The 71,662-nt window shown below is 44.3% G+C and overlaps 5 protein-coding genes and 1 pseudogene across 5 annotated transcripts in view; 3 read left to right on the top strand and 3 right to left on the bottom strand.

Moving 5' to 3' along the window:
• Positions 1-2,240, top strand: part of LOC133891902 (9-cis-epoxycarotenoid dioxygenase NCED4, chloroplastic-like) — a 2,486-nt gene extending 246 nt beyond the window's left edge. Inside the window, exon 1 of the mRNA XM_062332607.1 lies at positions 1-2,240. This exon is cut by the window's left edge and continues 246 nt beyond it. Coding sequence (XP_062188591.1) covers positions 351-2,066 — 1,716 coding nt within the window. The 5' untranslated portion in view covers positions 1-350 and the 3' untranslated portion in view covers positions 2,067-2,240.
• Positions 2,241-39,773: 37,533 nt separating this feature from the next.
• Positions 39,774-40,327, top strand: LOC133892726 (uncharacterized). The gene has a single exon (XM_062333664.1). The coding sequence runs from the start codon at positions 39,903-39,905 to the stop codon at positions 40,119-40,121; it is 219 nt and encodes a 72-aa protein (XP_062189648.1). The 5' UTR covers positions 39,774-39,902; the 3' UTR covers positions 40,122-40,327.
• On the bottom strand, positions 40,260-50,074 carry LOC133892725 (uncharacterized). The gene is made up of 30 exons (XM_062333663.1): positions 49,153-50,074; positions 48,795-49,049; positions 48,493-48,705; positions 48,260-48,391; positions 47,200-47,329; positions 47,073-47,119; positions 46,899-47,000; positions 46,684-46,791; positions 45,912-46,054; positions 45,708-45,811; positions 45,507-45,588; positions 45,366-45,417; positions 45,212-45,292; positions 44,640-44,735; positions 44,461-44,564; positions 43,572-44,034; positions 43,427-43,462; positions 43,147-43,351; positions 42,891-43,024; positions 42,608-42,794; positions 42,294-42,523; positions 42,096-42,191; positions 41,880-41,972; positions 41,769-41,801; positions 41,529-41,654; positions 41,327-41,387; positions 41,147-41,202; positions 40,988-41,044; positions 40,785-40,905; positions 40,260-40,654 (listed from the first exon to the last, which is right to left on the bottom strand). Exons 1-30 carry the CDS (start codon positions 50,068-50,070, stop codon positions 40,476-40,478), a joined length of 4,644 nt encoding a protein of 1,547 aa, XP_062189647.1. The 5' UTR covers positions 50,071-50,074; the 3' UTR covers positions 40,260-40,475.
• A 1,596-nt stretch (positions 50,075-51,670) lies between these two features.
• Positions 51,671-54,878, bottom strand: LOC133893695 (probable pre-mRNA-splicing factor ATP-dependent RNA helicase DEAH3; annotated as a pseudogene).
• Positions 54,879-60,674: 5,796 nt separating this feature from the next.
• LOC133892658 (putative oxidoreductase C1F5.03c) lies at positions 60,675-62,203 on the top strand. The gene is made up of 2 exons (XM_062333554.1): positions 60,675-61,513; positions 61,611-62,203. Exons 1-2 carry the CDS (start codon positions 60,745-60,747, stop codon positions 61,997-61,999), a joined length of 1,158 nt encoding a protein of 385 aa, XP_062189538.1. The 5' UTR covers positions 60,675-60,744; the 3' UTR covers positions 62,000-62,203.
• A 350-nt stretch (positions 62,204-62,553) lies between these two features.
• Positions 62,554-64,769, bottom strand: LOC133892659 (uncharacterized). Its single transcript, XM_062333555.1, has 4 exons — positions 64,386-64,769; positions 64,124-64,302; positions 63,225-63,333; positions 62,554-63,133 (listed from the first exon to the last, which is right to left on the bottom strand). The coding sequence occupies exons 1-4, from the start codon at positions 64,719-64,721 to the stop codon at positions 62,813-62,815; spliced, it is 945 nt and encodes a 314-aa protein (XP_062189539.1). The 5' UTR covers positions 64,722-64,769; the 3' UTR covers positions 62,554-62,812.
• Between the last annotated feature and the right edge of the window lie 6,893 nt (positions 64,770-71,662).

Here is a 71,662-nt window from a genome sequence, read left to right as displayed (position 1 = left end):
CTGCAGACTGCAGCAGTGCAGCGCGTCCTGCCCTCCCGCCACGTCGTCCCCCTCCCCCGCTTTCAAACCTTCCCTCCATCTTCGTCGCCACCCCACCTCCCTCGCCTCCTATAAATCCCTGCCCCAATCAATCTCACCGGAAACCCAGATCACCTCACCTCCTTACTCCAGGACTCGCCAGGTCCCATCACCAGCTCACCATTCACAATCACATTGCAAGCTCAGCTCCCGATCACCAGTACGCTCGATCGAGCTTTGCTCCGATCAGGCAACTCTGTGCTCAGGTAGCTCCGCCGATCCGATCACGGTCCCGAGCTAGTTTCTGACCGATTCGTTTCTTCCGCACCGCAATGGCGTCGTCAATCCCTGCTCCACCGGCCGCCACGGCCACCGTCGCGCCGCCGCCGTCGTCCAAGAAGCCGTCGCAGCTCAACCCCAGCCCCACCAAGAACAAGAACACGATCGCCGCGAGGCCAATGCGCGCGACCCCGGCGCGGCGAGAGGGCCCCAAGTGGAACCCGCTCCAGCGCCTCGCCGCGGCGGCGCTGGACGCGGTAGAGGACGGGCTCGTCGCCGGTCTGCTGGAGCGCGCGCACCCGCTCCCTCGCACCGCCGACCCGGCCGTGCAGATCGCGGGGAACTACGGTCCCGTCCCGGAGCAAGCCCCGCGCGGGGAGCTCCCCGTCACCGGCCGCATCCCGCCGTTCATGGACGGCGTGTACGTCCGCAACGGCGCCAACCCGCTCCACGCGCCGCGGGCCGGGCACCACCTCTTTGACGGCGACGGGATGCTGCACGCCGTGCGGCTCCGCGGCGGGCGCGCGGAGTCGTACGCGTGCCGGTTCACGGAGACAGCGCGGCTGCGGCAAGAGCGCGACATCGGGCGGGCCGTATTCCCCAAGGCCATCGGCGAGCTCCACGGTCACTCGGGCATCGCTCGGCTCCTCCTCTTCGGCGCGCGCTCCCTCTGCGGCGTGCTCGACGCGTCACAGGGGATCGGGGTCGCCAACGCCGGGCTAGTGTACCATAACAACCGCCTCCTCGCCATGTCCGAGGACGACCTCCCGTACCACGTGCGTGTCACCGCCGACGGCGACCTCGAGACCGTCGGGCGGTATGACTTCGGCGGGCAGCTCGACGGCGCCATGATCGCGCACCCCAAGCTCGACCCGGCCACCGGCGAGCTCTTCGCGCTCAGCTACAATGTGGTCTCCAAGCCGTACCTCAAGTACTTCTACTTCACCGCCGACGGCCGCAAGTCCCCCGACGTCAACATCCCCGTCGACGCGCCGACGATGATCCACGACTTCGCCGTCACCGAGAACCACGCCATCATCCCGGACCAGCAGATCGTCTTCAAGCTCCAGGAGATGGTGCTCGGCGGCTCCCCGGTCGTGTACGACAAGAACAAGACAGCTCGGTTCGGGGTGCTTCCAAAGCGCGCCACCGACACGTCGGAGCTCCGGTGGGTAGAGGTCCCCGACTGCTTCTGCTTCCACCTCTGGAACGCGTGGGAGGACGAGGCCACCGGCGAGATCGTGGTGATCGGATCCTGCATGACCCCGCCGGACGCCGTGTTCAACGAGTCCTCCGAGGAGAGCTTCCGCAGCGTGCTATCGGAGATCCGGCTCGACCCGAGCACCGGCACGTCCCGCCGGTGGCCTATCCTGCGCGAGTCCGATCAGGTGAACCTCGAGGCCGGCATGGTGAACCGGCAGCTGTTGGGCAAGAAAACGCGGTACGCCTACCTTGCCATCGCCGAGCCGTGGCCCAAGGTATCCGGCTTCGCCAAGGTGGACCTCGAGGCCGGCACGGTCGAGAAGTTCATCTACGGCGAAGGCCGGTACGGCGGCGAGCCCTGCTTCGTGCCGCGCCCGGACGGGTCCACGGAGGACGACGGGTACGTGCTGTGCTACGTGCACGACGAGGAGGTCGGCGGGTCGGAGATGCTCATCGTGAACGCCGGTGACATGCGGGAGGAGGCCGCCGTGAAGCTGCCGGGGCGCGTGCCGTACGGCTTCCACGGCACGTTCATCGGCGCCAAGGAGCTGCAGCGGCAAGCCTAGCGAGCTGCCGCTACCTCAATCCATCACGAACTCGAACACCTCACGTACATAGAACCACAGTAGCTAGCTGCTAGTGACGTGGCCACTGAATTAATCAGTGTTGCTTAATTTTTTCATTAGAGCAGTAGATGATGAGAAAATAATCCTACGAGATCTGATCTCATATATTTATAATCTGGATCTAGTTTATAGTGTGATATATAGTAAGAATTACTGTAAAATTTATAGTGAAACTAGAGTGAATTATGTGTGATAAAATAGAGAAGGAAATAAATTATCACATACCATGTTATGAATTAAGTCTTATAAGATTATTTTCCGTAGATAATGACGATTAATCACAGCCGTGTGGTACTGATTTTTGGGGCAGACGTACGCCGGCCGTATATTTACCTAGCTACTTGTATCTCAGCGTCAGAGAATGTATAGGAATTAAAATTGTAGAACTTTTGTGCAGAAATAACAGAGGCTATATATGTACAGAATACAAACTACATGTATTTTTTTAGTTTTTGTGTATATAGGAACCGTATATCCGTGTATAGATCGGTGTGTGTTTACTAGCATGGTACGTACATATACGACAACGTATATATAATTGTCGGCTAAAGAAATTGCATAAGATTTTGTCGAGTTTGACTGTTTGTCGGCTAGCTTGTCGCAAACACGATGACAACAACGAGTGCATCGTGCATGTTAGCTTAATCCTTGCAAGGCAGAGAAGGTCTTACCTGTCAAAGTCGTCTTAAACAAAATTATGCAAGGATCAACTTGCCGAAATCAATTAAGAGAGAACATAGAGTGTTTACAAGAATGATCGATTTGAAAGATAAGGTCGATTAGTCAAATAAGAACTCGGTTTACATATGAGAGACCTTGAAACGTATCCTCCTACACTCTGGACTATGCAGACGTAACCATCATGTTCCATTGGGGCGGAGCCAGGATTTAGTGGCTGAAAGGTGAAATAAGCATATGGTAATTACTATTGGGGGTGGCAGGGCGTTTATTGCACTCGCCCTTGAACATAGAGAAATAGACGCTCTAGACCTGTTTGGAACATGAGAAACTAAAATTTTGTTAAGAACCGAGTAATAGCTCAGTTGATAGACTCTCCAGTTAAAGAGATCTAGGCTGTGTGGGTATCTTCTTTATAACTGATTCCAGGAGTTTCTTGTGCCATGATTCGATACTTCTCTACATTAATAAAACCAAGAGGAGATCTCTGATCTAGAGCGCCCAACTTGTAAAAACGATTTCTTTATGAACACGCATGCTTAGCGTAGGGACATATTTTTCATGGACTCCCAGGTCTATATTCAATTCAATATATGCTCCTTTTGACGAACCATGGACCCAAGGTGTTACCTTACCATGCGTCGGTCGCAAGCAAGGTAATGACGCGCCTAATCACGTTTTCTGCGCACGCTAATTATGTAACTAATAACTAGTCGTTACGCAACTAATGACGTCTCCGCTTGTGCGAGGACGATGCGATCGATATATAGCGCGCTGGTTACGCCGTCGTCGTCGGAAGTCAAAATGAAAATGGGTCGTCGGAGAACCGGAAAAGGAACAGCATCTTTGCCTAAGCTGACTTTAGCCAAGTGCGACTGATCTCAGTGTGCAGGTGAGCTGTCCACTTACTCTCTATTTGTTATGCACTATACCCACTACGTCAAAACAAGTCATTAATAATAGATGATAATCGGTATAAATAACGAGTCCCGTATCCGTTACTTTTATCATGTTATTAATAAAATCATTAGTGACAGGTCACGATGACTGAATATTAGTGACTGGTTGTAATCTTGATCCATCACTAATGACCGATGAATATTTTTCGTATTTTTTGATAAAAAAGTAAAAATATATTTTTTTTTCACCCGAACCATCCCAATACATGCTCATTCCATATGCCTCACAAGCCAAGCTTTTTTCATATTATTTTCAAATTTGTGTTCTATGGAAACCGAATCCGCGACCTCCTTCTCGCACGTATAGCCACCTTACCACCTCTGCTATCACATAGTTATGATAGAAACAAGATATTTTATCCTTTTAACCTTCTTTGCTAAAGTTCATTAATAATACGTTATAACCATGACCTGTCACTAATGACTAATTTTGTCACATTTCATCTAGGGTTATAATTTGATAGGTGACTCGGAATGTATTTGATAAAACGGCATAATTTTTGCATACGGACTCCGATTTTGATATTTTTTACTCTATGAACATCTACAGAAAAAGTAGCATCCGTTTCTTCTTGAATTTGTCGGGTTCAGAGAATTTTTTGATGCCAAAAATAGTTTGAAAGATTGAGTTCTCACTCATAGAAGTTTCTGTATCGTTTTCGGAACATACGTTTATGTCCATAGCCACCACACCTTACATCAAACTTGACCAGAAATGTACAATGGTTCATATTCTAATGCTGCTGAAGTGAGACAAAATAAGATAAAAATAAAAAATATTTACAAATACTATCATTAGTGACTGGAGTTGGTCATTAGTGACGGATTACAAGTTGATATGTCACTAATGAATGACATAGGACGACTCATCACTCATGAGAAAATCATTAGTAACGGGTTAAGTTGTGACCCATCACTAATGACTGACCTAGGACGACCCGTCACTGATAACCTAGTCATTAGTGACGGGTCACAACTTGATCAGTCACTAATGACTAGCCTAGGAAGATCCTTCACTGATGACCTTATCATTAGTGATGGGTCATAACTTGACCCGTCACTAATGACTGATCTAGGATGACACATCACTGATGACCTAGTCATTAGTGATGGGTCACAATATGACCCGTCACTATTATCATCGGTGACCTATCATTAATGACCACTCATTAGTGACGGATCTATATCTGGTTCCGATCAGAAGGCACATTAGTGATGCGTCCTTATTGAACCTGTCACTAATAGGATATTAGTGACGCGTGTTGAGTAGCCGTCACTAATGTGATATCTTTTTTGCTAGTTTCTTACGTAGTGACCTCTCTACTAACTTGTTAGCCATTGATCCAATCAATTAGAAAAAAAAACTGCTACAGTATCCATCGTTCTTGTTCCATTGAGCCCTGTAGATACTCGTCTTTTTCTTCTTTCAGAAACCCCAGTACAATACGTAAATGCACGTACACACTCATATCACCACACGCATGCACTCACCACAACGTCTACTCAGGATATTCCCTCATTTGATGCTTCTGAAACCCTTTTTTTGTTTTACATATTTCCTAATTCCCAACAAAATATAACTGTCAGCCATTCAAAAAAAAAGACACTCGGGAAATTTTGGAGATCTTGTAGTGTTAGTTCACTCTTCTTAGAGTTCAATCACCTGATTTGTCATTTTTATCAGGTGACGCTCTTCCACACTATCAGTGAGGTTTAGGGCTTCAGGGTCGAGGAGTTACATGGTTGTCAAACTTAGAAGAGCTCCACAGGAGTCATCTAGACCAAGTGGAGGAGGCGCGCTGCTAGTAAGGCGGCTGGCCGCGGGCTGCAAGAGACCACAGGTAGGACAGGGGCTGGGGCTGTGGAGCTCCATTGGAGTGGTTAGCACGGTGTGGGCGGGGTCGTGGATCCGACGGGGACGGAGGGGGCATCGCCGAAGATGGAGTTGGCAGGTGGGACAGGGGAATGCGATGAACTTCATGGTGGAGAAGAGAAAGGACATTGAGGCTAGAGGTTGAACAAAGCGAGACAATTGCCCGATGAAGATCAGAGGCTCACTTTTGTGGACTGAAGAAACACCACAACAAAAACATCCTTCCTTGCCTCCTATCACTATCGGTTTGGCTAGAACCAGCGGTGATAAAATATCACTATTGGTTCGTGATGAAAACTAACACAAACAATCGACCAAAGAAAAATCTGAAGTGGTACAATCACTGATAGTGAACCAACCGGTCGACCACATGAGATATTCTAAGTCACATCACACCGTCCTTCTCTCTCTCACACACACCATCACTTGCCATCCTTGCTCTTCATTTCTTCTCTCAACATGCACACACCGGCGAGCTAGCTACGTCCTAGGGCAAATTCGGTAGCGGCACCTCCATGGGAGGCGGGGTCCGACAGAGGAGCCTCCATGGGAGGACGGATCAGGCGGTGATGCTGGGAAAGCAGCTCTTGCGGCGGCGCCTCCATGGAAGGGGAGGTCCGGTGGCGATGCCTGCATGGGAGTGTTTATATCTTTCTTTTTTATTTTTTTTGTGTGATATTGATAGTTGATGTTGAGGCAATGTTCTTGATGTTCTCAAGGGTCTCATGGGAGCGTACGAGACATGGCTTGCTGGGTTTTTTTTTCATTGGAAGCGCTATCAATGCTGGTTCCAAAATAGCAGTAATGGGTAATGCTAGTTTTTCACTCAATTTCTCACTGCGAGTTTCAAAACCGGTAATGATGTCAGTTTGAAACCGACAGTGATAGAATATTATATGCTAGTAAAAGGCATCTGAAAATTAGCATTACCCATATTAGTTCTGCCACGTCAGATGGTCGTTGTCATCGTCTCCGGATGTTCTTTATGTGATAATCTCGATCCCATTATAGCTATGCTCTGCACACGTACGTAAGCTAATCTACATCTTAATTAGCTTTAGCACATAGGAGTATTATCCAAGCACTGGCCAGAATGAGGGGCTATACATGTAATCGCCACTCGGACTACTCCACTCAAATAAACAAAAGCATACCAAAACGTAGTATTTGCGTATGTTACCACCTTTTCTTCTTTTTTTAAAAGAACTGCATGCACATAAACGCATTGCTGACACGTGCCCCTCCACGTGTCCACCGGAGCTTGCTCCTGACCGGCGGTGTATTTTCAACGTTCTTGTTTACTCATTTGGACCCATCCTGCTTCATCCCATGCAGGAGACATGCATGTTTTTTTCTAAAACGAAGAGACATGCATGGTTTTATATACTAGTATGCAACAATAGTAGCAACCCATGCAGCAGTCGATCATGGTTGCATGGGGTTAAGTTGGAGCTTACAAGAGAAATTGGCTAGTGACATGTGTTTGGCAATTTATTGGCTTAACTTTTAACAATGTAAAACTGAATCTTATTTACAGGTGATTTTCAGAGAAATGTATTAGATCTGTTCTTGGGCTTTGATTCAAAAGGTGGAAAGAATACAAAGTATGAGAGCTAACCACAACAATAGAGATCTTTGTCTTCATCAAAAATAGATGGAAGTTTAGTAATCGCATTTGTGCTTAATATTTCGTCCATGTGATGGCAACTGTGAGGAACCGTGCAAACAGTATTCTAATTAATCATTAAGTCAATCATTTACTTAATCACAACTTCAACGATTAACCAGAATATTATTCTGATAGTCCTGACACGTGTTTAGTGTCCAAAATCGGAACATATATCTTTCCAACATTTAACATCACAACATATCTTAATAAAGAGCGAGTAATTAATATTAGATTACAAGTTCTTAAGCATTTACCAAGTTATTATAATTTACAGCAAAAGAGAGCTAGAATGAGATAAAAACAGACTCAAGTTCTAACTAACAAAAGAAACTACACAACAAAAACAAAAGCTAAAGAAAATAAAAGATGGATAAAGCTATATGACCATAGGTTTCACCCCAAAAGCTCGACCTCCGAGTAGTTGCCTACTCATTCCTGTGACTACCCTCAGCAGGAGTGAAGTAGCCAAAGACCAACTCCTCCTTGACGGTAGGACCTGAAAAAGCAACGTGAGTATGAAGTTAATCGCAAGACTTAATCCATAATGGACACTTATAAATAGCCCTAATCCAAGGATTATGCATTTGGATATTAGAAAAAAAAAACCACATGGTTAAGTAAACTTTATATGTGAAAGCAAATTTGATATAAACATGTGTGAGCATCTATACTTGATCAACATGACTATCTAACCCATAAGCCTTAACTGAAGATATATGTAAACGTAACTATAAGAATAATATCTGTAAAGCACCATCTCAACCCATCAACCACCTCAATCCATACACGTAACTCTAAGACTGCTGCAAATGGACAAAAGCATGCTCATGACCGAGAGTGTGGTATTTCAAAATATTTTTACACTATACAAGGGTACTCCTTTACCTACACAACTTGAGAACCATACGGCTTGCATGACCACACATGTCTATACAAGGGGTACTCATGTCAATCTTCTCCAATAAGCTCCGACTGTTTGATCATGCGTTGATAGGTGCGAAATCATCCAGAACTACTCCCAGAGTAAAATGGATATCGCAACCGGCCTCATGCCCGACACCATCGACCCGCATGCAAAAAAGTCATAGCTACAAAGGTAATTAGCTTATCGTTCCCATATGCGATATGTAGTGAGCATGGAAAGTACTAAAACCAACTGTAACAACGATCGGTGCTTAAACGATTCAAGCGGTCTACACTGTTGTTGGGGGGAAAATAAATCAGCCTGAGGATAACGGTCGAAGATCACCATCCAGGTCCCTCCGGAGCCTTGATCTCCGAACCCCCTGTTAAAAGCTCTATCTCTGATATCACCAGATCCTTTCATGGTACCCCTTCGCAACTATGAAGCCCTCCCTTGGCTTCGCCGGTTTGACCTCCCGAAGCCTTCCAAAACACAGCCTCCCGAAGCCTCGGTCCTCCGAAGCTTCGGCCTCCCTAAGTCCCAGCCCTCCGGGGTCCCGCTTCCCAACGTCTTCACCTCCCTGTTCTATGCCTCCCGAGACCCCCGCCTCGGGATGATCAAGCCACCTTCCCGAAGATAGCAAGGTGAGTTAGCAGGCCCTGGGAAGATCTGCCGAGAGGGGAGCACCGGTTGTGCTTTGCCTACAAGGAAGTGATCGGCATTAAAGGCCTAGGCTGAATAAATGCCACTCTGACACCTCGGCGTGATGAGGGCTATCCTGACACCCCTGACAATGCGGCATCGGGCCGCAATTGGCGACCGGCTCGCCCCCTTCAGAGATCAGGCACCACGATAGTTACAACGGTAGATATTTATCTCCCACGTAGGGTAGAAAAATAGTTACCCGAGATAAGGCCCAGTAAATCGGTCGGAACCCGGATATTTGTACATTGTGATAACTTGTACACCAAGTTACGCATGGCCCTATAAATAGGGGCCATAGCCGCCTGGGCAGAAGGGGGCGGGACGGACACAGAACATGCATCACAGCAAACGTTGTGATACTCCCCCCCAGATCGATCCATTTTTTCTACCATCAATACATTCGTGGTGTTCCTTACTCTTAAACTTCGTCTCCAAGCTTGAGTCTCCTCCTTAGAAGAAACTCTCACCGTACTTGCTGGGGCAAGACGAACTCTTGCACCAACAGCGTGCCGTCCGTGGGGATTCGAACACAGAAGTGCTAAGAGAGGTAGGAATCCACCAGGAAAACCACCAGAGAATTAGCTAAAGCTGCCATACCCACCGTTGTAAGCATGCAACCATATGCATGGCTGTCTTAGCCATACGCACCGTCTACATGCTCCAGCCCCGCTATCGTGTGGGACGGCGTTCCTCTGACCTTGGCCAACCCAGAACCCTGGGTCGGTATAGGAACTCCAGACGGTGTAGAGGCCTTCTAGCCCCTGCACAACGAAGACCTCACTGTCTCAGGAGAGGACGCGGCTAAAGCCACAGACAAGCAGGCCGCCTTCCAATGGTTTTGGGAGGTCTAACCTAGGAATGCTCCCATCTGGGCTTGGTCCCCAAGTATCCCCTTCGATCACACCTGGGATACCCCAAGCGAGCCAACATATTTGAAAAGTCTGTCCACCCAGCGCCCTCCTTGGGCCCCTCAGGCAAGAAAGGGTTCCAAGGAGACGGAGGGCTCCGGGGGGTGCAGACCCCGCCAGCACCTCCGACGCCGCCTCGTCCGGGGAGGCATAGTCAGAACCACTTCGGCTCCAAAAGCCGGTTCACCGGGCGGCCTCGATGGTCTCCTAAGGGGGAAGGAAACCACAGGCTCCAGGGCACACCGCCTTCGGCAACGACCCCAATGACAACTCAAAACTCTGGTGCAACCAGAGGCACACGGGTGCATCCTGCACGGACCAGGGCGTGGCCACAACACCAACGACTGTCGCACCCTCATGACCTTCCGGGAGGAATACCTCGGAAGGCAAGCATAACACCTGGCCGCAGAAGGAGCTGGCGAAGGACGACACAGAGTTCGGAGGCCTGGGGCAAACTCTTGGGCGAATCCCTGGCCCCTCAACCTTGCACCATCACCACCAACCCTACTACCAACGGTACCCTACCCAGCAACGAGAACTGAGTCAGGGACACGCTGTCGCCATGCTCCGGACGAAGTACCTCCGGAGCCGGGCAGTGGCTAGGGGCCGAGGCGGTCTAGGACCGCCTCTCTCGACCAGCCTTCGACCACGCCTCCCACGTGCCGCCACCAAGCTGCGGACGGATTACCTCCGGAGCCAGGCAACGGCTAAAGGCTGAGGGGGTCAAGCACCGCCTCTCCCAGCCTAGCCACAAGTTTCAAGGCCGCCAAGCCTCACAATAGAGGCATTATTCCTACCAAAGTACGTCCACTGTTAACTATCCAGTAGTTTACCTAGTGATCCGTCTTTCATACGACAAGGTTAGAGTCCGTTGGAGGCCTCCAACCATATTGTTAGAAGTCTTTCGCAATAAGATAGCTACTAAGTAGATGTAGTAGAACTTAAGTTACATTCTCATTTAGCATGAGCAGTTGTTTAACCCAGCTATGTCTAATGCTACAACTAGCTTCTTATTGCCAACAGTAGACTGTAAAACTTAGCTAGTATAAACCATGCAACATTCCTGCACTCCCGCAAACGCATCGTACCTAGGTTGCTTGGAGGGCGGGTCTGCCCAGGTTTCCTGGAAAGCATTATGTGGCCTCGGAAGTGTAGCTCCCATGTATCAAGGGGTTTTCTTGATAAACCGTGTTGCGGCGCCACCCGTAAGACATCTTCGGGTGGTGTGACAAGCCCACATATCGCGGATGTAGCATGCCTTGGTCAACTGGAAGGCAAGACTGCCTAGATTTTCTGGAAGGCATTACGTAGTCTCGATAGACAGTGAGACCCACACCCGCGGGTTCTGCTTATGCCTAGGTCATCTGCAAGGCAGATTATGCCCAGGGTGCCCTGGAAGGCATTTGCATAGCCTCGGATGTCGAAGCCACACCCTGGGGGATGTCCTCGGTGGCGGAGTTGCGGTGCTCCAAGGAATGTTGTCGCAAGGAATCCTCGCTGCATGACATACCTACACACCACAGGCGTAGCATGCCTAGGTCACCTGGAAGGCAAGACCGCCTAGGTTTCTTGGAAGGTATTGTGTAGCCTTGATAGTGTGTAGATGCTGGTTATCAAGGGACTTCCTTGGTAATGTAGTTGCGGTGCCCTCGAGGGATTTCTCCGGAGGTGTGACAAGCCCACACACCAGTAAGCATCGCTTGCCTAAACCCAAGGTCACCTGAAAAGATTTCCCGAAGGGTAGGCTCTGCCCTGGTCGGAAGTGGAGCCCACACACCGCGGGCGTAGCATGCCTAGGTCACCTGGGGGCAAGACTGCCTAGGTTTCTGGAAGGTATTGTGTAGCTTCGATAGTGTGTGGATGCCGCATATCAGGGGACTGCCCTGATGTGAGGATGCGGTGCTCTGAGGAATCCTGTCGCAAGGAATCCTCTCTGCACGACATGCTTATATACCGCGGCGACATGCTCATATACCGTGGGCGCCGCTTATGCCTAGGTCACCTGCAAGGCAGATTATGTCCAGGGTGCCCTAGAAGGCATTGCATAGCTTCGGTCGTATAAATGTCATGCGCCAGGACACATCCTTGGTGGACAGTGTTGTGGTGCACCCCGAGCGTTTCCCTGGGAGCACGACATGCCTACATACCACGGGCATAGCATGCCTAGGTCACTTGGAAGGCAAGACTGCCTAGTTTTCCTGTAAGATATTGCGTAGCTCCGATAGTGTGTAGGGCCTTCGGCATTAATACATGCCAAGGAACCTTACAAAACCTCCACCAAAAACGGAGAGTTTTACAAACCCTCCAGTAAAAATAGGAAAACTTTACAAAACCCTCCGGTAAAAACGGAGAGCTTTACCAAACCTTCGGTAAAAACGGAGAGTATTACCAAAACCTCCGATAAAAATAGAGAGGTTTACCAAACCTCCGGTAAAAACGGAGTAGCATTACCAAAACCTCCGGTAAAAACGGAGAGCTTTACTAAACCTCCGGTAAAAACAGAGAGCTTTACGAAACCTCCAGTGAGAACGGAAAACCTTACCAAAACCTACGATAAAAACGTAGAGCTTTACAAAACCTCTGGTGAGAACGGAAAACTTTTACAAAACCTCCGGTGAGAACGGAAGACCTCACCAAAACCTCCGATAAAAATGGAGAGATTTACAAAACCTCCAGTGAGAACGGAGAGCTTTTACAAAACCGCCGATGAGAACGGAAAACATTACCAAAACCTCCGGTAAGAACGGAGAACTTTACCAAACCTCCGGTAAAAACGGTGAACTCTACCAAAAACCTCCGATGAAAACGGAGAGCTTTACCAAACCTCCGGTAAAAACGGAGAGCTTTCCCAAACCTCCGCACGACGGAAAGCCTTATAAAACCTCCGCACCACAGAGAGACTTCCGAAAACCCCCGCGATGGAGATGTTTCTTCGAAAACTCCACAGGGCAAAAAGATTCTGAAAAGACCTAGCGGGAAAGGTACCCCAGCATCTTGAAGGCTAATGCCTCCGTGCTAAAGAGATACGAAACCCGCTGGCTTCCAAAGAGCATCGCACACATATCAAAGGGGTATAAAAATCCCCCTCCCTACAGGGAAAGGTATGACCCGCGTGACTCAAACACGTATGTCAAAAGGTAAAATCATTACCCTACCATCTCCTTTAAAAACACATTTCATATGTCATTTTATGAGTGTTATACTAACATTTAATAAAAGCCCATGCTTCGTGGCACGGGAAACATAGTGGAATCCCCGACTGTCCATTGCAGAGACAGCAAGGTCAGGCAGCAGCTAAGGGTCGAGGGGGTCGCGGGACCTCTCTTCCTCCCAGCTTTCGACTTTGCCTCCGACGTGCCGTCGCCAGGCTCCAGATGGAATACCTCCAGAGCCGGACATCGGCTAAGGGATGAAGAAGTATGGTTTGGAGGCACAAAAGCATGCACGCACGCGGCCACCCATTTGAAAGGTCCTCTCACATTGCGATACGGAAGGAGACACGACCGTTTCCGAAGATCCATGTTATATTATTAAAACAACTAGTACATCCAGGGGATACAAACTAAAAAAACTGTACAGAAATTGCAACGAAGAAGATGGATCCCTACAGAGCAAAACAAGACGAGAAAGAGTACAAGGTGACTAAGTCCCACCGTGACATAGGTATATCACGACGTCACCAAGTATGACATCCCAGTGACCGTCTTCACCTCCTACGGGTCCCGGCAAGGGCCACGCATGAGACGGCGTATGCGCCTCATCTACGGCATGCCGTTGCGGAAGCCAATACAGTAGCCGGCTCCCGAGCTGCTGAAGGACGCTGAGGAGTCCGAGGAGGTCACTGGCGAGGCCCTCTCCCTCGCCTTCCCGGCCTATTCTTGCTTCGCCACCGGGTCCACAAACACCGGCTCACTCTCCCTTAATAGGAGATCCCAGTCGATCTCCTCGTCGTCATCGGAGATATCGATGATCTCGATAGGCATGCCCTCCCGGCCAAAGGTCGGGCCAAAGCAACAGACAACCGCCTCCCCTGCAAAGGTGGAAGCTATTTCGCCTCCAACACCTCTACCGACGACCGAAACAGCCCGGCTCCCGAAGGAGCCATCGAGATCATCGATGTCTCCGAGGAGGATGAGGAGGAAGACGATGCCATACTCAAGTCAAGGCTAACTGCTTGTTCATAGGCTATGGAGACTCCAACTGGGTAACCCCGGCTTTATACCCGAGCCACGCAGCCACATAGGTCCAAAAGATGAAGCGGGACGAACGTCGCCGTGTCCTCCCATTAAAACTCCTAGGGGAGGGGGCCGTAGCCATATCTGGTTTCCCTCCAGCACGTGGCAACACTCCACGATGAAATGCCTTGATTTCTCGCGAGGACGTCCCGTCACATTGATGACCCAAACCCCTTTCGGCATGTGACAGGATCACGGGCACAAGACCCTAGCGACCCCTCGCATTATCTAGTCAGAACACAGCAGTGGCACGTCTTGTCCCACCAGGCGAGCGTGTGGGATTCTCCAAACCCACACGAATCCTCTACTCTGGCGACTCCGAAGGACAGAGAAACGCCACCAGGCATCCTTAATACGATACGAGGCTAGGGTTGATTTTTCCCCCTGCATCCTCTCCCCCCTCCGAAACATCGAGGCCCGAGAATGAGGGGGTACTATTGGGGGGAAATAAACCAGCCTGAGGATAGCGGACGAAGATCACCATCCAGGTCCCTCCGGAGCCTTGATCTCCGAACCCTCTGTTAAAAGCTCTATCTCCGATATCATCAGATCCTTTCACGGTACCCCTTCGCACCTACGAAGCCCTCCCTTGGCTTCGCTGGTTCGACCTCCTGAAGCCTTCCAAAACACAGCCTCTCGAAGCCTCGGTCCTCTGAAGCTTCAGCCTCCCTAAGTCCCGGCCCTCCGGGGTCCCGCTTCCCAACGTCTTCACCTCCCTGTTCTATGCCTCCCGAGGCCCCCGCCTCGGGATGATCAGGCCACCTTCCCGAAGGCAACAAGGTGAGTCGGCAGGCCCTGGGAAGATCTGCCGAGAGGGGAGCGTCGGTCGTGCTTTGCCTGCAAGGAAGTGACCGGCATTAAAGGCCTAGGCTGAATAGACGCCACTCTGACACCTCGGTGTGATGAGGGCTATCCTGACACTCCTGACAGTACGGCGCCGGGCTGCAATTGGTGACCGGCTCGCCCCCTTCAGAGGGCAGGCACCACGGTAGTTACAACGGTAGATATTTATCTCCCAGGTAGGGTAGAAAAGTAGTTACCCGAGATAAGGCCCAGTAAATTGGTTGAATCTCGGATATTTGTACATTGTGATAACTTGTACGCCAAGTTATGCATGGCCCTATAAATAGGGGCCATAGCCGCCTCGGTAGAAGGGGGCGGGACGGACACAGAACACGCATCAGAACGAACGCTGTGATACTCCCCCCAAATCGATCCATTTTTTCTACCATCAATACATTCGTGGTGTTCCTTACTCTTAAACTTCATCTTCAAGCTTGAGTCTCCTCCTTAGAAGAAACTCTCGCTGTACTTGCTGGGGCAAGACGAACTCTTATGCCAATAGCTATCCGGGTCCCTCTCCCGACCTACCAAGGGGGAACTCCACATCCGGAAAGGACAAACACCCCTAACACCACTCACATCTCGTCTCATCCTCACCACTCATCCAACCAATACCATCAACACATCATTATGATCATTATGCAAGTAATTAAAGCTTATTCTCACGAACGATGAAATATTTCACCGCTCTATTTCTACCGAGGACCTAAGCACTTGCTAAGCATCATGAATGACATTTTAAGTTAGATAATACCATATTAAACCCAAGCTACAAGGATACGGATCAACAATTATTCAAGATAGGAAAATTAGTACATCAACAAAGGTTCTACCCATCATAAACCCGACATCAACTTATTATCATGAGAACATACATAAAGCATAACTTATCACATTAGACACATATGATCCAAAGTACTGGGAGAAACATGCTTAGACGCTTGCCTTGCTGCTCAGGTGACCGCCTAAAGCTACCCGCACAATACTTGCAGAATTCAGAGAGATTGGTGTCGCCTTCAACCGCGGCCAGGTCACACGCCGGTTCTTCGTTCACTAAACAAGAACACATGCAATGATGAGCATGAACGAAGTGTAACGAAGTATGCCACAAGATGCATATGATGAAATGCCAGAAACTATGCTTTATAATGAAAGAAAACATATTTCCTAGATAGCACTAATCATAACATGAATTGTCCAAGAGGTTTCATAATTTTAGGACACGATATTAATTAATTGTGATCTAATCAAGCCGAAACATATTAAATTAATTAATTAATTAATTATCAAAAGTATTTTCTTGAGTTCCAATATTTGTATCATGTAGTTCATACTCATACGAAGCTAATGCAACTGGTTTCATGATTTTTCGAATTTGTATGAACTAATTATGAAATATACAAGGTATCAGCACAAAAGAAAAGGCCTGATGAACAGTAACTTCGGAGTCTCCGGATTTTTCTGCGGACTTTTTAGACTATGAATTCTCCGGAAAATTCTCTGGACCCTCCGGGTTTTTATCCAAACTTTCCAGGTTTCTACATAAAGCAATTCTTCGTGAAAAAAATTACCGATTTGATTTGCGAGCCTCTCTCAACCAAAGACGAACATGTTTGAGATAGCTCATGGAGTCTAGAACTTACTCACTAACCTAACAACACGATTACTAGCTCAAACCTCATCCAAATTCTTTAAATTAGCTCCTAAGCTTAAGAACTCAAAAACTTCACAACCCTAGCTTAAAATTCAAAATCCAACCATCCAAACTGCGGATTCTTGCCATGGATACCTTGGAAACTTACCCAAGGGTCCTTGTCGAGGTTTGGGGCTGTTGGTTGAAGGAAGAAAAGCTCAAGAAGAGGAAGAACGCCGGTGCTCCTTGTGTAAAAACCAAGAACACCAAAAGGCATCAAAACCGGCCCGAATCCTTCGGGAAAACAAAAATGAATTGGATGGATGAGAAGATTGTGAGCTAGGGAACGCATGAGTACCACATGCATACATTGATTCCTTCTCTTGAGGTGGGATTTGGGGGAAGGAGAGAGAGCATGAGAGAGAGGGAGAGGGAGCTCCTCCTGTTGTGCTGCTCGGGTGGAGCACATGAGGAGTGAGGGAGAGCACGTGGGGAGGGAGGGAGAGAGGGGGGCGGTTGGCTGCATGTGAGGGAGAGAAAGAGAAAGAGAAGTGGTTGGCCCACTCCAGTGGGTCCCACATGCTAGAGAAAGAGTCTATTTTTACAGTGAATTTTATTCTTTTCTCTCTTGAATTTCTTTCTCTCATCTGATTGACTCAAATCAAAGTACACTGATGTGCCAAAATAAATTGCCCCAAAATCAATCATGACCCTAATGACGCATAATTAGATTTAATTATGTGATTACAGTTTCGGGACGTGACATCAACTTTGGGTCTTTTGTTGAACCATTTGTGGTTGTACGTTAGTTGAACCATGTAATAATTATTGACCACATACATCTACATATGTAGAGGCTAGAATATTTTTTATTATTTTGATATAATATAACTCCTTTTATCTAAAAAGCTAGTGGCATTGTGCACATATGTGATGCAAGAATGTCAAAGCAGTGTTGGATCCTGTAGGCTGCACATATGTGGTGTGATCTGATTTAGAGATGACCAAATGGGCCACTCGGGCCGGCCCGACACAGGCCTGGCTACGGTATGGTCCGATAGGCTCGGCTACTATAACGGGTCGTGCCATGTTGGCCCGCGTGCCGCACCCTCGGCTCACGGCATGGCTCATCTTCCACCGTGCCGTGCTGGGCTGGTGAAGAGATCGGTGACGTCCTAAGAGGGGGTCAATTAGGATACTTAGAACTATTTTGGCTCCAAAAAACTATACAAGATAAATCCACATCAAATTCTATCTAGATGTGCTCCAGGTTTATCTAGTGTATCTACTCTACCGATCAAAGTACTTGTAACCTATCTAAGAAGGTAAATTGCAAGAATATAAATGTGAAAACGTAAATAAGGTAGAGAGAGCAAACATGGCATAAGAATTTTTTTTCCCGTGGTATCGATGGCATGAATGTCACCGCTAGTCCATGTTAGATCTCTAGAAAGGATATGCTCCCAGTTGGCACCCGGTCACGGCTCTTGAGCCACTAAGTCACAAAGATAAGGCCACCACCCATATGAGCCACCAAGGCAAGGTCTTACCACTACCCTTTCTTCTGGTTTCTTGCTGTCATGATCACTTCGGAGCTTGAGCCACCAAGGTAAGGGTCTCCGCGTCCCCACACCATCGCCTTACCGCTGCTCCACACCAAGTCAGAGGGTCAACAAGTTTGTCGGTGAGTCACCAAGACTCCAAGGTGCTGGCATACCACTTCATAAAAAGTTGGATCACTCCTTGATCTACTCTCTAGGCAGCAATCACCTAGCAACACTCTCTCTAGGCCTATAAGCACTAATTACTCTCTAATGGTGTGCTTAATCACCTTGAATGATCACTTTGAGTACTTGGTGGCTTGGATGTCTTTTCAGGTGTACATGAACTTCTCTGGACTCCAGCACATTCAAATGGCTGAGTAGAGGGGTATTTATAGCCTCAAACTCATGCACTAGCCGTTAACAAAACGACTCTGAAAAGCTGTTAACACTGGATGATCCGGTGAGAACAATAGTACTAACACCGGATCATCTGGTGAGTACACTCTCACAAACTAGCTGTTGGAACCCCACTCAAACCTCTGTGAACACCGGACACACCGGTGTATACTTCATCTTCACCACCGGACTATCCGGTGAGTTATCTTGAGCCATCCGAGCCTTTCATTGTTCTTTGTGTAAATTGCTCTGATGTATGCATTCGGTGCACATCACTGGACTATCCAGTGAGTTAAATTTAGCCAACCGAGCCAATGCAAACCTCTCTGGAAATAATACCCCGATGTGCACAACCTTTATCACCAAACCATCCGTTGTGTTAAACTTCATTCTGCCTCTTTACACTGTTTATTGTCCAGTGTATTATCTGGTGTTCATTCCATTCTCACCGGACCATCCGATGGGTTGAACCTTCGATCTTCAGTGGTTGTATCCTTCTCTGGTAATAATGCTATGGTGCATTCATCCTTCTGATCACCGGACTATCTGATGAGGTATATTCTTCAGTACAACACCTTCTCTCGAAGAATTGCTCCAGTGAGCACCCTGCTCAAACACAGGACCTTCCGGTGAGTTCAACACCCAGAGCACTGGACCATCCGATAAGGCAAATCTTCCTGGGACTTCTCCAATTCGGTCCAACTTTGTCCCGGCTGCAGTAGCTTCTTCATGTATTGCATCCATGAGACTTACTAACATATATTATTGACAAACATGTTAGTCCCACTTACTATATTATCATTAATCACCAAAATCACAATCATGGCCTAATAGGGCCATTTTTGCTACAATCTCTTCCTTTTTTGTGATTGATGACACCACAACCAAAGCAAGTGATAAATAATAAATGATACCAAATGTAAAGATCATAAGCGAGTACAAAATCTTACAACAATTCTTGGATGCGTGTTGTTACCACTTAGTCCCCATTGTTGTGGCTCTGTTTTTCTCCATTGCCACTATATTCCTTGAATGACCTATGCAAGAGCTTCTCTTTTGTCAATTTAAGCGCCTAGCATCTGTTCTTCTCTCTCTCTTTGTCAACTTTAGTATTCCTAAATGTCTTGCTTGATTCTACATTGTTAATCTTGCTTTCATCTTGTTTTGGTCGTCAAACTTCTCCCCTTTGTTAACAATCTCAAAAAAAACTATAAACACATGTTGAACTCAAGGAAAAGATATTAGAGCACATGGGAGAGAGCTTCACAAATCATGATCCAATAAAGGGATACCAATTATATGGATATCACTATAAAACAATTATACCAATTGTAGGCTATGAAAGGACATGGATCATAATTTATGAAACTCACATAATATAGTCTAAACTCTCTCTCTATGTGTGCATACATATGATGAGAAAGAAATATATGCACAACTAGATAATATATCAAGATAGGAAGTTTAAACTATATTATGCATGGAGGTAGCTTAAATAAATAAAAGATTTGGTAATGATACCAATTGAAGCATTTAAGAATTGCATACCTCCAGGGACATATTGATTTCTCCATGAGACTACAAAAGGTGTCACTAGAAACACATGTTAGCCTCAAAATCATAACCTATAGGATATGCTTCCCCTAAATGTGTGCATATAAGTGTTGAATACTTGTGAGATATATATATATATGCACCTGTTATTGATAACAGTGAGGATTTATCCTATAGATTGGATCATGGCATATAAAAGATACCAAATGTAAAAACTAGTGTCATAAAAAAATCTACAATTAATAAACCATGTAGGTTGCTCAAGGGTTAGAGATAAACACAAGCAACCTACCATATGAAAACCTACACTAGGCATTGCAATATATTGAAATAAGCATATGCAATCTTAGATAAGGCAAATGAGCTACAATAATTAAAAGATTTTGCATCTAACTCTATTACCCCTTTTACCTTTGGAAGGGGATTTGGGTATATGATGATCATGATCTTCATCAATACGCCCATCTTGTATATTTAGTTTCTTTGCTTAAACCTTCACTTCATCTTGTAAGCCAAGCCTCCAAATCCCCAAGCCGACTTGTGCTTCAAGTCTTCTTGAAACCCAAAATGATTAGGGCCCCTTCATGTTGGTGATAACTTCCTTAGGCACCTAAATGGGTTGGTTCCACCTCCGATCCTTTCTCCCAACCATGTGTGCAACCACCTTGCCATTATCTTTATTCTTGAGTTTGTAGTGGTTGCTCTTGGTCTTGATCTTATAGTTGGGCTTGGTGTAAAGATTAGAGGTCTTGTTGGAGAGGTTAGTTATTTTCTTCTTCTCATTGGTCTCCTTCTTCACTTGTTTGCATTGGAAGGACTTATGGCCTTCTTGATGGCATTTGAAGCATGTCACGGTGGACCCCTCCGTAAGCTTCTTCACCACGGTTGTATGGTTATCTTGAGGAGGTTGGACATATCCTTTGCACTTTAATCTTGCCAAGTCCTTCTTGAGCTTTTCCACTTCTTGCTTAAACTCATCATTCTCTTGTGTAATGAGGTCATTATATGGTTCTACAAAAACATTCTCAATGTATTTCTCATTGCAAAGGGGTGAGCATGATATATCAATTGAATAATCGCAAGAAGTAGAAGCATCTACCTTATGATTATAATTAAATAGAGAGATAGATTGCTTCAAAGAGACCTTAGTTTGATATTCAACGCACTCAAATTTAGTTTTAAGCTCTTCATGCTCCTTATTTAGCAAATTGAATTTGTATAATAATTATTCATAATTGGAAACAAATGTGGCATGAATGTCATTGAGTGCAAGTTATTTTGATTGTTTCTTAAGGGCCCTTTGTTGCTCATTGATCAAATGAAGGAGTTCATTATAAGAAGCAGAATCCTCATCAGATTTATCATCACTTTTATCGCTATCCATACCTTTGGCCATAAGGCACTTGTGAGAAGACTTGCGCGATGACCACTTGTGTAATGACGAACTTGAGGAAGAGTTTTTCTTGGAGGGGAGGATGGTGAAGCTTTCGTCACTTGAGCTTGACTGTTCATCGTCGCTCACCCATCTCCCAATACTAGCAAGTGCCTTGGCTCTTCCCCTTATCTCCATCTTCTTGATCTTGGTCTTCTTCTACTTCTTAATGTGATCAATTGTGTTGACCAAGTCTTCAATGGAGATAGGATGGTCAACTTTGGCATTGATCCTCTTCATATTCTTCTCTAACTTTAAGAAGAGCTTGGACATCTTAGGATCAATTTCTTCATCACTTGATGTGCTTTGATTATCTTTTTCATAGCTCTTTTCATCTTGATCACCATCATCTTCGCTTGAGCATAACTCTTGATCTTGTCTCCTCATTCTTGCCTTCATGTGTTGACATTGAGCTTACTTTCTTGTGAGAGCAAGGTTCTTGGTGTCGGATGAGGAAGAAGCTTCCACCCCTATGTTCATTATCATCTTATGGAAGGTGATCTTGCCGAGCACTTAACTTGAAATCATCTTCTTGATGTCATTATTATCGTAGATGATAGAGACTATCAACTTGAACTTCAGAAGAAGATTTTGAATTATTCTTCTCACCACTTGATCATCTTCAATTGGTGTAAAACCTAACCCATTGATCTCATTGACAAGAATATTCAAACGTGAGTACATGTCATTAGCACTTTTACGGGGTAGTTGCTTGATACCATTAAGCTTAGTAACAAGCACATAATATTTCTCATTGTGCACATTATTTGTGTCTTCATGTATTTCAATGATACTAGTCCAAATATCATGCGCATTGGTGAGAGAATAAACATGATTAAATTCATCAACACATTGTGAAGCTCTAATACAAATTGTAGAGCTAAATATGAGCCCGAGCTCTGATACCAATTGAAGGGATCGGTGACGTTATAAGAGAGGGTGAATTAGGATATTTATAACTATTTCGACTCCAAAAAAACTACACAATATAAATCTATATCAAATTCTATCTAGATGTGCTCTAGGTTTATCTAGTGTGTCTACTCTACCGATCAAAGCACTTGCAACCTATCTAAGAAGGTAAATTATAATAATGTAAATCCATAAACATAAATAAGGTAGAGCAAGCAAACTCGGCATAACAATTTTTTTCCGTGGTATCGATGATATGAATGTCACCCTTAGTCCACGTTAGAGCTCCACAAAGGATATGCTTCTGGTCAGCACCCGGTCACGACTCTTGAGCCACAAAGTCACAAAGACAAGATCTCCACCTGTATGAGCCACCAAGGCAATGTCTCACCACTAGCCTCTCTTCCAGTTCCTTACCACCATGATCACTTCAGAGCTTAAGCCACCAAGGTAAGGGTCTCTACGTCCCCGCACAATCGCCTTGCCACCGCTCCACACCAAGTCCAAGGGTCAACAAGCTTGCTGACGAGTCACCAAAACTCCAAGGCGCCGACATACCACTTGGTATAAGGTTGGATCACTCCTTGATACACTCTCTAGGCAGCAATCACCTAGCAACACTCACTCTAGGCTCTAGGCCTTTGAGCACTAATCACTCTCAAATGGTGTGCTTAATCGCCTTGAATGATCACTTTGAGCACTTTGGTGGCTTGGATGTCTTCTCATGTGTACATGAACTTTTCTGGACTCCAACATATTCAAATGGCTAAGTGAAGGGGTATTTACAGCCTAAAACCAGTGCACTAGCTATTAACCCAACGGCTCTAAAAGCTGTTAACACCGAATGATCCGGTGAGAACAGTAGTACTAACACCGGATCATCCAGTGAGTACACTATCACAAACTAGCCATTGAAATACCACTCAAACCTCTATGAACACCGGACACACCAGTGTATACTTCATCTTCATCACCGGACTATCCAGTAAGTTATCCTAAGCCATCCGAGCCTTTCCTTCTACTCTGTATAAATTGCTCCAGTTTATGCATCCGGTGCACATCACTTCATCACTGGGCTATCCGGTGAGTTGAGTTCAACCAATCGAGCCAATGCAACCCTCTCTGAAAATAATGCTCCGGTGTGCACAACCTTCATCACTGGACCATCTGTTGCGTTGAACTTCGCTCTGCCCCTTTGCACTGTTCATTTTCTGGTGTATTATCCGGTTTTCATTCCATTCTCACCGGACCATCCAATGGATTTAACCTTTGATCTTCAACAGCTGCATCCTTCTCTGGTAATAATGCTCCGGTGCATTCATCCTTCTGATCACCGGACTATTTGGTGAGGCTTATTTTTCGGTACAGCACCTTCTCTGGAAGAATTGCTCTGGTGAGAACCATGCTCAAACACCGGACCTTTCGGTGAGGTCTTCAGGTCCCTCTCCCATTTGACAAATATGATCCATTGAGTTCAACACCCAGAGCACCTGACTATCAGGTGACGCAAATCTTCCTTGAATTTCTCCAATTCAGTCCAATTTTGTCCCGGCTACGATGGCTTCTTCATGTATTGCATCTATGAGACCTACTAACATATATTTTTCAAAAACATGTTAGTCTCATTGACTATATTGTCATTAATCAACAAAATCACAATCTTGGTCTAATTGAGCCATTTTCGCTACAGCTGGTCCGGGCATGATTATGGCATGACGGCATGGCCGGCACGACTAGCCCGGTGGCACAACATGGCTCGACCGGCACGACAAGCCCAGCGGCACGGTGGGGCCCGGCCAGCACGACAGGCCTGGCAGCACGATGAGCCCGGTGGCTAACAGGCCTGGCGACACGACGGGCACGGTGGTGCACTACCGGGCCGACGGGCACGGTGCAAGCACGCTCAGTCTAGCAGCACTCCAAAAATAGAAAAATCAATAGCTACAAAATTCCAAAAAAATCAAAAAAAATTATAGAGAATAAATAAAAAATAGCTTTATTGATTGGTTGCCTCATTAAAAACCTTTCTGTTAGGAGGAAAAAAGAGTACAACCTATGGCTATGCTCCAAAAATTACATGGTTTCATTAGAAACCCTAGAATTTTACTTGCAATATTTAATATACTTCCTCAAGTGTCCCGTTCTATTTTGAGATCTGACACATAATTTATGGCTGCATATATTACACTTAGCAAATCTTATATGTTCCCTGTTAATTTCTCTAAAGATCTTTTCAAAATGTTGCTACACCCATGACCATAAATGCAAGTTCTCGGCGTCTTGATCCATGAATGGAAATATAGAATTGATTTTTTGAAGTGGGCAAGTGGCTACTAGCTAGCAAGTAGAAAAGAAGAGATGGGTGGCCGATAGGATCACAGGGAGTTTGAAATGGTATCTATATGCCAAGATGAGAGGTGGGTGATGGGTCATTTTTGAAAGAAAAAAATAAAGAAAAATCATTAATAAAATAAAAAACTTAGAAATAATAGGGACACATAATTAATTCTAAAAATGAGCTTTATTGATAGATTGCCTCATTAAAAACCTTTCTAGAAAAGGAAAAAAGAGTACAACCTAGCTCAAAAAATTAGAAATTACACGTTCTCATCAACATCTAGATACAAATTTTAGAATGAATCTTCAAGCTCAATGTTCTCTGCAGTGTGTTATATTCATGCTTCAGCTTGTTCCCAATCTTTCACTATTGTGAGTATTTTAATCATCTCACTTAACAGATTTGTTCTTCTCTCTTCGATTATCCTTCCAGTAAGACTGAAGACAGCATCAGAAGAAACTATAGATATAGGAACCGTTAATAAATCTCGTGCTAACAGTGAAAGTATTGGACAATTCGTCTTGTGCTCATGCCACCATTGTAGAATGTTGAAGTTTTCTTATTCATGGTTGAGGACGTCGCTATCGATGAATGTAGTTAGCTCCCCTCCAGATGTTGGAATTCCTACGCTCGTAGACGATCGTGACGAAGAGTCTGAACTTTTTGATGAAGAACCTGCACAAAATATTTTCCCCCACGTTGTCGTCTTCTTACTTGTTGTGGGTGCTAGTGGAGGACGTTGCAGGCGAACTCTGTCATACTTTGTTTCATATTTACTATAAACTTTGAATAACTTAGAACAAACATTAGTATAATAATTAGAATCGTGACCAAGATCATCACCTAGAATTGCGATTACTCTACATAAAGCTGCAATTTTAACTCTAGAATCAAAAATAAAGGTAAATACGTACAACAAAGGAATTTCTTTCTAATACTTTAAGAATTTAGATTTCATAGGAACTACACAATCTCTTAGAAAATTATCATTTTCATAGCTGTTTAAATGAGTAACAATTTCAATAATATCATACACTATTAAACAAGATGTTGGATAATAAATTCCTGATAAACTCACAGTTGAATCATATAAAAAATCAAGAAACTATTGTATCCTTTTGGCAACATACCAATACGCTTCCATGAGTAAAGTTTGACCCCATACTAATGATAATGTGTATGAATAAAACACACCAAATATGTTCTTATATGGTGTAATATTTTTAAGCATCAAGAAAGTAGAGTTTCATCTTACTGGCATGTCCACAGCAAATTTACATGGACGCACATCCATTGCAACATAGTATTATTTATATGCTACAATTCATTGGTTAGAGGAGTTCACAAAAGATATTGCAGTATGAAAATCGTCTAGGTATTACGATAACCTTTTTAAACTGGATTTTACTATAAGATTGATAGTATGACAAGCACGACGTTGATGAAACAAGAAATATTTAGCATAGGTACTAAACAATGGAGTAAGAAATCCATTGCTCTAGAATTTGCATTGATTTATCTAAAATGATAGAAAATATTTTATTTGTGAGACCAAAGTCTTCAACTACTTGAGATATTTTTTTAGCATTATTTTCACCGGTATACGTGTTGTCAATCAACCAAAAACCTATTATTCTCTTTTCTAATTCCCAATCATTATTAACAAAATGAGCAACCACACTAAGATAATCCTCTCTAGCCCTACCTGCCCATATATCCGAGGTCCAAGCAACTGAAAATGTACATGTTTGCAACATTTCTTTAAACTTGCTACGACACGTATTTTAGTATTTTACCATATCCCTACTAGTTGTCTGTCTAGAAACATACGTGAACCTAAGATTATGAGCTTGCTTAATGTAATTTTCAAATGCAGCAGACTCACCGATGTTGAATGGTAGATCCACTTTTGCAATGAAGTGGCATAGCTCTTTTCGAGCATTGGCGGAGTCATGCTCCCAATGACGAACAGAGTCGTCAGGGTTGTACTGCAACACCATCTGCTTCATGGCTGCTTCACTCTTCCGCTTGCAACTTATGGCGTGCCTCTTCAAGTGCCATGTTCCACCTGAGGGCTTTGTAGATAATTAATGTTTACAAATATAACACCTAGCATACCTAACACTTACCCCCATCTTCCTCTTTGTAGTACCTTTCAAAGTCTTGCAAAACTTCGAAAGTACCGGCTCTTAATCTTTTAGAGCCAGCGCTTGCTAATGTGTGCGCACTTATAGAGCCTGACGATGGAGGTGTTGCTGCATGTGAACCAACCGGAGGTTCACCTTTGATTCCTTCACCTACAGCACTGCTATCAAAGGGGTCATAGTCCATTGTGAGTCCTTGAAGAAAAAAATCGTGATCGATGTACATATTATCATGATCATCGGCATCTATGATTAATGTTGAATGGCACTAAAAAAATTCAAATATTTACAGTTAGAAATATCAAAAAATAAAACAAGATAGAACAATGATGCAAAAATTCACCAAGATATCTTCAAGGCAGCAGAATGACGGTTTTGAATTTTCTCGAATTTTTTGCAACAATTCAAACTAATTTTCCAAATTATCACAAATTCTAAAGAACTTTGAGACAAGAATGAGAGGAGGAAACAAGAGAGCAAATATTGTTGCTGGTGTGGAGTGGAAGGGCAGGGTGGTCCTCTATTTATATGTGAAAATTGTGATTTTTGCCAAAAAGATAAATTTTTTGAAGCCCAAACGGTAACAAAATGGCTAAAAATTTCAAAAATAATAGGTTAACGGGTTAAACGGGCCGGACATAACCCATTTAACCAGTTAACCCGGGTGTGCCACCATGTGCCCTCTCGTGCCGCCCATGCCTAGCCGGGCCGACCCCATGCGCAACGGCTCCCGGCTGGCCCGGGCTGGTCGTGTCGTGCCGTGCCTAGACAAGACAGCCGTGCCTAGACGGGCCGAGGTGTGCCGTTCCTGACCAGGATAGGCTGGGCCAAGGCGTGTCGGGTGGTGCCGTGCCTAGTCGTCTAGTGCCCATGCCGACCCGGGCTGGGCCATGCCCATGCCGACCCATCTCAATCAGGTCGTGTCGTGCCGACATGCCGTGCCCCACGCTCAGCCTAGGCACGGCCTATGGTCTCTTGCCATGCCGACCCGGACCGGCTCGCCTCGGGCCGGGCCGGGCCGGGCCTCGGTCGTGCTTACAGTGCCGAACCGCAAGCTGGCCTAGTAAGCATGACCCATTTAGACGTCTTTAATCTAATTGCATGCATGCATGGTGTGACATGCACCTGCCCTAAGCTCCGCCCCCACATGAATAATACATTATCAGGCAGAATCGTTGACAATCTCTGGTCTGAATTCGGGTAAAGATGCTCCAGGTCAGGGAGAGTAATAAAAACTTTGTAAAATAGCTGGACTCACAAGCACGACCACATAATTATTGAAAGTTAACGGTATATCATAGACAGTTTCTTAAGATCTATCACAGACAAAATATCCTTAGACGATTGTTAAGACAGACGTATATGTAACAAGATATATGTCTAGGTGTAAATAAACTCACAGACGGTTTTTACAAATCTGTCACTTTCTATCGTACAGACATAGGATGCTTTTAGAAAAATCCATCTGTAACATTATCACAAACTGTTTCTTGTAAAATCCATCTGCATCTGTTTGGTAGACATAGACAGATTTTATGAACACTCTCTGTATTTAAAGACCCGCGAACATTTTCAAATTTGACCACTCGTCTCTCCTGTCTTTTTTGGCTTCAGCCACACACAAACTGCTCATCTCTCCATTCTCTTTTGACTTTTCACACACACAATCCCTCATCTCCCCTCAATATAAAACGACAAGAAGTGTTCTTCTTCCTCACTCACTACATCCAAGTGCTCCACTGTATTGAGAAGCGAGGAGTGTTATGCGTCCTCATTCGCCATCAGCGTCGGAAAAGCGAGATCTCGACGGGGGTTGAATCCTTTTCATTGCACCGAGGTGAGTATCATAAAGTTCACTTCGTGGTTTAGCTAAAGTTTGTTAGGTTTTCATTGCTTCGATCTGTGCAAATGATGACACACCCTTGTTTTCATCGTAGATCTGCAACGGTGCAATTCACGATAATCAGGAGGTGGTAGGACAGGGTTGTCCCTATGATGGCTTTGACGCCATGGATACTTAGCATCGACTTTTTAGCCCAGTGGACTTCATCTTCTTGGCTAATGTGAAGGACCCTCTGTCGACCCTATGTACATAGTTAATCGCGTTCTTCATTTTGTTCTACCGGTCAGATGGAAATTTCTCCATTGTTGTTCATCAGAATGAAGATATTTTTATCAACTGCAAGACAAGCTTGAATGCCCATTTCTTACCGAACCATGGCTGGCGGTTTGGCAGCAACACAATCTGTTTTTGGCTGATGCGCGAGATAGTCAAAGTGCAGCCAAATCCGGATGACTACGAGCTGCTAATTGAAGATGATGTTTGGGTTGACATTATGCTGAAACACGGGAGACTGAGATGATGTCTATCATATCATTCTTTTTAAAGATGGCGTCAATTGACTAAGTTTTTCAATCACTTTTCGTCTTTTTGGAAGACGGCATCACCATGATATCAATCATTTCATTATTTTGGAATACAACATCGATTGACTAATGATGTATAGCTAATTAGGTTTATGTGTTCTGAATAATGTGTGATTTGCATCTGATGTTCTTAACCTTTGTGAAATATAGGTAAATATATGTGTTTTGTGTTCTGAATAATACGTGATCCATGTTATAAAAATATGTGATCGATGTTATGAACAATATATCAATGTATTTAATTTGAGAATAATAAAATGTGTATATGTGTGATCCATATGAAAAGGAAGACACATATGCCTTTAAAAAATATATGTATGTGATAATTAACATAGATGGATTTAAACAAAATCGCATGTCACTTTTAGTAATTATAGACAGATTTAAATAAATATCATCTATAACTTTTACTACATATAGACGATCAGTTATAAACTGGCTTTCACTTCTATCACTGCCATCCATCGACAGTATTAGTATTTTTTTAAAATAAATAAATAAACGAGCCAGTTTGAAATAGAACCGGTTCAGCTGACGCCAACGCTACGACGCGCTTTCCCGCTGCTGCCGCACCAGCTCGGCCATTTATTTCTCTAATTTTACACTTCGTATCCAAGAGACAAACAAAAAGAACATTCACAAAAAAAAAGACTCATTACTTAGAAATTGCACAATCAATCAGAAACAATCAAAAATCTCATCCATCTCTCATCCAAATCTGATTTTACACTAATTGGAAGAACTACAACAGTTCAGTCCCAGAAGCAAGCAACTGGAAAATTGCACAAGTAAAAATATCATCCAAATCTTATCCTTGCCCTCCTAACACAGAAGCAAGCAATAACGCATTCATGTCCATCGTCTGCTAATTGGATACAAAAGAGCAAAATAGATGGATCAAATCCTCTCGACCTGTACAGATTAACTCGTCTCCCTTCTCCTGCTCACAATTCTGGTCGTGCCCTGGACCTGCTGTGGACCTCGCCCGCGCCCTGGATCATGTCGTGGACGCGACGCCGTGGAGCCAAAACCCACATCCCGCGTGACACGCACCGGTCTCATGTAGTCGCGTCGAACCAGCGCGCCGGCGGCCGCCAAAACCCACATCCCCCGAAGCAGCTGCGAGCCGCCAGCCACCGAAACCTGCACCGCCCGATGCAGTGTCAAGCCCAGAGCAAGCTCGACTAGGAGAATAACGGGAAAAACAGAGAACTCACAAAGAATACGAAGAACAAACAGAGAATCACACGAGGATGTGGGTAATTCGTGGAGATGGAACCACGAAAGTAGCTATATTACCATCTACTTTTAACTAGAGTCATGATAATCCATCCCAAGCTTATCTGTTACAAGTTCTTGGCAATATAGCCAGCGACAGCCAGTTAACAGCTGGACTATAAAACAACCTTAACGGCAAAGTTACCATACAGTAAACAGTTAAAATGACAAAAGTTACTGAGCTGTAAAAGTAACAGGCTTGACAATGCTCCCCTCTTAGGAAAATCCTTGTCCTCAAGGATTCCAATTAGGAAACCACGATTTGATAGTGTCATCATGGAACTGCTTGAAGAGATTCTTGATCACATCTTTGTCTTCCCAGGTAGCATCTTCTGGAGGAAGGTTAAGCCATTGAACTAACCATTGGGTCACCACGTTGTCAGCACGAGGTATTGCCCTGGTTTCAAGAACAGCAATTGGAGCAACTTTGACATGGCCATTAGCATCGACCATAGGGAGATTAGCATCAGGAATTGCATTTGGACCAATGTGTTTTTTTAATTGGCTCACATGAAACACAGGGTGGATAGCTGCTGAATCCGGTAAGTGAAGTTTATAGGCAGCATTTCCAATCTTCTCAAGAACTCGAAATGGTCCATAATATTTAGTGGTCAGCTTCAATGAAGATTTAATTCCAAAGGCTGCTAACCTGTAGGGCTGCAGTTTCAAATAGACCATGTCACCCACAGCAAAAGACCTTTCAGTTCTATTCTTATCAGCATATTTCTTGATTCGAGCTTGGGCAGCAGACAAATTCTCCTTGAGGCGCTGCAATGTGATCTCTTTCTGCTGTAAGAATTCCAGTGCAGTGGATTCAGGTCCAGGTATGAGCACTTCACTGATCAAGGGTGGAGGAAAACCATAAAGTGCCTGAAATGGTGTCAGCTTGAGGGATGAATGATAGTTAGTGTTATACCACCATTCTGCCAATGAGAGCCAGCTTGACCATTTCTTTGGTTCTTTGAAAACCATGCACCTAAGGTAAGACTCCAAGCACTGGTTGACTCTTTCCGTTTGACCATCGGATTGAGGATGGTAAGCTGTAGAATATCTGAGGGAGACCTTAAGGGCTTTGAAGATATCTTGCCAAAGTTGGCTAGTGAAAATTCGGTCTCTGTCAGTAACAATTGCAACTGGAAGTCCATGCAACTTGAAGATGTGATCAATAAAAAGTTGAGCCACATGCTGTACTGAATAAGGGTGAGAAAGGGGTATAAAGTGAGAATACTTAGTAAGCCTGTCCACTACCACTAAAATGACATCATAACCATTGGATTTTGGTAAACCCTCAACAAAATCCATGGAGATATGTGTCCATGCCATGTCAGGAATGGGCAAAGGGTCAAGCAAGCCAGGGTAAGAACAATGCTCTGCTTTAGCTCTCTGACACACTGGGCATTCGGAAATATAAGTTTCAATCTGCTGTTTCATACCAGGCCAAAAGAAGATACTCTTCAGTTTATGGTAAGTGGCTCTAATTCCAGCATGACCCCCTAAGGCAGAAGCATGAAAGATTGACAGAATATGTTGTCTCAATTCAGCTTTATTACCCACATATATCTTGCCTTTGTGCCTCAGAATGCCATCATGTAGTGAGAAGGGTGAAGAGCTAGCAGAAGTGAGGGCTAGTTCAATTAAAAGTTGCTGACAGTGTGCATCATTGGTGTAAGAATCTTGAACTTCAGAAATCCAAGAAGGTAATGCCATGGAAATAGCATAACAATGAACATCCCTTCTAGATAGAGCATCAGCTACAACATTATCTCTACCTTTTTTGTATTCAATCTTGTAATTGAATTCTAAAAGCTTAAGCATGAGCTTGTGCTGAATCCCTTCAGAAATTTTCTGATCTGCCATGAATTTGATGCTTTGGTGGTCTATTCTGATGATCAATTCACCCCCCAAAAAAATAATGCCTCCATTTTTTGAGTGCCTCTAATATAGCAATAGATTCCTTGGTATAGGTTGATTGAACTGCAGCCTTAGGTCCCAAAGTTTGGCTAAAATATGCAATTGGCCGACCTTGCTGCATAAGAACAGCCCCAATGGAAGAACCACAAGCATCAGTTTCCAATACAAATGGTTGAGAGAAATTGGGAAGAGCCAAGACTGGTGCTGAAGTCATATGAATTTTCAGAGAAGAAAAGGCGTCAGCTTGCTCAGGACCCCAGTAAAATCCAGATTTCCTTAGGACATCATGTAAGTGTCTACAAATTTGACCATAACCCTTGATGAATCTCCTATAGTAACCAGTGAGGCCTAAAAAACTTCTCAGCTCCGAAACAGAAGTTGGAGTAGGCCACTGTGTGATAGCAACAATTTTGTTTGGATCTGTTGCAACCCCATAACCACTGATTGTATGACCCAAGTAGTCAATACTAGGAACAGCAAAGATACATTTGGAAAGCTTGGCTGAGAGGTTGTTAGCCCTTAGAAGATCCAAGAAAATTTGCAGATGAGTAAAGTGTTCCTCTCTAGTCTTGCTATAAATCAAAATATCATCAAAAAAGACTAAGACAAACTTTCTCAAGTAATCACCAAAAATGTTGTTCATGAGAGACTAGAATGTGGCAGGGGCATTAGTTAGGCCAAAGGGCATGACCACAAACTCATAATGGCCTAGGAATGTTCTAAATGCAGTTTTGTGTATATCTTGCTCATTCATTCTGATTTGATGATATCCAGATCTCAAGTCCAATTTAGAAAATATAAATGCACCAAAAAGCTCATCAAGCAGATCTTCTATAATAGGAATAGGGTACTTGTTTTTAACAGTCTGAGCATTGAGTTTCCTATAGTCCATGCACAGGCGCCAAGAACCACCCTTCTTCCTGACTAGAATTGCTGGAGCTGCATAAGGACTGGTGCTGGGTCGTATAAAATGAGAGGCTATCATTTGTTTGATCAACTGTTCTACTTCTTGTTTTTGTTTTTGAGGAACTCTGTAAGGTCTCAAGTTTGGGGGAATAGCTCCAGGCTGCAGATTGATGGTATGATCACAATCTCTTGCAGGTGGTAAACCCTCAGGTTCTCTGAAAACATCTGCATATCTGGACAAGAGGTCAGCAAGAGTAGTGTCTTCAGGGTCAACTGAATTTTGCTGCTGAGTTGAGATTAAATTGATTTGAAGTACATAGCCCATAACACCTTTACCAAGCATTTTCTCTAGCTGAGCTGAATGGATGGAACAAGATTGATGAGGTCTAGTATAATCTGGGAACACAACTCTTTTGCGGCCATTCTTAGTGATTGAGAATTCCATTTTCTGAAGATCCAATCCAATAGGACTATGTTGATAGATCCAATCACAACCCAAAACTATATCATAGCCTTTTAGATCCAGGAGAGAAAAAGAGTTGCAGAATTCTTCTCCTCGTATTGAGTAAGAACAGTGGAGTACTTGTGAATCAGTTGATAAAATGCCACCCCCTACCGCACTCCGCCTGGAGCGCGTTAACTCCGCCACCCCACATCACTCGCACGGGACCTGGCGCCCAGGGCCTCCCACTGGGCCCTACGGCCTGGATCTGGATCTCGGCGTAGCAGCCTTGGAGGCGCGGGTTTGGGTGGCGAGGCGGGGGATGATTCAAGGAAGGCCGAGAGAGAGAGAGAGATGAGTGGATTGCGAGAGAGAAAAAGAGGGGGTGTGGATAAGGACGGCCGGGTGGGGTTGCTGATCTTCGCGATTTTTTTTTTTGTGTGGATGTGAGAGTGAGCGGACGTGAGAGTACAAAACTAGAATTGATAAAAAATTTAGATCCGGTATTAGTATCATTGATGATGTTTAATAAAAACCGATAATGATATTATCACTATCGGTTTGTATTACGAAATGACAGTGATATGTTATTATTATTATCGGTTGTTTTCTAAACTCGATAGTGATAGTGAATTTCTTATCAACCGGTAGTGATAATAGTATCACTGTCAGTTTTTTTTATCCGGCAGTGATAACACCACTATAAAATTAGTCATCAAAAATGGTTCGTAAGCCCTAATCAGAAATGGTATCGTAACCTTTTTCACTCGAGGTTTGTGATACTAAGAATTATCATAAACGACCAAGGAACCATTTCTGATAACGAGTATCAGAAACAGCTCTAAATTAGGGTTGTTTCTAATATTCTGATATCAAAAACGGCACAAAATTGTAGTTGTTCCTGATATTCTGATATTAGAAAGGGCTCTAGTTTGCAATCATTTCTGATAAGCATTTCCTCACCAATTATCAAAATCTAAAATTGCACCCTACATACATTAATTAGAACACCAACAACAATTCATAGAATTCACAACTGATTCAACCACATATAGATGACACATAATAGAACCACACATCCACATATGGCATTATGCAAAAACCAACAAGTACAACATCAAAAGTCCACAAGCACAAGTCCGACATCACAAATTCAGTAGCACAAGTCTATATATGCACATGTCCACATATACTTTCTACAATTTCAGAGCATAAGTTCACGCAATAGATAGGACCATCAAATGTGATTATTAGGTACATAGTACTTTCCGTGCTTGTTGAGGACCTCTCGGTTAATGAAGTTGCAAAGTTGTCCTCGAATCCATTGCAAGTCCTTTTCCTGCACGGTATTTGTCGAAATACTCCACTATGGTTTGTCTATCTTGTTCTGCAAGAAGAAAATAAGAATGTCGCATACGGAAAGGTACTTAAAGATTATAAGATCTGAACTTTTCATATCCTATGCTATCACTATTAATAGATGAGTGGGATTTAAATCAAGTTAGAACAAAAAATAGTTCAGTGTAGTAGGGTTCCATTTCCTATTTCTGAGAATATATATAATCAACTAAAAACATATGAAGTTTTCAAAAATTTGACATCCATAAGTTTGCATACCATATAAAGACAATAATATTATCATATATGCTAAAAATGGTCTTGTCTTATAATTTAGTTAAGGTAATTTAAAATGTGATTATGTGACCAGTCATGACATGCATATGAAAAATAAAAATGAAGAGTAGAAGGTAACATACCAGAATTTTTAGAGGCATGGTGGAGACTAACGGTTGCATGCACCGGCAAGTATAGAAGACACATTGGTGGTTATTTGGGGGATGCATGTTGCACTACAAAGGAAATAATACATAGTAAGTCTAAAAGTTAACAAATATAATGGTGTGAGCAATAATTATTTAGTAAATAGCTATTACATATCAAAAAATTGAAACAATGGTACGTAAAGCTTTCTATTTAGGCGCTTGTATATTCCTTGTTCTAGTTGGACAAACATTTTTGATGCCCTATTGATTGCAATTGTAATAGGCTTGTAGTGCTCTCGAGGATGGTTCTTGGAGTCCATGTAAATCACTGAGGTTGTAGTTAGATATATCACAACCACTATCCAGTGCTATTTAATTTGAGAGTCGTAGGCTCTAATAATGTAATCTTTCAGCTTTATGGTTATCAAAAATGGCTCCACCTAATCCACCGAGACCTTTACACATGCTTGATTTATCGACAACATGTGGATCACATTGCCTTCAACGCATGGGTAAGCCATCTCTTTTGTTGCGCCCATGGGTTCGTCATTAACAATGACATGCCAAGTGTAGGGCGTAGGCACCTACAGAACAAATGCGTGCAGGTTACATACTATCGTGGGCCAATACCATCCATTGTGTAGTAAAATATATCTTCACCACAAACCTGAATGTTGTCCACTGGATAATGGATGACATGTTGAGCGGATGCACAAGAGGTCGGCCCACACTATTGCGACTGGATCAGGCGGTCTATCTTTTCCTCCAAGCTCGATATGTGTTGTCAGAACTCGGCATGAACCGCCTCAATCATTTGACTCTGACAGGCTTCCTTTTTCCTATGCCTGCTCCTATAGGAATTGTCATCTGGAAATCCATGCTTCCAGTTGGTGTACACACTAACACCTCGTGTCCAACCTAGATGCTTTGGGCAACCGAGTGCTTTGGCTAGCATGTCATCTTCCTTTTCAAATCAAATGGAGCCTTGCGAAGATTCGACAGTCAACCGGCGCTGCAAGAACCAAAATGGGGAGAAGACGTGATCAAAAAATGACATCTATGTAACACAAATTTGTGTGTTTTTGTAGTAGTATGAGGCGGCAAATATGACTCTTTCTGTTTTTTAGTAGTATGAGGCGGCAAATATGACTCTTTATGCAGTATTGTATCTAGAAAATCCATCTGTAAGTGTATTTTAGACGGTTCTAAAATTATCTATAACAAGCTTGATATCATAGACACTTTTATAGAGATAAAACTTATAAACGTTGGTGATATGATTTAAAATCCATCTGTAATTATCCGTTCTGGGTAGTGAAGCTAGCTTAATAGACCACTTGTCTATCGCTAGACTATACATATATATACTACATGAGTCAAAAGCACGTAGCAACACATATACGTGCGCATTACGCTTACTACGTATGCGTGCATGCATGCATGCATGGATTGTGGATCACATTTCGTGAACATGGAAGCAATGCATCACCTGTATAGCCATGGGCAGCCCGGCGCAGGATTCATAATTCTCGAGAATTTTGAGATCAATCGATCGATGCATGTCAACCAAAACTGAAACAGTTTCACGTGTGTATCTAGCTACCTAGGATTTGTGTATCTAGGCTACGTTGTACCTAAGCTGTGAACTGCGTAAACATGAAAGCAATGCATTACCTGTATAGCCATGGGCAGTCCGGCGCAGGATTCATAATTCTCGAGAATTTTAAGATCAATCGATCGATGCGTGTCAACCAAAACTGAAACAGTATCACGTGTGTATCTAGCTACCTAGGATTTTGTGTATCTAGGCTACGTTGTACCTAAGCTGTGAACTATGTTAACACCTTACCCGGACCCAGCTGCTAGCTGACCCCAGAACACTGCATGTTTTGGTGATGTGAGTAAGCCTAGGGAGATAGGTTTGCTGGTCACTTGGTCCCAATCAAACAGTAATCGGTTCGTCCATGCAAGTACACGCAGCAACAGCAATGGTCTTATCCTCTTGGATCAACAACAAGAACATCACGAGCAGGATTTAAAGCTCAAAAGGATAGTTCTGTTTGACCTAATTTAATAGTGATCCAGTCTATCTTTTCTTGGGACAGCTGAGCTAGTGGCCAAAATATCTGCTGAGATAAGTTAAGCTAGCTAATTCAAAGAGGCCTTTCCAATGGTCCATTGTGGTGGGGACTCTGGAGCAAAGCTCATGTATCAGCTCTTTGCAGATAAGATCAGTGCAACACATTTCCTTGTTGGGCCAAAGATGCTGCTGTCTCTATGCTATTACTAACATGTGTGTGTGTGTATCCACGTGTGGATGGTCATCAGCAAGGCCAAAGAATGGTCAACGCCGTAGCGTGGTTACCTCAGCGACTGCATGCGTAAATCAAGCTCACCTCACCAGTCGAAGTTGGATACGGTGGCTGTGTGCGTCACTGCCGGCATCACCACGCATGCAGGCAGAGTCAGAGGTCAATGTGCAGGAATGCTCAAGCAAATGCAGTGTTCAGGTGAAACTTGTCGATCGATGGAGCAGCCAGTGCAGTAAAGAAACGTGCTAGTGGTCAGTGGATGAGCAGCTAGTGCAGCAAATTGAAGCCAAAGGTTAGATGATGAATGGATCGAACAAGATGATCAGAGTCGCCTTCCAGTAACTTGGTAAGTCAATGGGTCGTGTGTGTTTTCAGGGCAGTCAATAAATATTGTTGGAGAGGGTCATTCAGAGATCGACTAGAGATGATACATCAGGTGGAATCTTTTTTTTTTTATGTTACCCTGTCAGCTGATCTGACCCTTGCAGCAACATAAAAGTTTTCATTCACAAGAGAACAAGAACGAAGGGAGAGCTGTAGTTCTGGAATGTGGGCTACTAGACTGCAGCACAATATGGGTTAGTGGGCTGGGACTACCCTGCTTCCATGGCAACACCGGTGCCTGCATACCTTGTCGATCTTTCCTAATCGTTTCACTTGCATTGCCGTGATACCAGATTGTTGACAACCCACCACAGTAGATGCAAAATTCAGAGTACGACTGAGAGACCTGGATTGGAACTTGGGGGTAGAGATTGAGGAGAACGGGTTCTAGAAGGTTCTGGAGCGGAGATTTTAGAACTATGATAGGAGAAGTCTAGAAGAAAGAACAGGTAGAGGACGAACATGGGACAAATGGAGGCGGCTTGTCTGATATTCGGGCGCCCTCGTGCATGAGGTGCCACTGCGTTTGCACTCCGTGGCCAGACAAGCCCAGAACCAGCCAAGGCCCACGGGCCCTGCAGCAGGCCGCCAAAAGCAATATGTATTGAATCTTAACAAAATCCTCTCGAAGGAAAAAGTTCAAAATCTCAAGGAGAAAAGGTTAAGGTCCTAACAAAATCATGACTCTGAAGCCAGCATGTGACTAGATCGAAGGAGTATGGGTGTGCCCTCTGGCCTCAGCCAAGAAAAGGTTTAGTTTACCGATTTTTATAGTATATGTCCTCACTACGTGAGATATTAAGAGTGTGATTAGTTGCTCGTAGGTTGTGTTGCTTATATAGATAGTATATGTAGGTTAAGTGGGAGCAGGCTGAGTGGATACAATTTGATCGGAAAAAAAGTATTTAATTAGTTGTATCTATCTGGATAAATTGAGCTAAGTTTCTGTTTGGTTAATTAAATTTAAGATCGCATAAGTGGATGCAAGAGTTAAGATTCTAACTAGTTACTCGTATAAAGATAATTTTGTGATACTGAAAAGTAAACCCACCTACATAAGTAGATGTAAGAGCCTGCATCCGTCGAGCCAAACTGTGAAGGGAAGCTTGATTCTAGTTTTCACTCTCGAACTAAGCTAAGGACATACATTTGCATCCGTTAGATCAGACTATAACGGTGCATGAAGACAACCAAACATGTTTCGCTCTGAAATTATATGTATTCACTGAGCTATGATCATTAGATACAGCAACCAATTACCCCTAGCCCCTAGTTATAAATTTATAGCGTGTAAGGGATACTTGGGAGTAAGGGATACTTGGGAGCCCCAAATAGAAGATGAAGAGAAGGAAAAAGAGAGAAGAAAAAGTGGAAACTTACTTTTAAAAAAGATCAAAATTATGAGGTTTTTTTTTTTTTTTTTTTTTGGAAACCTTAATTCGCATGACGCGGAGGCTTCACTGCCAGGCAACGCCCGCTTTGTCCCCTTTCAGCTGGCTGGCTTCCACCCCTAGATGCCTTTCCAATTAAGCTCCACGGCAACCACCTCCAGATCCGCACCGGGCTTGACCCCGACGAGCAACAAATCACAAAAAGGAACGGGAGCGGAGAGAAGAGGCGCGGCGGATGGGGGCGATAGTGACGGCGGTGATCGCGATCGCGGCGGTGGTGCTGGGCTGGGTTGCCATCGAGATGGCCTGCAAGCCCTGCCTCGAGACCGGCCGCCGGGCCATGGACCGCGCCCTCGACCCCAACTACGACCCCGACGAATCGCCCGCCAGCGCCACCGGCACCGAGCCGCTCCTCTCCGACCTCCCCGCCGCACCACCTGCCAAGGCCATCTGATCTCACCTGGCGCCTCCCGTAGGCGGACTCCGCGGTGCGACCAGACATTCCAGACCAGGCCGGCAATGTGGGTCCTTGTAATCTTGTTCGTCTCCATGTCTGTCTCTGTGCTTTGTTCATGTGGTTTTGGTTAAGAAATGACAACAAATGCTTGCTATATTAGTGAGACTGAAATGAGATCTCATGGTGATCCGAGTATCTGACTACATTTGTGCTTCTCATTCACTTCATATCTCCATGCAACAAGTGAGATTGTGATCTAAACTTCTGATGGAGGCCTTATGTTCCTAGCGCCAGGGTAATTTTGGGTCAGGTTAGCATTCGAGAGACATGTACAGATTGGTACCTATGCAGTTATTCCTCCATCGGCGCCTCGTTGCTCTCTTCCGGCGCATCTTCGTCCATTGTGTTGTCGTTCTCGTCAGCTGGAGTGTCGGAGTCGGTCCCCATATGCTCTTCATCGTCCTCATCCACGTCGCCATACACTTGAGAGCTCACCACATGGCCATGCAAGTCCTTGTGTTTCAAAATGCCTGTCACGAAATGGAGGCATTGGAGCAAGGAGTTGGCATAGATGTAGGACATAGCATAGAAAATCACGGATGTAGAATGAGAAGTAATCCATATGTGGCTGTGTTTTGTGGATAGCTAGGCGGAATTTACCGATTTTGATACTGTCCTCGGTAGAGCAGTTGTGTAGCAGCACCTTGACTTGGAACAAGATCCGTTCCATGGATCTCTTTGCGGCAGGTATCTTGCTTGTGATCATTGTTCGCTTGTAACCCTGTGCAAGATTAAGGTACTGTTCCAATCAAGGAGCACAAAATTTATGATATGAACATCATGCACAGAATTATTAGTTTTACCTTAGCCTCAGAACATATAGTTTGGATTACTCTTGTCGCTTTCTGAAGATCTTTTAGCTGTATCAGCATAATGCATCAGTGACACTAAGCAGCCATTGTAGTTCATCAGTCAGTGAAACCAAAAAGAACATAAGTGAAAAATGATCTACAGCTGTTTACCATTTGCATTATGATGTCCTTATGTTGCCTGAACTGTGTTTCCAGGAAGTTGAAGGCTGCAAAAAAAGGAAACAAATTGAACATATTCTTCTGTGAAAGGTAGCAACAAAGATACATTAATCAGTGTAACCGTGCTGGAAGGCAAATATATAGTGAACTTATCAAGTCACAACTCCTCACTTTTCATAAATGTATCTACAAATCTTCCCCCATGTTTAACTGCCACAGCGTGCATAGAAACCTACAATTAACAATCAATGGTTCAATGTAAGGAGCGTCTCATTCAACCAGCAGCCCCATACAAGACTATTTCCATAGGGGTACCACTGCATCAGGTGGCTGTGTTAAGAATTTGAGCATGAGTCGTGTCAATGCAACTCACCTTTTCATGAATCTTGCATATATGTATAAGAGAAACAAACACCTTCACTGATTTTTGAATTTCTTCCAGTATAGTTTCAATTGATTCGCTTGCAGGTAGTGCTCTAGCCTTCAGGGCTTGTTTGATCTAGAGAACAGGACAAACACCAGGTGATACTACAGATTTAGATTCAATTAAGAACGTGACAGTAAGTAAACAAGAGCAACTCTAGCACATATGCATAGTAGGTAAATAACTCACCGTCTTATTTAAGCTCCCAGTATTCTCCTCATGCTGCACTTGTGAGTAAATTATTAGAAGACGAAAACTGCATGGGATAGTACATAAATATATTGAACACCAGATACTTACTAGCACACGGTACCAAGAGAGGATAGTGGAGGAACACAATGTCGGGAAACCATGAGATATATCTTGGGTACTTTTTGTTTTGAGCGAAGAAACCTTGAAATATGGAAAAAGGTACTTATAAGGAGCCACAAAGTATCTGCCAGGATCATTCAATTGATATGCGCAAGTATCTGCTAAATGAGATGTCTCTGACATCAAGAAGTCAAGATAGGCCACCTTAGGCAACACCGAGCAAGCCAGTTCATCAAGCAGATCTGAAGTTGACTCACTGTTCTTGAGGTATATTTGTAATATCTTCTGTATATGATCACCCTGACAGACAAAAAACAAGGGCCATTTTAGGAACTAATCAATAATTACATGCTTATAGGTTTTATTATAGAACATTAGAAGGTAGAAATTCTTTTAGCTTACTTTACTCTGCCATCCGTTTTCAGCATCTTCACTAGGGAGATCAGAAGTTAGCAGCTTATGAGCTGACGCCCCAAGACGCTTTCGTAGAAAGGGAATTATCTCTTTGGAACATCCGATGTGTATATTCTTCCCATTTGCTTCCCCAGATTTTTCAAACACAATAACCGAACTTAAAATCGATTGCATAGTAATTAACATGTCAGAAGCCAAAAGATATGAGAACGAGCAGACTGCAGAAAGATTAGAGCACTAAAATTAGGTGAAAGGTAGCATAATGTCCCAGCATTGTAGGCACAAATTTATCTCCTAATTACCTGGATCCATAATAGCCTCAAACATTTTATATGCTCCACAGTATAGGTAATCAACATTGCTAGGGACAAGAGGTGGGTGGAACTCGGAAAGAACATCATCAAAATTTTCAGTTGGTTGCAAAGTCTGTAAGAGTTGCTTCAGAACTGACATGTTTGATTGATTCAACAGATCTGGAATGGCAAGTAACTGCAAAAGGCATCAGAAATGTTAGCGTTAGCAATTTGTAGCTCCAGCTCTCCCATCTATTTGCTGATGAAAGAAAAGATGTATCCATACAACAACCTTCCTGTAGCAGCCAAGAACCTCCTTACATACTGAAGTCGCTATTGATGATCTGGAGACCACCACATATGGTATGTCTGGGTTTCCTGCTGAAGACGAATGTGAATTCCAATTGTCTGGGCAGCTCTCTGATCCTACAAAGAAGTGATAGCTTGGTATATTCTTAATCAAAAGAAAGCAAAGTCATTGTAGTACTATAACACAATTTAAACACTATAAAGAAACTTGAAGCAGAAATTAGTAAATAGAAGTTTACCATCTTTGATCATTGAAACTGCTCCATCTAGATGCTTCCTTAGACTCGAGAATAGTGGCTGCATTTTGTCAAGAAACTCTTGTGTGCTCTTATGGCAATGAGCATGAGTATATTTTGCTTGAGAAGCAAAAAAAGGCTTGCTTGAAGGACTTATATGATCTAATTTGTTGTGCAGATCACGGAGAAGATAGAGATATATGGGTAGCTGCATAACAAAATAGCCAGACCTCAATAGCTAACCATATTTAAGTATCGAAATTATCTAGTTGGAATCAAGTACCTCGGATTCAAGGTAAGAACAAGCTGAATCTTGGAACTGCAAAAGAAAAGTACTTCTATTTCAGTAAATTAAGTTGATAATGAAGATAGGAAGAAAATACTTTTTCCTTGATCCACTTGTCATTTTAAACTGAAGAGATGCATACCTCTGAGTAGTTTAACAAAGACAAGCAAGTTGCATGGAGAGTTCTGAATTTGAATCTTTGCATATCCAGCTGAACTGGTGCTGCCATTAAATCTACAATACCAAGCTCACCAGGATCACTAACTTCTTGTTCAATATCCTTTGGCATCATTCCAGTTGATGATGATTGTGAAGAACCTTTGTTTGTCGCTTGACTGGCTGTTACTCCTGCTCTTTTGAAAGCATCCAGTATTGTAGGTTGCTTAAGCTTATCATCAGGATTCATTTTTTCTGAGGCTGCCTTGTCCTTACGACCCTTTTGTCTTTTGTTGGAAGATGCGCCCTCCATGCTCTCTTCTCCCATTTTCTTTGGAAGGTTGAATTTGCTGGCGCTAGTTGATCCAGAATAGTCCCCAAGATATCGCAACTCAGGTAGAGATAGAGGATATTTTTTTAGAAATGCGTTCAGCAAGCCCTCAAGTAATCTGCATTTGGTAAATTTGTCGTAATAATGCTACATGAGAATACCTACAAACATATCGCGTGCGGTCATGCCATAAAACCCGAATTACATTTTTCACTTTTACATTAAGTCTCTAACATCGCATGCAAGTGGCGAGTGTCCAGGCTAAGGAAAACACTAGGAATAGAACATGTAGAGTCTATTAATAAGAGTTCTCGAACTTGGTAGTAAAATTATTAGTATTAGTCAACAGAATAGAACTGATGCAAATACACACTTGAGTCAGAAATTTAGAAGGAATAGAGCAAAACTTTCACTGCCCATGGATGGGGTAATGGTGGTACAAGTAACATGCAAGGAACACAGGAGGACTTGAATGGTTCTATCAAGTTATTAATGTGCTTCTCGAAGCAGTGTTCGAACATAATAACAATGGGTGTACACTCACATCAGATTTCTCAGACGCTTCAGAAGTTTTACTGCTGTCTCATCCCTTGCTTTTTGCGACACATTATCAACTCTACATGCAACCTGTGTGCTGAATGCATTAACCTGCATTGATGCCAGCAGTTTTAGACATAGATATCACACAGATTAAAAAGTACAGTAGACAAAATCAGAACACACCAACTCCCTGATCCAGTTTATTGCATAGTACAGCGAATGACACACTGCTTTTTTCTGCAATCCTGACAAGCCTCTCCATTTAGCTCCATCCAAGTACTGTTGGTGGTACAAACAAGAAGTAGTTCTTTCGTTTAGTCATTAAACATCTCTCAAATGGTATCAATAATGAATTTATTTCATATACTTCAGAGGTGACACTAATAGTGGGTTTCATATACTTCAGAGGTGACACTAATAGTGGTAAGCAGTGCAGTCCTACTACTTTTGTAGCAAAGTTTAGAGATCTTCCGCCAACTTTTAGTTAAAAACCTCCCAAAATATAGTTACTCTCTCCATTCTCAAATACTTGGCATTTGAGCAAAAAAAAATGTATGCAAATATCTAGCACCTCCTCAATCTCTAGGTAATATTTTGTGGACTACCTTATCAACTCTATAATTTGTGATTTGCCACTACAAACTATTTCAGTGCAACAACGCGTATGATCTAGAAGCATGCTGTTGCCAAGCAATTAAAATAGAGAAAGCAGATAGTGAAGTAGTCTCAAATTTGTAGAGAGCAGTCCATATAACCTTTGTAGAGGGAAGATGCAATGGACAGCCAAGTAGTGCATTTATTCCACCAAGTGAACCTTCATTTGCCAAACGTTCGATCTTTGATGAAAAGCAAGAAGAATGTTAGTTTGGCAATTAAGACATGTCGCCGTTACATGGTTAGTGCACTTACTATAGTTAAAAGTAAAAACTGAGAGGGGAGGATCTGTAGACAGGGTTGAGATCTGCAATGAGCATAAATAATCTTAGTAAATATAGCAATTACAGGTGCTATGCAACCAAATAATAACCATCAACAGCTATAATCTTTTACTTTTGTGGCGAGGCGGAGATTAGTGGCATAATATTTACACATACTGGGGAGATATTTCCATCCAAGTTCATCCACAATTCTCCTGTAACCAAGGTGTCAATAATTACACTTGCCCTTGCTTATTGTAACTATTTACATCCCATGTCAAAAAGGATGGTTGAATCCACGTTCCAAAAGTAACTACTAAAGCATTTAGCTAACCTTCTATGCCATCACAGTGATCACACAGATATTTTTCTGATAGTTGACCATCGTCTAGATCAGCAAGAAAATGAGCATCAAATTCTGCAACGTGGTTCCCAACCCTGAATGGAGCAGTTACTGGAATGGGCTATCTTGCATGGGTAGAACCAGGCAGAAAAGATATATGAAGACGTATCAAAGATATACTAATTTCATACCTACCACTCGAGAATTGCAGAGTGAAGAACTTTGGTCTCCAGTAAAGCAGCTAATTCATCATAGAGTAAAACTAAGGGCAGTGTTACAAATTTGCAGGAGTTAACAGCCATGTTCAGCAGTTCCAAGGCCTCCTCACAATTTGGTTGCTGACAAGCCAAGCAAATATAGCATCATTAGGATATCATGAATGCAAAGAAAAGGCAGCTGTGTTGAGCCAAGAATTTTAAGATGTAGGACGAGCAGTTTCAAATTCCCAAAAAAGGAACCATTTACCAATTCAGATGCAGGATTTATGCAGGTTTCATAACATTTTATCCTTCACTTCAGCATGTGCATTTCTGCACAGAAACCTAATCGCCAACTAATAATGAGTGGTGTATTATTGTTATTGTCTAATAAGATTTGTCATGATAGATGGTGGTTTATCACTTTCACAAATACTAACACAAGGTATTTAAGGTGCTTAAGTAACTTTGACAATAATTTTGTTATGCTACTTGTGCTCTTATAGGTGCTGGCATTCACATGAGCATACGAACTATGAAGGAATGCCCACAATGTCAGGCAACCACATATGCACTTGGCCTGGATATTTTGACAGGGAAGTTGCAAGTTTTATAACTAAACTTACATCATACTGTTAAGGGTATAATAGTCAAGGGTATTATGGTAATCTCCTAGTCCTAGGGTTTCGCTCATGTACCCTATATATTGCCCGCATGGGGCTACCATTGAATACAAGTTGTTATTCCTAACACATACATCATAAACCAACCTGAGATGATGAGCAGTTCACAGTAGCATTGACATCAGCAATAGTTGAAACTATCCTTAAAGCCCCAATTATTCCCATTCTCCTATACTTCATATCTGGATTATTAACCTACAAGGTGAGAAGCAGACACAGAAAATAATAGCAGATTAGAATTTCAAATTGAAAGCCACCTTGGCTGGAAGAGTGTGATAACCTTATCATAAACATGAACAGACCTGCTTCCTCACCACCATTAGAAGTTCATTAGCAACTTTAGAGCCACCTGAATTAGTACTGAAGCCAGCAGCCAGTGCCAAATGACAGAAGATATCATAAACCTAATTTGTTTCATAAACCATAGGTTATGGTCACACTAATTTGGAGAACGAAATGAACAATGTGTCACAAACCTTCCGAAGATTTTCTTCATGAAAACTTTCCAAGTAATCTAATATGCCTACATTGTAAAAGTTGATGCGTGAGATTATTCGGTAAATGATAAGTACTAAATATATTGGGTTTAGCAAGGTATATTACCAGTTATATGTGGAGATATAGGAATCAATTCCTCTGAGTTGTTGGATGTCAGAGAAATCATAATATCCAGAGCAGAAGAAACTTCATAGCTGACCCCAGAACCTATATGAGTGACCAATGAGCCAACAAGCTGCAAAAAATGGCAAGAATATTAGGAAGCGGCAAACATGTAAAATGCACTAATCAGGACAGAGAATCAGTTGTCTAACATAAGAAAAACTGTAATCCATGTGCAAGAATGTTGCAATGTCTGAATCTCTTATTTTGCTATTCACATGCTATACACCGCTGGATATCATGGTTTTCGCCAGCTGCTTGGAACAAAGCAAAACTACTTCAGATTGAAAGCAGTATCAGACTGCAACTAAGAATGCCTACAAGGTTATGTCAGCTGGACATAAAATGTATCATACAACTTGCTTTACTGCTTCTATGCAATCTGAACAGAACTGATGTCATGACCAGAAATTTCAATCTCTCAGATGACATTAAAGTTCCCTCTATTGCTATTTGGTTTTATATATCTCTCTAACTCTTTAACTCTAACCCTCTTCTACCCAAAGCAGTGTTCAGAGCTACATTGCATCTAATTTGCACACATGGCTCAAATAGTAGTTGCCAGATCACCAAACGTTACAAACACACAGCAAGCTACAGTGAGGAGGATATATGCTTTTAGCCAGCAAAACTAATTTGCTGGAAGCTGACTAACTCAGTCGGTCACTTTAACTTATATAAAGGGGGTGCCTTGGCTATGCTACAAAAAAAAAAAAAAAAAAAAAAAATGATTTGCCTTTCCTTCCACACTTGTTACTTATAAAACGAGTAGTGGATGACTGGTGGTATTAGATGTGTCTTTAAGGTGCACAAAATACAAAAGCATGTGCTATAGTCCAAACTATGCATATACTAGGATTTAATACCATGCCCTTTTTAAGTAATTTTCGTATGCTGGACCAGTACATAGGCATCCAGTACAGCAAGTGTTAACTCACTAGAAGTGCAAATCCATTTGATATGCAACTGTATTGAAACCAGAACTTGCCAAGCGAAGGGGTACCTCTTGCCTGGAATAAGTATCACTGAATTCTTCAAACAAAGCTGTGAACAAATATGTTGCAAACTCTCTAGCTTTCTCTTCCTTGCAAGTCAACAAGTAATCACTCACTGAGAGGTATGACATGAAATGATCCTGCTTCAAGTTCAATTATGTCTCACTTAGACTCCTCTAGGCATGAATAGTCAGGCATATAGTGATATTATACAACCATTACAAGATAATGAAGAACTGACCTTTACCAATTCAGTGTTCCCATGAATGCATTGATCAAACAGTGTCTCTCGTATACACCCTTGTAAGATCTTGGACTTCAATATTTTCTCTGCACTCTTCTGTAGAGCACCACCATTGCCATAGATGAGCATGATGAGCCAAACATCGATCACCTTGTGATCCCTTGGATGGTCAACTGATTTCAACTCCTTCAAAAAAGCCTCACAAAGCATCTGCATTCACAATAAGGCACAACAGCCAAGATGAAGGTTGAATGCACGGTATTCTGCTTCACGAAAAACTGAAGATTCAAACAACCTACATTCTTAAACCGTAGGCCTGATCTCAGGGTGTCAAGGATTGCCCCATCGGTGCTATTGGCTGATGCCTTCCTTTTCAGCTTCTTACTCCGAGCAGCCCGTGGATCCACAACACCAACAAACTTCAGCTGCTCACGGATCTGCAATATAATCCTCCCAGCATTGACTGGTGTGGCTGACAGCAGTAAGAACCTGAGCAAATGTGGCATCTGGTCTGCAGCAATTGTCCTGATGCACGATATCGCAACTGTCACCGCCTTAAAATATTCCACGAGAGCATAAGACAATTGTTCAGCTCACGTCATCATAGCATATACAAAACCAAAGTGAAGAAAGTATTATCGCAATTGTCATCATCACCTGCTCCTGCAACATCTCGTTGAGGTTAAGATCCGACAACACGTCGAGTACGGCGACCACAACCTCCGAGTCCTCCTGCAGAAGCTTCTCCAGCGCAGCGACCACGGTGGCATGGCTCTGGTCGCCCAGGATCTCCGGGAGCGACCCGATGATCTCCTTCTTCAGCCTGGGCGGCGCCACGGACAGCACCTCCACGAGCTTCTCGACGAACGCGTCGGCATCGACGAGGAAATCCATCCACCGGAACTGCGCGACAATAAGCCTCCCCACGTCGTCCTGCAGCGGCAATCCATCGAACGCGCCGCCGTCGAAGTGCTCCGGCAGCTTCTCGAGGAGGAAAGAGAGGAAGCTCGGCTGGAGCGCGGGCACGGAGAGGAGCGCGCGCGCGAGGCTCGGCGCGTGCGGGGCGGTGGGGAGGAGGAGCTGGCGGAGCCGCGCGGGGGAGGCGGCAGCGAAGGCAGCGATGCCAGCGAGGAGGCGCGCGGGGGCGGAGGGGTCGGAGTCCGCGTCGAGCGAGCGCGCGAGGCGGGCCGCGAAGGAGTGCGGCGAGGGGAGGGACGGGGGCAGGTGCGGCGGGACGAGGAGCGTGCAGCCCGCGTCGGCGAGAAGCGCCGCCGCCACGTCGACGGCGGCGGAGGGGTTGGGCTCAGGCCCAGCCGCGGCCCCGGCGTCGGCCGGCGGAGGGGAGGGAGGCGGCGGCGGGCGCTTGTGGGGGTTGATGGGGCGGCTGCGCTGCAGGAACACCATCTCGCCGCCGACCGCGAGCTCGAGGCTTCTTCGAGAAGACAAGATGGCAGAGGGTTTGGGGAATTTGGGGGTGGGCGTGAAGAAATGAAATTTTCGCGCCATATGGAGCCGCGCTGTCTTTCGCTGCCGCGTGTACACGTAGGAGACATGTAGATTCTCTATTGCTGCCATACACATGGGTGGGATAATATATCTCTAGTATATAAAATATGAGTTAGTTGTGTCATAATTTTTTCTCTTCTTTTATATAATAAAAAATATTAAAATTTAAATATTTATCTAATTTATTATTTATTCTCGTCCTCTGACATATATGTTACCGACTACATATATATATATATAAAAGATCCGTTTTACTAATAAAAATAAAAAAATAAATGAAAACTTAATAAATAATTTTCTCTTTTTTTTTAGTTCCGTATAAAATCAAACTACAATATCGATCCCGATATATTCATTCGGCGTAACTTAAGTTCATGATTAATATTACTATATCTAATATTTATATTTTTGTTACAAAGTACGTAACAGTATATTGTGAAGTGCAACGAACGTACAGTAGATTGTGAAGTTGCACGTTTCACTTCGCTAGTAATATGTAGATTGTGAGGACACGTATCCTCAAAAGAACTAATATCATGGCACTGTTTATCCTCTGATTTTGATACGATTCCAGATTGTGAAGCCATACAGAGAGCTAGCCGTTTCCAGAAATTTACATCTGAGCCGTTATTTGTTTCATTATTATTATTTGCGCTCCTGAGACCTCATAACTTTTGTATCTTAGACCCTGATGATAATCCGGAGGCTGTTGCACAGCAGCATCAATGACAGTAGCATCAGCAACATGTATCAGTGACAGAGGCATCAGAGCTAAGAACAAACAAGGGTATAATCTAGAGGCTGTTACACCATAGCGTTCAGCAACATTTGACAAATGTTCTGCATACAGTTCGAGGGATGAAGATGGACAACCTGGTGAAGGAAGGGTTACAAGACCGCGATACAGCACCCTATGCAAAAAAGCTTAGTTGGAACATCAGAAATCAAACCTGGTTATCTTTTACAGTCAGGTAATGTCCAGGCTGCTCCAGGTGTGCAACATGCGTGAAATACCCTGCAAGCAGTGCTTTCCTGATATTGACATAGTACGCATGACTACTGGAGTCCGTGCTGCACATCTTGAGGTTGAATCTTGTCATGATGCAAACAAGTTGCTCTCTAACACTGTCAGAGTACTTGAGTGCTCTTATATTGATGAAATTCTCGTAACACCGCTGAGGATCTTCATCTGCATTGTCAACATGAGGATTATTGGGTAGCGAAAAGGTTAGCCAATACCCACTCAAAGTAGGGATGCAAGGGTGCTGGCCCAAGAACCCTTCATTTGTACCCAAGGTTTGTGATGGAAAACAACTAGGATAGATTAATGAGCCCAATCCAACCCACTTGCATCACTGCTTGAAGAAAGGGTTGGGAACTTAGGTAGTGTTTAGTTCGTGGGACGGGGTGGGATGTAGCAGTTTCATTCTGTTTTTGAGCTGTTTGGTTAGAGTTCAGTGGGATGGGATGGTTCTGAATCAAAGAATATTCTTTAAAAATTCGGGATGGATCTGTTAAAAAAAAAACTGAACGCAGCCATCCTATTTAGAACGGGTCACTGACGGTGAGCCCAAAATCTAAAATAAACTCGTTCCACCTCACCCACCAAACAAACATCTAATTCCAGACCATCCCATTACATCCATAAATACATAAATAGAATCATCACATCCCACCTCGCTCTACAACCAAACACTACTTATTGTTTTGCCTGTACACCTCGTACACGTTCAAAAGGGTCAGATCCCCATCAATGTGGCCAAATCAAGCCTTCGCCTCACCAGCAGACGAAGCAATTGGGTGCTAGAAAAAGAATATGGGAGACGAAGTCCATGGTTGTCAGCAGATAAAAAGAGGTAAAACGATACCATTTGCTTTGTCAGAATAATTCAATAAACAGCAACTATCTGCACCAACCTAAACTGTATGCTCATTTAGATCAATAACTCAAGAAGAAGCCAGGTGAATGGCAATTGCTGAAGATAGCCCATAAAAGAGATGTACAAGAAAATGTTGCTAAGCCTGGCACTTTGCTTGAACACGCAAATGATGCAAGCAAAATAGTACAGGTGCCATATATACACCAGATAATTCAGTTGTGGAAATCCAATGTGGTGATGGAAGTATTAATTTACATACATGACAGCATGGCAGATATTGATAGGATCTCCTTGGAACAATTGTACTTTGGACTAATGACAAGCATCTTCGACATTTGCAGCTCCAGGAGAAACTCACTCATCATTTCACCCAAAGGTGTCAGGTTATTTCATCATCGAGTGCCCCCAAGTAGTTTAAAACTTCAAGGCCCCTCAGTAGAGTTTCCGGCGCTGGAGGATCTATAAAGCCAAAATGCACTAAATCGCCAATTCCAAGCTTCTCCAAGGTAAGAACTGTATATGCCAGGTTTGATCGAACAATTTCTGGGTAGGTCTGTGGTTGTAAATCCTCATTAAACTCTTCTCTGTATATAGCCTGAAACATTTCCCAGGTTGCGTTCTCCCCGCACGGCCAGCTCTCTGATTAGCACTCGCCTTGGAAATCGGTGACGCCAAGAGGGATTCCACCCTTATGCTGGGATTGTAAACTTTCATTTTGGAAAACCCTGGGTCTCTCACATAAACTATTCCATCAATGGTTAGGGACGTCTCAGCGATATTTGTGGACAAAACGATTTTCCTTCCAGGAGGACCTCCTTCTCTCAATGGGGCTAGACCAGGTTTAAAAATATTCTGCTGCATTGTCAGGGGCAGCGTAGAATACAAAGGCACAACTTGAACTGGGCCAACTTGATCTCCCAAGTTATTAATTTCCTTATTAATTTTCCAGCAGGTGTTCTCAATCTCGTCTTTGACAGTAAGGAATACAAGGATATCACCAGCAGGCTCGCATATATATATTTGCACAACTGTCCAGATTGCAGCCTTTAGATAGTTCCTTTCCGGTTCTTGCGTATAGAAGATTTCAACAGAATGAAATCTCCCAGGTACTTTCATCAATGGAGCACCACTGAAGCAAACCTGAAATTTCTCTGCTTCAAGAGTAGCACTCATGACAACAAGCTTCAAATCAGGTCTCTTCTTCAGAACCTCCTTAAGATATCCAAACAGAACATATGTTGCCAATGTTCTCTCGTGAACCTCATCAAGAATAATCACCTTGTACCTCTCCATAAAAGGGTCTGCCATTGCTTCTCTCATAAACATACCATCTGTCAAATATCTGATAGGAAGCAATAGTGTTCAGCATAACAGGATTAGATCAGAATACTAAAAAAGAAAAGAAACGTACACTCCATACCAATTCTGCCAAAATCCCAAAATGATGGTGCATCTAGTCAAGTTCTTCAACCGAACATAAGGCCCAAAGAGCTTACTTGAGAACAGTTTTGCGGCTGCAGCAATGTTTGAAATGGGTACTGTAACCCACTTCCTCCCCAATAGTAACATCCATCTCCTCTGCAACACGCATGGCGACCGACATTGCTGCGACCCTCCACGGCTACGTGCAGGCAACCACAGGGCGGTTGCCCAAGCCTTCAGCCTCGAGTACAAATTAGGGGATGTGTTACACATTACACGAATCAATTCCAGAACAAATCAAGTAATAAGCATCACCATAACATAATCGGTCCTGGAAACTAATCGAGTTATACGAAACTAAGATTGCAATAAGCATACCCTCGCCGCAGCCAGCTACACGCTCTCATACGCTAACAGCCAGCAACGATCAAGAACGCCAAATCGTCCAGGTTCCTAAGCAGCGCATATGTGGAGGCGTAAGCGTGTAGGAGCACACATTGTTGTACCTGAGTGGTCTTGCCGCTTCCGGGTTCGCCGACGAGGATGAGGGTTTGGTTGTCGCGGAGGGTGCGGAGGAACTCATCCTTCTGCTGCCACAAGGGGAGCGTGCGGTGCCTCTCGAGGAGCTCGAGGTACCGCACCGAGTAGGGCCGCCCGTTCCACCGGTTCATTGACGCCGGCTCGGCTGCCGCGGCGGCGTCGTTGATGGAGGCGCGGCCGAGCTTGGCGGAAAGGGAGGCCTCGTAGTCGTCGACCACATCGAAGAGGCTCACTTTCCGCTTCCACTCCGTCCCCATTGCGGCGGCGGCGGCGAGAGCGAGAGCGGTGCTGCGTTCCCGGGTGCCCGGGAGGCGGCGCCGCGGAGGAAGAGGAAGGTTTTGCTGCGTTCCCGCGCTATCAGATGAAAACAAAATATAAAATTATAAAATGGTAAAAACTAAATTTCAAGTGTGTTTGTGGCATGCCATGCACATTCGGATCGCCATCTGCTTGTCATCCGGCGGCGTTCGCACGACTCGTCCATTTATCTGGCCTTGGCTCCATGAAATAAACCGACGCATCCGCTTGGCTTGCGGAAATAAACCGACCGTCCGCTTGGCTTGTGGGCTTGCAGAGGCAGCAGAGCTTTCACGAAATGAGCCAACGCGTCCGCTTGGCATCTCCACTTCATGAAAGCTTTGCAACAAAGCCCGACCCTTCTCTCGTCTTTCTCAGAATTAGATCTAGGCCACCACCCTTCTCCCCCCAATTCAGCGATCGCTGGAGCCCTCCACCGTTGAGGCACGATGGACATGGACCTCCTCATCGTGCAAATCATCACCGACTTTTGCTCCTCGGACGCGCTCCAACAATTGTCCGCGATGTTGTAGGCCCCGCAACAATGCGCCGCCAGCTGCGACGTCTCCGCGCTTGCCCGCACTGCGGCCACCGAGATCCTGACGATGCCCTCCTCCACCGTATGCAAGCGCCTTGCCCTCGACCTCCTCCACACGCCCCCACTGCCCCCCGACCTCCTCGACCCGCTCCTCCTCTCCTCCCTCCACTCCGACCTCTCCTTCCCAGGCCCGACATCGCCGCGTCCTCCATCTCTTCATTTCCCTCCCTCCCCTCTCGCCCCCTTCCCTCCCTCCTCTCCTCCACCCACGTAGGCGATGAAAAGCTCGATCCTGGTGGTAGAGCTTCGATTTTGGCAGTGAGGAGCTCGACCCCGGTAGGATTGCTTCGATTTGGGCGATGAGGAGCTTGTTCTGGTGGGCGCGTAGAGGCTTCGGGCAACCACGCTACACGAGCTGAGTTCGCCATGGGTTTCACCCGAGCTCCACTCAGTGCCACCAACCTCTCCACTATGTTCCCTTCTCGGTTCTACCGGTTTGCTTTTTGCATTTTGTATTTTGAACAATTTTCCTATATATTACTTTATATTTGCTAAAAAAAATAAATCAAATTGCTTTTTTAAGCTTGTTCGTAGTTCTATCAAATTGTCCAACACTACTATAAATTTGCTAAACGAAATACATCAAATTGCTTTCCTATTTTGTTTGCAGCCAATCTAATTATTCTTCTCATAGTCAACTATCTAGTGCAAATCTTACGTTGATATTGTTTTTTTCAATCTTAAACATAAGTTCTATTTTTTTAACCGAATCAAATCTTTTATTTGATTTTCCTTTTTATGATCTCTGAATTCATGCAAATTTGCTTACATATTTATTTCAACTTACTTTTGAGTCTATTCTGGTCTACTCACAACTTTTAACAAAAAAAACTTATCTAGTTGATTGATTAGATCATCTTCAACTATATTCCATTTATTTCGTTCCCTTTATAATTCCCTTCTCCATTCTTATTCTCTTTATTTTCTCCCATCTCCAACAGCTTCTCTTCAAGGGGAATCGCAAAGGGAAAGGAGAGAGAATCCCATTCTGAAGGAAATGACCTTGAAATACCTTCGTGACGGGAATCGTGAAGAGAAACCGTTGGAGCGCTGAAGGGAACGAAATCCCTTCACGACGAGATTTTTGTCCCCGAAGGAAAACCGTTAGAAGTAGTCTTATGAGTCCATTTCGGTCCTTTCATTTTGCCCTTATTTGATGATGCAATTGTTGTGCAGGCAAAGGGTAGCAAAGGCCTGTTTTTGTCTCTGTCGAGCTGAAATTTGCGTCAATGGGATTGGGGAAAGAGGATAGGTGGGGGCCACGTGCTGGTTATGGGGTTAGATAGTAGGTGGGGGCCACGCGGGCAAGTCGGTGCTGGTTTTCACGCGGACCAAGTGCGCGCTAGGCTCGGACTTGCCGGACGCGGCCGTGGCGCTGGTAGTGGGCACGCCAGTGTTGGTGTTCACGCCGGTCGCGGGCGCGGCAGGCTCGGACTCACCAGGCGAGGACGTGGCGGCCGCGGAGTCACTAGGAGCAGTGGCTTCATTGGCTGGGGACAGGGCGGCCTTTGGCTCGCCGGTGGAGTGATTGTTGGGCGTGACCATTTGAATGAAGAACACAGAAACGAGGAGGAGGCGAACCATGACGCTGAGGTAGAAGAACAAGCTGATATGAACGAGGTCGGATACGAGCATGTTGCAGTCGTCCATGAAATGAGTAAGTTTGATTCCATTTGCAGAACCCTCTAATTCGATTGTTGTTCGTGGTTTGATTTTGTTGTTCATGCTTTTGGTGAACGGTAGGTACTTTGGACGACGATCGAGAAGAAGGAGAAGGAGGTAGAGGCGCCCACAGGCAAGTCGGTGCTGGTGTCCATGAAATGAGTAAGTTTATTTATTGTACTGTTGTTTTCTGAACATGCTCAAATACACACAAAAAAAAAGTTTGATTACATGCTCAAAAGTTGATTACTGTACATTTGTAGATCAAGGTGGCAATGTCAGTAGAAATAAACAGCACGCCGATGAAGATAAACGGGCTATATATGCCTTGCTCCTGCATAGAACTTCCTTTGGTGTATTGAAGCGTGGAGTGACCGCGGTTGTAGCTGCCGAAACTGGTGTGCCTTTGAGAACTGTACAAAGGATATGGAAGAATGGAAAGGAGGGGGGGGGGGGTACTCGGAGTAGTGAGCAAGAAGCCAAATAATTGTGGCCGCAAGAGAATTGGTTTCAATCCTGAAACCATTAAGGAGATACCATTGCATAAGAGGACTACTCTTAAAGATATGGTGTGTGAGATGCATATGTCAAAGACCACATTGTTCAGGTGGTTGAAAGGGAAAGTTTAGGCTGCACACAAATGCAATCAAATTCACGCTGACAGCTGAAAACAAGAAAGCTAGGGTTCGGTTTTGTCTGAACATGTTAGAGCCCATTAGCTTGCCGCACGAACCAACTTTTCAGGGAATGTATAACATCATCTACATAGATGAGAAATGGTTTTATTGGACGAAGTAGACACAAAAATGCTATTTGGCGCTTGACGAGGACCCAGAAAGAACCACACAAAGTAAGAAATTCATAGAGAAGGTCATGCGTTTTGGCGGCAGTTGCGAGGCCTAGGTTTGACATGGATGGTAACATGACCTTCGATGGAAAAATAGGCATATTTCCTTTCACTTTTATGGAGCCGGCTCAGAGGTCGAGTGCGAACAGGCCTCGTGGTACAATGGTAACCAAGGTGTTGCCGTCAGTCACCAAAGATGTTAGTCGTGATTACATCGTGAATAAATTGTTGCCGACTATCAAGGAGAAGTGGCCCGTGGAGGAACATGGTACCCCCATATTCATACAACAGGATAATGCAAAGACGCACATTGCAGTCGATGATCCAGAGTTTGTTCATGCGGTCTCATCTGATGGGTTTGACATTCGGTTAATGTTGGAGCCGCCGAACTCTCCCGGCCTAAATATACTAGACCTTGGTTTTTTTTTTTTTTGCGGCACTACAAGCATTGTTCCAAAAGTCATGTCCAAGTGGTATAGAGGACATCGTCGTGAAGGTATTACACGCGTTCGACGAGTATCCGGTCGAGAGGAGCAATCGCATTTTCCTCAACCATCAATCTTGCATGAGAGAGATTATCCGGCTAAAAGGAGGGCAACACTACAAGGTTCCACACTTGAGGAAGCATTTTTTAGAGAGGCATGGTGAACTTCCGATTAGGTTGAAATGCGATGCGTCCATTGTAAACCAGGCAATAGAGTTCCTCAGTTAATTTTATCAATGTTAAATCCATGCAATGTTTAACCTTGTTTAATTTTATCAATGGAATTTCATAGGATTTGTGGAGGATTGAAATTTGTATGGAAATAATTTTGGCGTTTATCAATGTTTAACCTTGTCAACCAGGCAGCAGGCACCAGGCAAAAGTGCATCATGAGCAGCCAAAAGACCACCATTACCAGGAAGCATCTTCAGGCAATCAGAGATGCACCGAGCTCGTCGTCGCCCTGGCAATCAGAGATGCACCTCTTATCCATACACATTACCAAATGAAAATGAATTAACCAAGGCAGAATAGTTCATCATACAAGTACTAGTCCATGGATAAATTCGCAACAACATTTCTTCGATACAAGCTGCATTAGTTCATCGATACAACGATGGCACCAAAATTTTAAGCATGTCGCCAATTACCCTGTTCTCTGAATCGGGCAGCAGTGAGTCACACACAAATCCGTCGTCCAGTGTATCTGGTGCGACTTCGTCCAGCAGAAACTGTTCATCACCTTGCCTGTCGACTAGCCCGTGGCCGCGCTCGTCGCCTTGCTCATAGCCGCACTTGTCGACTAGCCCGTGGCCTGCGCGCACTAGCCACCATCTGCTATAGACAAATCGAGGTGCGCACAGGTCCTCGTCCTCGGCCCCTTCGTCGTTGTCGTCTGAGCCCTGGTCATCACCCTCATAACCGCTCCCATGGCCATCGTCGTCCTCATCAAAGAAATTAGAGATGTACTCCATGAATCCTCCTCGGTGAGATTCGTCAGCCAATCCAAACCACGCGTGCAAACCACAACGTCAGCGCCGACGCCATGGCCGACCTCTCCGCCGCCCTCGCTGTTTTTCCCGGCCACCAAGCACACCAAAACACCAGCGTGGACATCATGGTCGAGCTCGCCATCGCCCTGACTGCTGTTCCCGGCCGCCACGAGCATCAAATCTTCAGCCCGGACGCCATGGCCTAGCTTGCCGTCGCCATGGCTGCTTTTCCCAGCCGCCACGCACAACACATCTTCAGCGCGGACGCCACGGTCGAGCTCGCCGACGCCGTGGCTGTTATTCCCGGGCGTCGTCTCTCTAGTCGCCATGCATGCGTCCTCGCTGTTGGGGCGGTGAATGGAGAAGAGCAAGCAACAGCGTGGAGAGCCTTAGGGGCTGGTGAGAAACGAGTACATGTATGGAAGCATTGGGATTAAGAGAAGAGTAATGACTACACAGTACGAGGGGTCACACAAGTTAAACCTTAGAGGGCATCTCTGGAAATTTTATCACCAAAAGCTTTAGGCGCCACCTAATGTGAAATCTGTATACAAAATTTATACACCTGGTAATATGGGAAGGAGGGAGTATTTCGCATGCTCGCCGGAAGCGATAATTTTTTTTTCCCAAAAAGAGAGCGCTGGCTGTTAGGTTTGTCGGGTAGCCATAGTTTGTACAGACCAATATACGAAATCCTGCTCGCCCGGGGCATAGTCGCGTCCTTATAAATTTGCATGGAACTTACTAAAATATGAAACTGGAAACTTGTTGAAACTTGCACGTGACTTTACCCAAGCCTGATTTTTTTTTTTCATAGACTTGCTGTAACGTGACAAAAACAAGGTCCAATTTTAAGTCAAGTTACACGAGATTCTAAGTTTTAAAAATTCAGTTTGAGTTTCGCCCCTTGAGTTTCAATTCTCAGACGTGCCGTCTCGTTCCTGAAGTTTGTAATGAGATACCATTCTGTACCTCCAAAATCTAAATGCATTTAACCATGATTTAAAACCTTAGAGCAACCGCAATGTGAAAAAAAACATGTAGTAACAATGGGCAGGGAAAGCCAGGAGTGTTCTCTATTAGACCATCTCCAATTATATTTGATTCATTTTGTTTTCTTTCTGATTCCTCTCTCTGTTCTCATTCACTTTATTTTCTCTTATCTCTAACAGTTTTCCTTCGAAGGGATTCATGAAAAAAAAGTAGAGAAAATTCCGTCCTAAAGTGAATGATCTTGTGAATCCTTTCATAATAAGAACTGTTAAGGAAAACCGTTGAAGCGCTGAAGGGAAAAAATCACTTTGTAAAGAAATTTTAGTCTATGATGGAAATCCCTTAAAGATGATCTTATAAAAACAATAAAAGAATGTTTTAGAATGCTCCTAAGTACGCTATGAAGATAGAGGGCTTGAGACCCCCCTCCTCCTCTTCTCTTATAAAAACAGTAAAAGAAGATCTTAGACACTCTCAAATACGCCATGAAGGTAGAGGGATTGAGACCCCAGCTCAAATGATCTATCCCTGTATAGTAAAGCCTATGTGGCACCACTATGTTTGGGTAACACTGACTGGATAACCAGGAATAATAATCATCAACACTCACAGGTCATCTACTATCGACGAATCAGCAGCATATTACAAAACTTTAATTCCGGAAGAACTTGAGTTGCATTACCGTCCCAGGAAATGCTTACCTACTTGGCAGTTCCTTCATACTGAAACTATCAGATAAAAATAAACCAAATTTGGAAAAGTTGGGTCAGTGTCTTAGTGTCTGAAATTCAGTGTGATACTGAAACAATCAGACTGCAAATTGGATTACAGTGCATGGTTTACTGAAAAGATTAACATTTGTGTGAAGTAGTGAGCACTGATCACTGCAATTTGATTCATCCAAGCTGAAAAGATTAACATTTTCGTGTTCGGTCAGGTTTTTCCGGCGCCTTCTTCACCGCCTGAACCAACTACATCGCGTACACCAACACAACTCTTTCCGGCTTCCACACACTTCCCGTCCGCCCATGGCCGCCGCGCCGTCCGCCCCGCACCGTCGCGTGGTCATCTGCGGCGGCGGCGTGGTCGGCGCATGCACGGCCTACTTCCTCTCCACCCACGCCGCCGCCCCGACCGTCCCGACCCTCGTAGAGAAGTGCGCCCCGGCGTGCGCCGCCTCGGGGAAAGCCGGCGGCTTTCTCGCCCTCGACTGGTGCGACTCCACCCCGGCCCTCTCCGCGCTCGCGCGCGCCTCCTTCGCGCTCCACCGCCGCCTCGCCGCCGCCCTCGACGGCACCAACGCCTACGGCTTCCGCCCCGTCCACACGCTCTCCATCTGCCTCCCCTCCGAGGCCCGGTCCTCCTCCCCGCACCCGCTGCTCCCGCCCTGGGTCGACCCCTCCGCGTCCGCGGCCCCGCCGCGGGAGCTCGGCACCCCGGACACCACCGCGCAGGTCCACCCCGGGCTCTTCACAAAGGCCGTCCTCGCCGCGTCCGGCGCCGAGGTCATCATCGACGAGGTGGAGCGCGTGGTGGTCCGTGACGGGCGCGTCGCCGGCGTCGCGGTGAAGGGCCGCGGAGTGGTGGACGCCGACGCCGTGGTGCTCGCACTCGGCCCGTGGTCCGGGCGCCTGGAGATGGTCAGGGAGGTGTTCGACGTGTCCGGGCTCAAGGCGCACAGCATCGTGCTCCGGCCGCGCGAGCCCGAAAAGATCACGCCACACGCCCTGTTCCTCAGCTACCAGCCGGAGCCCGGCGCCAAGATGCTCGACCCCGAAGTGTATCCGCGGCCCACCGGTACGCCATTGCTGCAGTCGAGCTGAATTCATGTCGAATTGTTAAGCTGAATTGCGCGACTTGCTTATGTTGTTCTTGCTGTGTTGTGTCATTGCAGGGGAGGTGTACATATGTGGAATGAGCAAGGACGAGGACGCGCCGGACGATCCAGCGACTATCGCGGGTGAACCCGACTCGATTGCAATGCTGCACAAGATCGCCGGGAAGGTGTCCAGGCAGCTGAGGACGGGGGAGGGGGCCAAGGTGGTCGTGGAGCAGGCGTGCTACCTGCCGTGCACCACTGACGGGCTGCCGGTCATCGGGGAGATGCCGGGGGTGAAGGGGTGCTATGTGGCCACTGGGCACAGCTGCTGGGGCATCCTCAATGCTCCAGCCACCGGCGCGGCGCTGGCAGAGCTCATCCTTGACGGCAAGGCGAAGATCGTCGATCTTGCACCGTTCAGCCCGGCAAGGTTTCTCAAGAGAAGGAGCAGGCGTGGAGCGTAGCCGTATGAGGTGCTTGATGTGAAGGTTCAGACTTGCAAGTTGCAACTGAATAAAACTGCTCTCGCTTGTGCCCTTACTCCTTAGCGAGGAGGGAGTTACAGAACATGTATCACTGAATAAATCATGAATGCTTGCTGTTCTTTACTTGTGCTATGTTACAAATGATTCTATCTTTCTAGTAACAAGAGTGTTCATTTGGCTGGTGTTGAGTTCTGCAAGTTGTGAAATCCCCATCTGTTCTATTCTGCCGATGTATTTGCTTACCTGTTGTCAACTGATATTTTGCTACAAATGTAGTCACTGCTGTGTTGCCAAACTCGAGCAAAGAGTGAGCTTCAGTTGAGCCATCAACGATCATGTTCTGTTTCATCATCCATTTCCAATTCGTTCTGTTTCATCCATTTCCAATTCGTCACCACCATTCTTATTCTGCATACCTGTGTTGTTCAGGTGCTGGAAACATATGGTTCCAAGCTTTTCCCTTGAATACTAATCTATGGATTGAGTAACGTACTGCGAAAATGGACAGTGAAAATGATTTGAACTGGAAGATCGATAGCAGTTGGATCCACCCAAGTTAAACACAGTAGACGACTACACGTAATGTGTGATTCCGTTTAACTCGCCTCAATAAAGATGTGCCGCACTATTCTGACATAGTCAGCAGCTAACTCTTAAGACTAAACAGATAATACTCTTTCTCAATTCTCAGACTAAACATGAGATCTGACTAGGATTTTTTTAAAGCCTTAAATCTCTGACTAGTATTTTTTTTTTTGAAAATCTTAAATCTTTCTAACAAACAAGGGTTTACTAGTTTGAGTCCAAGTACAGGGTTGCCTTCTTCACCGCCGTAAACGAAGTTTGCAGCCTCCAGTCTTTCTGCTTCCTGTTCAATGGCCTTCCTTTCCCAGCCTCAGCTCGGTTCTCCTTGACATCCGCGAGCTTCCAGACACAATGTTCAGCCTGAATGTCAACCGACTCGAGCAAGAAGACGCCATCCTTCAGCAGGCTCTGCTTTGAAACAAGGTCATTATCGCCTTCCACAAGATATTGGACCCTCATAGCCATATCCTTGAAGCGATCCAAATCCTCGGGCACCTTTAGAAGTCGCTCCGCACCTGGTGAAGAAACCTGCAGCGACCAAAACATTTTTTTTCCTTCTGTAAGTAGTTCTGAGTTGCAGATGCATCCATTGGGTTAGAAATTCGATTGGTTAGCTTGCCTCAAGTGCCAAGTCCAGGGGTATCTCGCCTGTTTCAATAATCTCATCCAATTTCTGCTTGTAGAGCCTATTGAAACTCTCTATTTCCTCAATACCAGGGCACCCATATCTGTCACGATTCCATAAAAAAAGGCAAATAAAAAAGATTGGCTCCTTAATGGAATCGTGTTATCATGATCAGGTTACATGATAAAGACATTCTGGTCAGACGATAAAAACATTCTGGTGCTAGCCACATCTACTCAATATTTAAGATCAATAATGCAACAATAGATATACTGAGGTATGCAGAGCGAGCTATAACTCTAACGATTAACACAATCATGATATCCCCATAAAAAATAAAAATGTCATCAAGTATGCGAGTGCCAGAACCCTTACAGTGCGTTTGGTTGGGGGTAATTGGTGAGAGGGAATATGAGTTTAGAGGTAGAGGCTTAAAATTCTATCGTTTGTTTCATGGGAGTGGGAGTTTTGATGGGATGAGGAATATGAGTATGTGGACGAACTCCCATCAATCTCTTACCAGAGGAGAGAACTAGCCGTGAATTGTGAATAAGGATATCTTTATAAGAGAGAATTCCATGTGTGCCACTATATGTCAACGAAATTCTCGATTTGTCACTGAAAAAATCATGATTCTTTACATGCCACCAATTTAGTTTTTTCATCCCCTAAGAGCTATTGCTGTCATAACGGAGGTGACGGTAATGGCACATATGGATGAAACACCTCCATTATGACAGCTATGACACACAAGGAAAGGGAAAAAATATTAAGTGATGGCATGGAAGAGATCATTATTTTTTCAGCAAATTGAGAATTTCGTTAACATTCAGAATTATCTCTATAACTTTGGTTTAGCCAACTGGATTGGGTCACAATGAACGCATTCACACCTGTTGGTGAGCTTGTCGAGCCGCACGTAGACGTATCCCTTGGGCGACACCTTGAAGGCGAACATGGCAACGTCATCCCCGAAACGCTCGGAGAGGACCTCCTCGGCCGCCGCAAGGGCGCGCGCCCCCCACGCGACGTCCCGCAGCACGACCCCGCCGCCGTCGCCACCGTCGCCAACCTGAAGAACAAGTTGATCAGAGCCGCACTTCGCAAGGCGCCGCAAGCCGCAAGGAGAAGGGCCGTGGAGCCGGACGGAACTACCTCGGCCTCGACGCCCTCGTCCTCGCTGTCCTCCCACTCCACCGCCCACTCCTGCGCCTCCTCCTCATCCCCCAGGCCCCCCTCGCGCGCGCCACCGCCGCCGCCTCGCGCGGCCTCGCTCGCCAAGGCGCGCGTCCGCGTCGGCGCGTGCGCGGCAGCCCGCGGCGCGGGGAGGAGGCGGCGGGACTGAGGCGCGGGAGAATCTAGAGAGGCAGCGGCGCCGCGGAGGCCGGGAAACGAGGCTGCGGCGGAGGAGGAGTGGGAGGCGCGACGGAGGCATTTCGTCGAGCACCTGGCGAGCAGCGCGCGGAGCGCCTGGGCGCCGGCGGTCGACATGCTGGCTCGGCTGGCTCTCGTGGCAGTGTTTGGTTTTGCACGCGTGGTGGGTCTGCTCGGGATGTTTCCAGTTGGGGCCGGGCTTTCGTGGGCCTTACAGCTACTGGGATAAGATGGGCCGGTTTGGCCGACACAGAGATGAAGGCCTATTATCTGGTGCATGATTTCACCGATTAATAGATTGTAACATCTTACAGCCAAAAGACTGTAACAAGAGTCCATGATTTCCAGCGCGTTGGAGTTTTTTCAAATATATTTGGCCCAAAAAGTTTGAACTTCTTAATTTTCTTTTAAAAAATGAAAACTTGTTTCAGCTTCTGCATCTTGAGAGGCTCACAACCTGGTTCATTATTACGTCGTAACAGCACAAAGCTGATAGTTGGACTAAAGCAAATAATAGACCACGCCTGTGAACTACTTACTTGAAAGCTTGTGCATTCGCTCCTCGAAAAAAAAATGAACAAACATTTTTGCACCAGTCCCCTCTCTGCCTTTCTGCCCGGGTGACCCGAACGTGTGCACGCGCGTGCTCGCTCCAACGGTCCAACCACCCCAAACCCGTGCAGATCAGACGGAGCTATCCGTCGGAAAGTCGTTGAGCTTGGCTTCAATCCACTGCAAATTAATCTCTGCAATTTGCAGGTCCAGTCACAGTCAGCTGATACATACATACGATATAACCACCTCTGGTCAGTGCAAGTTGCACCAGCTAGCTGAGATTTGCAGCAATTTGCAGGTTGCTATAATGCTCCCAGTTGGGATCGATCAACATACCCTGGAATCTGCAGGTTTTCTTGACGCCAACTCGATCGATGCAAAGCTTGGAGTGTGACCGATGTATGTACGACGTACATCCCCCGGCCGGCCGGCCTCTCCAATGGACCTAGAACAGCGCACAGTGTGCCGTGCACGCGCTGCATCATCCAGAGCCGTGTGGACGAGCGAGGAGTCGAGTGCAACTTCCACGCGTTAGATCTCGATCCGGCCGTATCATTTTTATTTGGCGTATATAGGTCACGTTTGACATAGCTTTATTTTTTGAAGCAGATTGCTACAGTTCTAGAAATATTAGATTTGAAGGTATGAGTGGATCGATGTATTTAGTTGAATTATCTGATTTTTATTTTAAATTAAAATAAAATTTTTAATAATTTTATTTTTATTATACAAACTTCAAATCCAATATGCATGGAGAATAGGAGCCAGTGCACACCAGCGGCTAGCTCTATACCATGCTTCTTGGTGTAAAAAAAAAGCTCTACCCTGCTTTTTATCCAATGTGTACTTAGGTTTATTTGATTTTTATCTAATATGTATTTAGATCTTGTTTGGTAAAGTTATCACTCTTTATATTTTTAAAAAATCTAAAATAAGAACAAAATAACTCACTTGAATACTTATTTTAGTTTCAGCTTCACAAATTTCTATAGCTAGGAAATCCCGAGCTTTATTACCAAGTAGGCCATTAGTTAATTTAAGCGCGATGATTAAGGTGCAGGGTGCATGCACGGCCCATGCATTGTGCGCGTGCGACGCGAGCTTCTTGGTTAAACAAACATGCAACGGGAATACACATACACAGTAGTTGACCGCCGGCGCTGCTGTGGCCGGCGCCGATCGCAAGAAAGGGACCAGAGGTAGGGAGGGAGGCCGACATGCCAGCAAAAAGATAATCCCACCAGGCATAAAGTAATTGATTATTAAGGGTGATGTTATTTTCAATCATTGAAAATAGACGTCATTTCAGTCGACCAACAGCAGCCGACAGATTCCAATCCAACAGTCCAAAATCAGGCGCACTGTTCATCGTCTGCGAAGTACAGCAAAGTGCCAGGTGCATAGTGCATCTGACTTTGTTCATTTTCATCTCTCCGATCTGCAACGGATGTATCAGGTGGATGTTACAGTACTACAGCGAACAATGAAGTGATACATTATCCGAATGAACAGTAAACACAAAAACATTATTTGCACTGTACTAATGTTGAATAACTGTAGCACAAGACACATAGTATTGTGCCCCACTGAAGTTGAGCCCTCAACGTTAGTGGATCCCGTCCCGTTTCTTTCTCCCCGTACCCGATGGCTTCTTCCTCCCCGAGATGATGCAATGCGCTCCTCTACCCTACCGTAAGCCACCCCTTGCGCTGACCCAGCCTCGACTTGCCTCTCTTACCACCCGACACTACTTAATCAGTAGTGCTCTGCAGCCCGCAATCAATAGGTCCCATGCTAATCCAGCTTTGCTAGAGCTATCGACTTACCTCCTCCACCCTAGTATCGCCCAACTAATGGTTCTCCGCCGCTCATAGACGACAGCACCATGCCACCTCGCCTCCTCACCACCACCGTTGGGCCATTCGGCCTCGCAGGGTCTCTCTAAGCCCGACAACAGAGGAATCCATCACCGGAAGCTAGCCGTCGATGCGCTCACACAATTGACCGAGAGAAACTCCAATTCCAGTCACCTGAAAGCTTCCGCTAGCTAGGAAGCGTGAATTGTTAAAACCCTAACTCTAATAGCTAATGCTTCAGTACTAGTATCTCTTCCGTTTCTAATCTATATCTGCAGAAATGTGAATGTGCAGGTGTCTTCTTTGCTTTAAAAATAGAATATCACCTTTTCTTTTTTATAAGATACAACGAGAACACACACATATCATACTTACGTCTCACATATGCATACATATGTGCATCCTAACCCCACGCTAATTGTAGATTAAAGCCAGTACCCTCAATATACGTGCACACACATTTTACTAAATATGTACGCATGTGCGTATCCTTGTCGAGACCTATACTAAACCCGGGCGCGCCAGCAGTTTAGCTCCCGACCCGGACGCTCGCAGCCCGCTAGGGCACCAACTCGTTCGCCATATCACCTTTTCTTCGAGTCAGCATGCAAGGCATACATTGGGTCAGTGATTCCCACATGCAACACGGCTCATATAAAACGAGTCTCCGCTGCACTACTCCGTTCCTATCAAGTGATTGAAGCTAATAAACTTATCAGCCCATTGGGATCCGTACTAAGGCCAGCTTGAATACATGAATTTCGTAGGAATTTTTGCAAGAGTTTCAGAGAATCCAATACAGTTTCGAGTAGGGATCCCGTGAAATTATTCCAATGTTCCAAATGGGGCCCGAGGGCTTTGCCTGTAATTTGTGGATTTTGCGTGAGTTCTGCAGGGAGCTCAGACTCACGTGCACATGCATTCTAGTTCCAAACGGGTTTTGTCCGGTGAATATTTCTTTTCGACATACAAGATACTTGATTTTTCTCGAGAGTTACATTATTAAGTGACTGACGGTGTAGTACATCTAATTTTTTTTATTGGGAATTTATTATCAGTTATTTTTTTAGATTTAGGTCCCTTTTACCCGATCTTTTTCGAAGACCTTATCGGGGATACCTAAACCGTCCTTTTGATAGAAAGATCTCAACAATAAAATACGAAGAAAAGATGAGAATTTTTTTGCAGGATGTGGGATTCGATCCCACGCCTGCTCGGCACCCACTCGATGCTTTACCACCGGGCTCCATGTTATTCTTAACCAGTAATGTTTTATTATCAGTTATTCTAATGCATTTTTCGCTTACTTCACACTACAAATTTGGACCGTAGGAAAAGGAGCTGAGCAAGCAAGCAAACTCGATTGACTTCCTTCCTCCATGCAGCTGCTAGCACATTGATTTAGGGCCCGGTTAGATAGACATTGACTTCGTGACTAGTTGAGTAAATGATTATAACTGTTGAATTTTAGTTATTAGTTTTTATAATAAATTTTTAGTTTTCTTAGAATTATAAAAACCAGAAAAATCAGACAAAATTTGCTCCTTAGTTTTTAGTTTATTACAATCACAACTATTTTTTTAACCAGCCAAAAGCCACAAGCTAGAGCCAGAAGTTAATCTTGTAGATAGCTTCTAGTTTTTTCATAGAAAAGCTAAAAAAAATCTATCTAAACAGGGGTTAGGTTTGCTCCCTGATCTGCAAACTAACGAAAGCCAACTTTTGAGTCACGATACTCAACTTTTGCAACCAGATGCATGCATGCCCTACAAATATCTATGCACGAGATGCATATGCATAACCTCCATGGCATGGAGCATCATGTATATACGTATCATCAGAGTCAACGCTCTCAATTGTAACCTATGCTAATAAATTAAGCAATTTAACATGCAAAGCAACTGCCTAGATTTCCAGGTTCTTATCGATCAGTTACGTGCAATCATTCAGTTGATTAGTTTTCTTAACGAACTGATCGAGCAAATTAAGTAACACTATAAACGGCCCATGATTCATGGGTGCTAACATGCATGGGCGGCTACTGACGACAAAGACCTTGCTTGGGACCCGGTCGGGGGACAAGCAGGTGCAGAAGCGCAACTAGTCTGTAGCCCAGAACTAAAAAATTCAATGGGAAACCGCCGAGCGAACAGACTGGGGAAGCAGGAATTGGCATGCTAGCTCGAGATCATATGGGTTCTGTCTGTTTTTCAGCTTGGCGTTATGTTACAGCGTGCAGATCCTGCTGAAGCTGAAGCTCGTGCATGTATCTAATGTCTTCGTTTAGCATCACAGCCGGGAAGCAAATTTTATGGAGCCTGGTTCAGAAAGATTTTTATGAGATTCTATCTATGTTATTTATTGTGTGATTTAATGACTAGATTGAAGAGCAGAGAGAGTAAGTGAACACGTGTCATTACAGAAGATAATTTTTTATAGGATCGGATTCTATAAAATTTGCTTCCCATAGTCGGAGCAACAGTCGGTGATTCTTAAATCGGAATGCTCTAGGGTGGTGTTTGTGTTGAAGAGTGCTAAGGAGTATAGAATATTTCTTTTTTTTTTAACATTTGGGAGGCCAAAGAGCTGATGTAGGTATAGAGATATTTCCGTTAGGTGCGTTTGGTTGGAGGGTGATGTTAAATGAGATATGATCGTTTCTGTTCTTTAATGTGATAATATGATTTTCTGTTTGGTTAGATGAACATAATGGACTAGTTTTTTTGTGTGTTTGATGAAATTAGAGTAAATAAGATAAACTAGTTTTCTGTTTGATTGGATGAATTAGATAAATTAAATTGGTTATGATGATTTTTATTGAACTTACCTTTTGATCGTGTAATATTTGGATAAATTTGTGTATGTTTGAATTTGCGGATGAGCTGAATTCAGCCGTTTGGGCGGATCGCCCGTCCAACATTTTTAAAGAATATTCCCATCTTATGGTTATCCTATCTACTCATTCATCCAAATAAACATAAAAAAAATAGAATAGCCCCATCCTATCCACTCCCATCACGTATGAATCAAATATACCCCTAAATCGTGAGCGAAACAATTCAGAGTACTTGTTGACACAATTAGCTAGAAGAAATATTCATAATGCTGTCTGACGGAGACAAGTGCCCATTTATATTGTTCAACTAGTTGAATTTTTATTTCTTTTTAATATTCAGCTATAAGCTAAAATAATATAATAATAAGAATAAATTTTAAGAAACTACAACTATTTTTATATAAGTATTATAAAACTATAATTTTTCGAGCACATATTATAGAACTACAACTATTTTGACAATATATACTACAAAACTATAACTTTTTCATAGAACTACAAAATTTGGCGTAAAAATAATATCTCAGAACTATAAAATTTGTTGCAAAAATAGTTGTAGTTCTATAAGAAAGTTATAGTTTTTTAATATTTATATTAAAATAATTGTAGTTATGTGTTGTAGTTTTGTGATATTTATGTTAAAATAGTTATAGTCTTTTAAAATTTATTCTAATAATAAACAAAGCTTGTATGTATCACACGATATAAAGAGTCCGGAATTTTTTTCCAATACCTAAAAAAGTTGAATTTGACTGTAATATTTCTTCTTAATCAATAAAACTCATATTTACCTTAAACATGCGTGTGCGGCTCTGATCGATGGATGGATGATGAACAAAGTAGTCATTATCAACTGCCGAGAAATACGGACGGTTGACAATTTATCGGGGGTTACTATACACAAGTGCGTGTGCATGAACAGAACGTATGGGCTCGGTCCAACAATCTTCGCAGGTGTGTGAGTGCGTCACATCACATTTCAACTTGGCTTGACGGCCACAAGCTATCGCAGTCGATCCTGTGGTGTTGGCCACACATTAGCCGTCCAAATGAAAAAGTTTCCAACCAAGAGACGTGCTCGATTAAGGGAAAATTTATATGCGAGTTTATCATATGTCTAAGGTTAGTGAAAGCATGTACGTACTCTGTTTAACACACACACATCGACCGTGTAGATATGCGCTACTCTTTATGAGACTCAACATGATACAAGTCCACCTGTACAAGCAGGCATACGAGACAACAAGTTGTTTGATATTTTGATATATATGTACTCTTTGGAAAAACATGTGTACTTCGAAGAATATTATTATCTGCACATTTTAATACACCTTAATTAATTTACGGGTTACAATTTATTTATTCCTCCCTATTGGTGTCGGTGGAATTTTTATATTTTGACCTTTTAAAAAATATTCTACCAATAGACTTCTGCAAAAATAATTTCTAAATATGAAGCATTTTGCATGGCGTCATAACATTTGGCTCTGTTGTTGAATAGCACGGTGCCATAACATTTGGCGTCATGCTACGGATCTTCTATTTTAAACTTGAAAGATCATCTTGTTAGCTACCACAATGTTAATTGTCATGATACAGTGCTATTCAACCACGACATCAAATATCATGGCACTGTAAAAAGAGTTTATTTTTCGACATTGTTTCCCCGTAGATCTATATTGTCACTGGGTATACCGGACGACTAGCGCGTCGATCTATATTTTTTATGTGTATATTAAACTAGACTCAAGAACATTAGGATTTATTCAGGTTCAGATATCCCGTGGAATAATAGCCCTACGTCATATGTA

This window comes from Phragmites australis, chromosome 15 (genome assembly GCF_958298935.1).
Source record: "Phragmites australis chromosome 15, lpPhrAust1.1, whole genome shotgun sequence".
In the NCBI taxonomy this organism is placed as follows: Eukaryota; Viridiplantae; Streptophyta; class Magnoliopsida; order Poales; family Poaceae; genus Phragmites; species Phragmites australis.
Note: the sequence above shows the minus strand (reverse complement) of the source record. Positions and strands in the feature narration are given on the sequence as shown.

Coding starts and splice junctions, on each gene's coding strand:
- LOC133892658 (XM_062333554.1), top strand. CDS start 60,745: ATGGCCGCCGCGCCGTCCGCCCCGCACCGTCGCGTGGTCATCTGCGGC. Junction 61,514..61,610: donor AGTGTATCCGCGGCCCACCG/GTACGCCATTGC, acceptor GTGTCATTGCAG/GGGAGGTGTACATATGTGGA.
- LOC133892726 (XM_062333664.1), top strand. CDS start 39,903: ATGGGGGCGATAGTGACGGCGGTGATCGCGATCGCGGCGGTGGTGCTG.
- LOC133892659 (XM_062333555.1), bottom strand. CDS start 64,721: ATGTCGACCGCCGGCGCCCAGGCGCTCCGCGCGCTGCTCGCCAGGTGC. Junction 63,334..64,123: donor CTCGACAAGCTCACCAACAG/GTGTGAATGCGT, acceptor GAATCGTGACAG/ATATGGGTGCCCTGGTATTG. Junction 63,134..63,224: donor CCCTGGACTTGGCACTTGAG/GCAAGCTAACCA, acceptor TGGTCGCTGCAG/GTTTCTTCACCAGGTGCGGA.
- LOC133892725 (XM_062333663.1), bottom strand. CDS start 50,070: ATGGCAGCAATAGAGAATCTACATGTCTCCTACGTGTACACGCGGCAG. Junction 46,792..46,898: donor TAATGGTGGTGAGGAAGCAG/GTCTGTTCATGT, acceptor CTCACCTTGTAG/GTTAATAATCCAGATATGAA. Junction 44,565..44,639: donor TAAACTGGATCAGGGAGTTG/GTGTGTTCTGAT, acceptor GCATCAATGCAG/GTTAATGCATTCAGCACACA.